The sequence below is a fragment of the Apium graveolens genome, chromosome 5 (assembly GCF_009905375.1).
Source record: "Apium graveolens cultivar Ventura chromosome 5, ASM990537v1, whole genome shotgun sequence".
Taxonomy (NCBI): domain Eukaryota; kingdom Viridiplantae; phylum Streptophyta; class Magnoliopsida; order Apiales; family Apiaceae; genus Apium; species Apium graveolens.
Window position 1 is genome coordinate 215,712,923 of NC_133651.1, and position 72,089 is coordinate 215,785,011.

General features: G+C 36.2%; 2 protein-coding genes and 1 non-coding gene across 6 annotated transcripts; 2 read left to right on the plus strand and 1 right to left on the minus strand.

The window, feature by feature from the left end:
• The first annotated feature begins 16,096 nt into the window (after positions 1-16,096).
• Positions 16,097-16,203, plus strand: LOC141662675 (small nucleolar RNA R71). The gene has a single exon (XR_012550777.1). It is a non-coding gene; the product is annotated as a small nucleolar RNA R71 (small nucleolar RNA).
• A 6,052-nt stretch (positions 16,204-22,255) lies between these two features.
• LOC141724821 (pyruvate kinase, cytosolic isozyme-like) lies at positions 22,256-25,056 on the plus strand. The gene is made up of 4 exons (XM_074527101.1): positions 22,256-22,441; positions 22,856-23,159; positions 23,563-24,024; positions 24,214-25,056. The coding sequence occupies exons 2-4, from the start codon at positions 22,902-22,904 to the stop codon at positions 25,024-25,026; spliced, it is 1,533 nt and encodes a 510-aa protein (XP_074383202.1). The 5' UTR covers positions 22,256-22,441; positions 22,856-22,901; the 3' UTR covers positions 25,027-25,056.
• Positions 25,057-25,512: 456 nt separating this feature from the next.
• Positions 25,513-39,520, minus strand: LOC141724822 (katanin p80 WD40 repeat-containing subunit B1 homolog KTN80.4-like). Of its 4 annotated transcripts, none has more exons than XM_074527103.1 (18): positions 39,038-39,520; positions 38,571-38,701; positions 38,214-38,331; positions 37,884-38,113; positions 37,127-37,229; positions 36,217-36,287; positions 36,050-36,124; positions 35,810-35,953; positions 35,484-35,712; positions 34,703-35,290; positions 34,264-34,323; positions 34,014-34,135; positions 33,112-33,210; positions 27,588-27,662; positions 27,346-27,458; positions 26,244-26,360; positions 26,041-26,109; positions 25,513-25,956 (listed from the first exon to the last, which is right to left on the minus strand). In XM_074527103.1, the coding sequence occupies exons 1-18, from the start codon at positions 39,066-39,068 to the stop codon at positions 25,893-25,895; spliced, it is 2,439 nt and encodes an 812-aa protein (XP_074383204.1). In that variant the 5' UTR covers positions 39,069-39,520; the 3' UTR covers positions 25,513-25,892. The 4 variants fall into 4 exon arrangements, with proteins under 4 accessions (XP_074383204.1, XP_074383206.1, XP_074383203.1 ...); XM_074527105.1 differs by having other exon boundaries at positions 25,513-25,953; positions 34,264-34,326; XM_074527102.1 differs by having other exon boundaries at positions 34,264-34,326.
• Positions 39,521-72,089: the final 32,569 nt, after the last annotated feature.

The window sequence follows — 72,089 nt, forward strand, 5'->3', positions numbered from 1 at the left end:
AACTACCACTTATCAACTGCTATTTAACAGAACATCCGTTGAAGCCTTCATCCGTTGATGGCTTTATCCGTTGATGTGTTAGCAGTTGAAGCTCTATCCGTTGAAGCTTTAGAGACATCCGTTGAAGCTTTGTTTCTCATCCGTTGAAGGTCTTTAAGACATCCGTTGATACCACTTCATTTATATAAAATTACAAGGCATGAAATATTTACAATTGGCCTTCCTATTTGCATATCTTCTGGTAGTCAACATGACTTATATTTTCTCTCAACTTCTAAGAATTATATCTTAAATACAGAGACTGAAATGTGCTACAACACTAGACTTATTTCTAAGTAAAGCTGCACCATCAACGGATAGCCAAAGTGATCTTATCCGTTGAGGCTGCAAACACTAAACTTCTACTTAAGTGTTTTGTTAAACATATCATCAAACTAATGCACATATATTCCTAACAATCTCCCCCTATTTATGTCTATAAGAATTGTAGACATAAATCCAGGGTTAACTTGATGATAAAAAAACACTTAACAAATATATGAATTGAAACTAAGTAGAAATTTAAAAGTGCTGCAAAAGTGTATGTACTAGGAGGTAATTGAAGATTTACAGAATTTCCAAGGGTGCTCCTCTAGTCTGAGCAAATCATCTTTTTCTTCTTTGTTCCCTTGTTTTCTTTCCTAGCCCTTTGTCATTTTCCTCAATTTGGAGTTGGAGTTGTCTGTAGAATTCAGCTTCATCTTCATCATTGATATCCAACTTAGATTGCATTTCCTTGAGAGTTTCATTGCTGGCAATCTTGAGTCGGTCTTTAAGTCTGAAAAATCTTCTGACTCCTTTATCATCTCTAAATTCCATCAACTAATGAGGTGATTTGTGGATTATAATTCCCCTTTCTTGAATGAGTAAAGTTCTGGGCAAAGCATTGGGCTCCCTCCAAGTTTTCCTTATGTTGGCAATCTTGTTGAGAATTTCAGTCTTGGCAGTCCTGGTAAAGCCAGAATCCTTTTGTATGGCTGAAAAGACTCTGATCAAGGTAGAGTAGCCTTCATTCAGAATCCTGTAGAGAGGCCATGTTCTTTCCCCAGCTCCTTTGTATCTGAACACCAATCTCTCTGGTAGCTGTCTGTAGGCAGCTATTCCCCTTACATCCTCCAGCTCATCCAGATAGAGTTCAATGTCTGAAATTTCTTTTATGTCACAGATGTGAACATAATCATCTTTAGAAATGGGTGGCATGGGCTTAGGTTTTTGTTTTTGAGTGAATTTCTTAGAGGTTAGGGGAGGTGTAGATTTGGATTTTCTTTTCTGTTTCTTTGGTAGTGGAAGAGTGGTTAAAAAGGTAGGCAATTTGATGGTGTCCCAATCAATAGGTTCCTCTTTTGGGATGATTAGTTCACCATGGATGTTTATAGTGGGATCAGCAACACAAGGTTCAGATATGGAAGGTAGTGGTTTAGATATTGATTTAGTTTCTTCAGTGTTATCTTCACTCCTTCTATGTGCCTTGGCCTTTCTTCTGTTTCCCTTCTGCCATTCCTCTCTTTCCTCCATACTCTCACCAAATATACTCCCAAAAACCTCATCTAGGTTTACAATCTTGTCTTCACCCCTGACTTCAATTCCTTTCTCTCCTTCAACTTGACTTGACTTTAGCTGTTGTTCAAGCTTTGCTTGTGCTCTTTTGTCAGTCTTGAGTTTTTCAGCTTCTTTCTTCAACCTTTTGGTTTCTTCCCTCTTGGCCTTTAGAAATTTGGGATGTCCTTGCATCACACAGATACTCTTTCCCTCTCTAAAGATAATGGCCATTTTCATTCTTTCAGCTATGTCCTTGGTCTCCTTGTACTTTATGATGTTAGCACCCAAAACTTTGTCTTCATCAGGCTTTGGAAGAGGAAAGTCCACTTCTTTCATCTGAGCAAAGTCTAGGGGGTTCTTTGTGGAGTCCTTGCTGGATCTAGTGTTGGGCTTGAGAACTATAGGTTTTAGATTCTTGAAAGAAGTTTTTCCAACCTTATTCCTCCTTTCTGGCTTGTGCTCCATAATGATTGGTTCAACCTTTGTGCTATGTTTCACAGATATAGATTTATCTTGTGTTGAGCCAAACACTTGTTGCACCCTTTCATCAATTCTCCTCCTTTGCTCTTTGACTTGAATTTCAGCTGCTGCTAGCTGGATTAGGTCAATTCCATCAGGCTTTCCTTTGATTTGCATAATTGGAGAAGTAGTGATGGCAGGAACTAGCACTTTAGATATCTGGATTTTTGTAGATGGCTCTCCTTCCCCTTCCCTTTTTCTCTCCCCCTTTTTGTTATCATCAAGGAGAGGGGTCAAGCCTTGTGCCTTTTCCAGCTGCATAAGTAGACTTGTTTGAGATTGTTGGTTGTGAAGAATGCTGGCCACAGAATTTTCAATAACTTGGACTCTGTCTTCTAACTTAGCCAGCCTCTTTTCAGTATTTGAATCCTTTTTCAATCTCAACAATAAGTCCTTCATTGTACCATAGGGCATGACTGAATCCAATTTTTCAGAATTATAGGATTTCAAGTCAGCAATATCCTTCTTGAGTTCATCCACACTCAGATTCTGTCTTACTTGCTGCAACTTCATGAGATGCAGTGAGTCCAGGTGAGCTGTAAGGATTGCCTTGGTACCAGCATGTGAAGTTTTCTGAATGGCCTGTTGGATAGTACTGATTTGTTTGACTAAGGAGACATTGAATTGCCCTGATGTAGACTCCTTTGTCAAGGCCCATTCAGGTAAATTTGGAATAGAACTAGGGCCTTCATCTCCCCCTAAGTTCATGCTTCCATCAAAAGAAACAGAGTCATCATCATCAGAATTTACTCCAAATTCCTCAGGTGACTCACCAGCTGTAGAAGGCATCTTGTTTATAGCAGCTTTATCCCTTTGAAGAGATTCTGTTGTATGTACTAGATGTAGTGTCTTTTCTGCCTTCTCATTGCCCTGAGCAGCCAACAGCTGATAGGCTGACACAGGATGAGTAAAAGTGTCAGCATCCAAGAAAATGTTATCAATTACAGCTTTGTAATGTTGCTGAAATTGTCTTTCCTTTTCAGCATCATCCACAATCATTGACTCATTAGCAATGGCTGGATCCACCCTTATATCTGATGTACCTGCCTTTCTCTCTTTTTCTCTATATTCTTGCATCAGGGGCTCCCCCTGGCTCACACTCCTCACACCCTCACCTTCACCTACTAAGGTGGTACTCCTCTCACTTACTTTTGCCATGCTGGAAGAAATAGCATGCTTATTTGAGCTCTCAATCTCTCCTTTTGCCTGGGAGCAACCCAGCCTCTCACTCAAATTGTCACTCCCTTCCCTCAGTCCTAAAAGTGATTGTACAGTAATCATGTCTTCTACACTTGGAATTGTTTCAGTTGAGTGTGTAGAGACTATCAACGGATATGGAATAGCCGTTGAAGGTGACACTGATGGTATCAACGGATAACTGCTGTTAAGCTTATCCGTTGAAGAACAACCACTTGTCAACGGATGAGTGATATCCGTTGAAGAAGGAAAAGAAGTAGAAATTGAAAGTGATATAACTGTTGAATCTGTGTGGATTGATTTGAGTTTTGGTGACACAGATCCTTCAATTACATCTGAAAGAATTTGCGGGTGATCCAACAAATCATCTAAAAGATGATGATCACCTGTTTTTGAGTGGGGCTCCTCCCTGAGTTGTAAAGAGGGAGAATCAGGAATTGATGGGAATAACATATCCACATCCAGAGATGGTGATGAAGTGTGTGTTGATTGATGTGTGTTAATTGTGAGAGAATGGGGCTGTGACTCCACATTTGTTGGAGCCACATCAAACTGAGTTTGAGAAGGCATAGATACAGATGGATGTATCTGTGCAGTGTGTGCACCCTGTGTAGAAGATTGGGTTCTAGCCCTCTTTCTTCTAATAAAAGCTTTTGTTGGTGAGTGTTTGGCTTCTGTGTCCCTCCCTCGTTTGTTCTGTGTTCCTGATTGGGAACTATTTTCAATAGTTACATCCTTTTGGGAGAATGCAGCTAGGGATGTGCTAGTAACCTTTTCAACCACCACAGCTTTTTGAGAAACTGTGGTTTGGCTAGCTTGGGAAACACTTATCTCTCCTTCCTTATCCTGGGGGTTTCTTTGATGTTCACCCCTCCCCTCACCACTCACACCCTGTTCACTCCCCTCAGGGTTAATGGTAGGTGTTACAACTATTGTCTTTTGAGAAACAACAGAGGTGGTTTTCTTTGTCTTTGATTTTGAAAGTTTAGTTTTTGTGACCTTGGTAGGAATCTGTTGGGGCAATGTCACAGATTCCATGGGCACACTAGAAGATAAAGAAATAGAGGGGTTGGAAGAAGTAGGAGTTGTAGAGACAATTACCTCACTCACCTGAGGTGCATCCATGATTGGTAAATATACCAATGGTACACTGCTGTTGAGATCCATTCTCAATAAATCTGCAAGAACTCTTTTCTCTTGTGCCCAGCACTTGAGTTTGTTATTCTCATTGGTTATGACCAAACCTTCAGCAACATGGTTAGCCAATAACATAAAAAATCTAGCATAATAGATGTTATTAGGTCTATTAGCTTTGTTACCTAATCTAGTACCCAATTCTAGCATAACATAATTGCTAAAGTTAAAATACCTATCAGAAACAAGCATATAGAGCATATTAACAAGAGATGAAGTTATGGCATCAAAATTACTAATTTTCCCAGAGAAAACCTTGATAAAGGCATCCCCAAGAAAACTCCATTCTTTCCTAAGGCCTTTTCTTTTAATACTCCCTAAACTAGCAGAGTTAAGAGAATAACCTATGGAATCTAACATGCTGGATACATCATTATCAGTGTGTGGTGTCATGGCATTGTTCTCAGGCAATTTAAAACATGCTAGTAAATCATCACAGTTAACACAGTGATTTTTACCTTTGAGAGTGAAAGAGATGGTCATATCTATGGAGTTGAACTCAGCAGTTGTCCAAATCTCCTCAACTACTTCACAGTAAATCGTTGGGGCTTCCAGCATTGCATAGCTAAGTTTACAGTTTTTGATGAAGTCCATCATTTTGTGATAATCTGAGTGGGCTTCATTCTTTGCTACCAAAGCTATGAAATTGTTCTTCTCATAGATGAACCCAGATTGAGACATAATTTTTACTACTGGTGCCATTGTTGTAAGTAGAAATTGCAGAGAATAACTTGAAGGTTTTGCAGAGAGTAAATGGTAAAAGCTTTGAAGTTTCAAGAAAGCGTAAAGTAAAAATGAAAAATCAGAAGGGCTTATATACTTTCTCAAATTAAAAAGCATAAATAAAAGATTAAACAATAAATATATGTTAGTGAATTTCAGCCGTTTAAGAATAAACTGTAAGTATTCTAAAAACTACCTTTAAAACAAATATATACAGCTGTATGTATGAGTATCAACGGTTAAGAAAATAGAATCAACGGCTGTGAAACACCTGAATCGACTGATGTGACATTTCAACGGATAAAGTAAACTGTCATCCGTTGAAAGGTACTTCAGTTTTATCCGTTGACGGATAAAAATTCCAGAAATGTATATGTCTTTCAACGGATAATGAACATCCGTTGACAGAACAATTTTAACTTTCAACGGATAGGAAATATCCGTTGATGGAATAATCTGTGTTAAAAAGTCAAATTTGTTCTAGCAACTAATACATTTCAGGCTTCAATTCAAATTGCAATTAGGACATAAATTTTATGAGTAATTAAGCATACCTAGCTCACTTACCAATCTTGTGAATGTTGATTCATCAAGTGGCTTGGTAAATATGTCTGCAATTTGTTGTTCACTTGGAACAAAATGTAGTTCCACTGTACCATTCATGACATGTTCTCTGATGAAGTGGTACTTGATATCAATGTGCTTGGTCCTTGAGTGCTGCACAGGATTCTCTGTTATGGCTATGGCACTTGTGTTGTCACAAAAGATAGGAATTATATCAACATGAAGTCCATAATCAAGGAGTTGATTCCTCATCCATAACACTTGAGAGCAACAACTTCCAGCAGCAATGTATTCAGCCTCAGCTGTAGAAGTAGAGACTGAATTTTGCTTTTTGCTAAACCATGATACAAGCTTGTTTCCCAGGAATTGGCAGGAGCCTGTTGTACTTTTCCTGTCTATTTTGCAACCTGCATAGTCTGTATCTGAATAACCAATTAGATCAAAGCCAGATTCTCTAGGATACCAAATACCTAAATTTGGTGTACCCTTGAGATATCTGAAAATCCTCTTGATAGCAATTAAGTGAGACTCCCTAGGATCAGCTTGAAATCTAGCACACAGACATGTAGCAAACATTATATCTGGTCTACTGGCAGTTAAATATAAAAGTGAACCAACCATGCCTCTATAACTTGTAATGTCCACAGACCTTTCAGTCTTATTCAACTCAAGTTTGGTGGCAGTGGCCATGGGAGTTTTTGCAGATGAACATTCCATTAAGTCAAACCTTTTTAGAAGATCATGAATATATTTAGTTTGACTAATAAAAATTCTATCACTAACTTGTTTAACTTGTAAACCAAGAAAATAGGTTAGTTCTCCCATCAGGCTCATTTCATACTTACTTTGCATTAGCTTAGCAAACTTTTTGCAAAGTTTATTATCTTTAGAACCAAATATTATGTCATCTACATAAATTTGAACAAGTATACTAGAGCCATTAACATTCCTAAAGAAGAGAGTTTTATCAACAGTACCTCTAGTGAAGTGATTCTCCAAAAGGAATTTTGATAGGGTTTCATACCAGGCTCTAGGTGCTTGCTTCAGTCCATAGAGTGCTTTCAACAGATAATACACATAGTCTGGAAAATTTGGATCTTCAAACCCTGGAGGTTGACTTACATAGACTTCTTCCTCCAATTTCCCATTTAGAAATGCACTCTTGACATCCATTTGATAGACTTTGAAATTGGCATGGGCTGCATAGGCTAGAAAAATTCTGATGGCTTCAAGTCTTGCAACAGGAGCATATGTTTCATCAAAATCTATTCCCTCTTGTTGAGAATAGCCTTTAGCAACCAATCTGGCTTTATTCCTTATGACGATGCCATTTTCATCCATCTTGTTTCTGAATACCCATTTTGTGTCAATAGGACTCTTGTTCTTTGGTTTGGGTACCAGCTTCCAAACTTTATTTCTCTCAAATTGGTTCAGCTCTTCCTGCATAGCTAATATCCAATCTGGATCCAATAAAGCTTCTTCCACTTTCTTAGGTTCCTCCTGAGATAGAAAACTACTATACAGACATTCATCTTGAGTAGCTTTTCTTGTTTGCACTTTAGATGATGCATCACCAATGATCAGTTCAAAGGGATGATTCTTGGTCCATTTCCTTTGAGGTGGAAGATTTGCTCTAGATGAGGTGGCCTCAGTATTGTCATGATGTGAGACAGAGTGTTGATTAGTTGAAACTCCCCCTGAGTTGTTGGTTCTTTGCAAGGAATTTGGAGTTCTATCAACTGATGATGTAAATCGATTATCCGTTGATGAACTATGATCAACGGATGCTTCATTTTGTACTTCAACGGATGATGCACTATGTCTTTCAATGGATACTGCATTGCCTCTATCAACGGATGCAGAATTTTGTGCATTATCCAAGGGCATATATTGAATCCCTTTTGAAGTGTCATCTCCATCAATCTCCTCTTCACTATCATCACAATATATCTCAATGTTGTCAAATTTGAGTCTCTCATGGTGTCCCTCATCTGTTAGTCCATCAATCTTTTTATCATCAAACACAACATGCACAGATTCCATAACTATGTTGGTTCTTAGATTGTAGACCCTATAAGATTTTCCAGCTGAGTAACCAACAAATATCCCTTCATCAGCCTTTGCATCAAACTTTCCTTTATGGTCAGATTGATTCCTCAGTATAAAGCATTTACATCCATAGACATGAAGAAAGTTTAGAGTTGGTTTTCTTCTCTTGAACAACTGATAAGGAGTCATGCCTTTAGCTTGATTGATCAAAGAAATATTCTGAGTGTAGCAGGCATAATTAACAGCTTCAGCCCAGAAATGTGTGGGTAACTTTGATTCTTCAAGCATTGTTCTGGCAGCCTCAATCAAAGATCTGTTCTTTCTTTCAACTACCCCATTTTGTTGAGGTGTTCTTGGAGCTGAGAACTCATGCATGATTCCATTTTCTTCACAGAACAGCCTTATTGACAAATTCTTGAACTCAGTTCTATTGTCACTCCTGATATTCCTAACCTTCAAGTCAGGATGATTATTGACTTGCCTGATGTGATTGATAATGATTTCACTTGCTTCATCCTTTGATCCAAGAAAATAGACCCATGAAAACTTTGAGAAATCATCTACAATCACTAAGCAATATCTTTTTCTTGCAATTGACAATACATTGACTGGTCCAAACAAATCCATATGCAGCAGCTGTAATGGTTCATCAATTGTTGTTTCAAGCTTCTTTTTGAATGATGTTTTCCTTTGTTTGCCTTTCTGACAAGCATCACACAAACCATCTCTTGAGAATTCAACAAGAGGAATTCCTCTGACTAAGTCCTTTTTGACTAGATCATTCATTGTCTTGAAATTCAAATGGGATAGCTTCTTGTGCCATAACCAACTTTCAACTGGACTCGCTTTGCTGAAGAGACAAGTAATAGATTCTGCATCTGTAGAGTTGAAGTCAGCTAAGTACACATTCCCTTTTCTAACTCCAGTTAGAACCACTTTGTTGTCTTTCTTGCTGGTGACAACACAGGCTTCTGAATTGAAGGAAATTGTATTCCCTCTATCACATAGTTGACTGATACTCAGTAAGTTGTGCTTGAGACCATCAACTAATGCAACTTCATCAATGATGACATTCCTTGTTGAAATCAAGCCATATCCCATAGTAAACCCTTTGTTGTCATCTACAAAGGTTATGCTAGGACCAGCTTTCTCCTTACACTCAGTGAGCAGGGAGAAATCTCCTGTCATGTGTCTTGAACAGCCACTGTCCAAGTACCATAGATTTTTTCTTTTTCCCTGCACACCATAAAATCAATCAAGTTGATTTTGGTACCCAAGTTTCCTTGGGTCCATTCCTGTTAGCCTTTCTCCTAGACTTCATTCCTCCTGCATCTTTAGACTTAGGTAACTTTGAGTCAACCTTGATCTTAGATGTAGTTGGTTGAGGTGTAGGGTTAGTCACAGAATCATTTAGCACATTTGGAATTTGATAAGGCATGGATTGTGCAAGCATGTTATTCCACATTGGCATATTGTATGGCATTTGAGGCATACTAAATGCAGCAAGATAAGGATTGTTAAAATATGGCATGTTTGCAAAATGTGCATAAGGATTCTGTTGAGACATAACAGGCATAGCATGCAGAGGTGATGCAGACATATTAGGCATGGAAGAGGGTACAGGTATGGGAGTTTTCTTAATAGATTTGCAATTAGCAGATAGATGATTAACACTACTACAATGCACACAGCTTTTTCTAGGAGCATACTTATCAGGTGTGTAATTGTTATGTTTGTTAACCCCTACCTTCCCATTTCTATTAGATTTCCTTTTAGTTTCCTTTTTATCCTCAACCACTTTGAGCCTATTCTTTAACTGTTCTAAGGTCATGTGTCCTATATTCACCTTACTGAAATCTTTGGATGTGCTTGCTTCTCCTTTGACAAAGTTCTTGGAAGGTGAACCAAACTTTTTGTTGAGTTTCTTTAAATTTTCACTTTTAGAAACATCTGCCTGTTTTAATTGAGAAACCTTCAACGGATGCTCCTTTTCTTCCTTCAACGGATAACTTTCATCATCCGTTGATTCCACATCCGTTGACAGCGCATCAATTAATTCCAGTTTCTTTTTGTTTTTATCCTAGGCAGTCTCACAGAATGATTCAATTCCTTGGACCTTGGAAATTTGAGCACTAACATCCCTAGATGTCTTCCAGACTTTAATCACCTCTTGCTCTCTCTCTAATTGATTGGAAAGTATTTCTACTTTCTTAACAGATTCAGCTAGTTCATTTTCAACAGATATACAATGTAGCTTAGTTTTCTCTAGGTCAATCAACTTATCTTCTAACACAGCATTTCTATTACTTAAAAACAGATTGATCTCTTTAATCCTACTATTTTCTTTAGCAAGAGATTTAAGAGACACACGCAAATGATACAATTCAGTAGACATGTCATTAAAAGCATCATTGCACTCTTCTTTAGTAAGCTGTGTTAAATCAATAGTGATTACCTGGTTGCTTGATGAACTAACTTCATTTTCCTCAGAATCAGCCATGAGAGCCAAGTTGACATATTCCACATCTTCATCCTCTTCTTCTCCATCAGCTGCCCAGTCTTTTTCTTGAGTAATGAAAGCCCTCTCCTTTTGCTTGAGCAGATCAAAATATTTCTTTTTGTAATCTACTTGGTCAAATTTCTTCTTTTCAGAAGTTGGCTTTCTGCACTCACTTGCAAAGTGTCCACTTATACCATAATTGAAATACTTGAACTTGGATTTGTCCACCATGTTCTTATGAGGTTTAGTGGCTCTAGTGTTTTTCCTAAATTTCATCTTTGCAAATCTCCTGGACAGAAATGCAAGATGCTCATCAATACCATCAGAGTCATCTTGGCTGGAGTTGTCTTCATTCTCAGCAACTTGCTCCTTACCCTTGCTTGATTCTGATTTGCTTGTGCCATCTTTGGAGTTTGATGTAGATCTCACAGTTTCTTGTCTGCATTCTTTTTCATTTTCAGCTACCAAGGCAACTGAACCTCCTTTCTTTCTTCCCTTCTCCAATACCTCATCCTGTTCCAGCTCTAGTTCATAAGTCTTCAAGATTCCATATAATTATTCAAGAGTGAAGTCCTTATAATCTTGAGAGTTTCTCAAGGAGACAGTCATGGGTTTCCATTCCTTTGGCAAGGATCTTAAAAATTTAAGATTTGAATCCTTCACCTGGTACACTCTACCATACAGCTTCAGTCCATTCAACAGCTTTTGGAATCTATTGAATGTGTCATTTAAAGATTCATTTTCTTCAAAATGAAAATACTCATACTGTTGAATGAGAAGCTGCATTTTGTTTTCTTTTACTTGTTCTGTACCTTCACACAGTAGCTGAGCTGTGTCCCAAACCTCTTTGGCAGTTGTGCAATTTATCACATTATCAAACATATCCTTGTCAAGACCATTAAACAAAATGTTCATAGCCTTCTTATCCTTGTGGACTTCTTCTGTGTCTTCCATTGTCCATTCTGCTCTAGGTTTTGGAATGGATTGACCAACATCAATTGTGGCCGTAGCAACTGTGGCTACTTTGTGGGAATGTGAGGACCATTCTCAATGCAGTTTACATAACCTTCATCTTGGGAGAGTAGATGAAGGTGCATTTTCACCTTCCAATGGTGATAACTGTCTTTGTCAAGAACTGGGATTTTTACTCCAATATCCTTCTTACTCATCTTTGTTAGTTTCCAAGATCTTTAAACTCTATGTGTGTCAAGAGCTTGCTCTGATACCAATTGTTATTCCTAGTGGACTAACAATGAGATTTACAGAAGGGGGGTTGAATGTAAATCTCAAAACTTTTTCAAGTTTTGAGCAGTTTTGAAGGCTTTGTGTTCAAGATAAACAAGTGTGTGAATTGCTTTAAGCTAATACAGATATATATATATTCAAGCACTAATGTAAAGAACACAACAGACCTTAAAAACTTTTCTGGTGGATTGTTGTTCCACCAGAGATGGTATTTCAGAAAATATGTGATTCAAGATGTTGATCACAGCTGCATCCTAGTACAAACTAGATAATTTTTCTCTCAAGATTTTTCTAAACAGCACTGGAAAAATTCTCATCTAATTACTAGCTGCTACTTGGTTTATATATCACCAAGTGTACAAGTGAAGACAAAGATAAAAATACAATAATAAAATAAGTTCTCCACTTGTTTCTTCTCCATATCACTCAAGTACTTTGTTGACTATTACCTCTTTGTACTAGAGTAGAACGGCTGCTTTTTCTGATGTTCCTGAAATTAGGCTTCCACATTTCAGTTATCTCTGACAACCCATGTGCCTCTGTCTGCTGTTACAACTACCACTTATCAACTGCTATTTAACAGAACATCCGTTGAAGCCTTCATCTGTTGATGGCTTTATCCGTTGATGTGTTAGCAGTTGAAGCTCTATCCGTTGAAGCTTTAGAGACATCCGTTGAAGCTTTGTTTCTCATCCGTTGAAGGTCTTTAAGACATCCGTTGATACCACTTCATTTATACAAAATTACAAGGCATGAAATATTTACAATTGGCCTTCCTATTTGCATATCTTCTGGTAGTCAACATGACTTATATTTTCTCTCAACTTCTAAGAATTACATCTTAAATACAGAGACTGAAATGTGCTACAACACTAGACTTATTTCTAAGTAAAGCTGCACCATCAACGGATAGCCAAAGTGATCTTATCCGTTGAGGCTGCAAACACTAAACTTCTACTTAAGTGTTTTGTTAAACATATCATCAAACTAATGCACATATATTCCTAACAATACCACTTCACCTCAAGCAAAAAATTCTTCTTTTTAGCTGTATTCATATTAGGAGGCATTATATTGCTGACAAGATAGTTCACAATATCTGCGAACCATGGCTCTTCCTCCTGAACTGCAAACAACTGCTCATCAGGAAAAGATTCGTTGATCAATGTCTTATCATGTGAAGTAGACTCGGGATTCTCCAATCTAGAGAGATGGTCAGCTACTTGATTCTCAGTACCTTTTCGATCCTTGATCTCTAACTCAAATTCATGTAGCAAGAGTACCCAACGAATGAGTCTAGGCTTCGAATCCTTCTTGGAAACCAAATAGCGAATGACCGCATGATCAGTGAACACTGTCACCTTTGTCCCAAGCAAATAAGATCGAATTTTTTCGAAACCAAAGACTATAGCCAAGAGCTCCTTCTCAGTAGTGGTGTAGTTTATTTGAGCTCCATTTAAAGTCTTACTAGCAGAGTAAACCACATGAAAGAGATTATTCTTGCGCTGCCCAAGAACTGCGCCCACCGCATAATCACTGGCGTCATACATCATCTCAAAAGGCTCTGTCCAATCAGGTGCTGTAATAACTGGTGTAGTTATCAAACTCTTCTTGAGCATCTCGAATGCCGTCAAACATTCATCATCAAATTTGAAAGGCACATCCTTCTCAAGCAAGTTGCACAACGGCTTAGATATCTTCGAAAAATCCTTGATGAAACGCCGATAAAACCCCGCATGACCAAGAAAACTACGGATTTCTTTCACAGAAATATGTGGTGGAAGATTTTCAATGACTCCCACCTTGTCTTTGTCCACCTCAAGACCCTTGCTAGAGACCTTATGCCCAAGAATAATGCCTTCACGCACCATAAAGTGACATTTTTCCCAATTGAGCACCAAATTAGTTTCCACACACCTTTTGAGCACTGCATGAAGATTATTCAAACATTCATCATACGAATGTCCAAAGACGGAGAAGTCGTCCATGAACACCTCGTCATTATTCCCAATCATATCAGAGAATATAGCCATCACACATCTCTGAAAAGTGGCTGGTGCGCCATATAAGCCAAACAAAACTCTGTGAAAAGCAAACGTGCCAAATGGACAAGTGAAGGTAGTCTTTTCTTGATCCTATGGTGCAATACATATCTGATTATACCCCGAATAGCCATCCAGAAGACAATAATACTCATGACCGGCCAACCTGTCAAGCATCTGATCAATAAATGGAAGAGGGAGGTGATCCTTCCTTGTGACCTTGTTCAACTTTTTGTAGTCCATGCATACCCTCCATCCTGTGACTATTCGAGTGGGGATGAGCTCGTTCTTCTCATTTGCTACCACAGTAATACCTCCTTTCTTAGGTACACATTGCACAGGGCTCACCAAGAACTGTAAGAAATAGGATATATGATTCCTGCATCCATCCACTTCAGAATTTCTTTCTTCACCACTTCTTTCATGATAGGATTAAGTCTGCGTTGTTGCTCAACATTCGGCTTACTACCCTCCTCTAGCAGAATTTTATGCATGCAGTACGAAGGGCTGATCCCCTTGATGTCTGCTATAGTCCATCCGATAGCCGATTTGAATTCTCTCAAGATCCTCAAGAGCTTGTCCTCCTCACTCCTGAAAGGTCAGATGCAATTATAACAGGTAAAGTAGATGCATCACCTAAAAAAGCATACCTCAAGTGTTCAGACAATGGTTTAAGCTCCAAGGTAGGTGCTTCCTCAATAGATGGTTTGAGCTTTCCATCAGCATTTTTTAGGTCAGAAGTACCAAGAGATTCAAATGGCATGTCTAGCTTTCGCCTCCAAGGAGAAGCATTTAGATATTATAGTTGCTCATTGACATCCTCATCATCACTGCCAAAGTCCCCCACTAAGGCTTTCTCTAATGCATCAGACATTAGCATATGATCAAGTTCTGAAATAACCGCAAAATCAATCAAATCCACTTTTAAGCACTCCTCATCTTCTGTAGGGAATTTTATTGCTTTGAATACATTGAATATCACATCCTGATCCTGCACCCTCATAGTAAGTTCACCCTTCTGCACATCAATCAAGGTACGACCTGTAGCCAAGAAAGGTCTCTCTTTCTCGAAATCCAGAATAACAAAGTCAGCAGGAAAGAAGAGCTTATCCATCTTTACTAGCACATCCTCCACTATGCCTCGTGGGTATGTAATAGAACGATCAGCCAATTGTAGAGACATGTAGGTGGGCTTTGGATCAGGAAAATTTAACTTTTTGAAGATAGAAAACGGCATCAGATTGATGCTTGCTCCCAAATCACACAGGTACTTTTCAAAAGATAACTTGCCGATGGTGCAAGGAATGGTGAAGCTACCTGGATCTTTAAGCTTTGGAGGTAATTTTTGTTGCAGCACAACACTGCACTCTTCCGTTAGAGCAACGGTCTCAAGGTCATCCAGTTTCACCTTCCTTAAAAGAGTACTCTTCATAAATTTCGCATAACTAGGCATTTGCTCCAGAGCCTCAGCGAAAGGTATATTGATGTGAAGTTTCTTGAACACCTCCAGAAACTTACCAAACTGTTTATCTAACTTTTGTTGTTGCAATCTCTTAGGGAAAGGTGGTGGAGAGCTATTTTTCCCCTGTATTACCCTCAGGCAGAGTGTGTTCAACAGTAGTCTTCCTTGGTTCCGCCGCTTTCTCCTTTTGCTTATCTTCTTCATCACCAACTTGACCTTCTCCGTCTTTTGCTTTTTCAGCATCAGCAACTTTTCCAGACCTTAAGGTAATAGCCTTGACTTGCTCTTTAGCTTTCTTTCTGCCTGGCACTTCAGTATCACTAGGAAGTGTGTCAGGTTGACGATTGAGCACTGCATAGGCTATTTGACCGATCTGATTTTCCAAGGTATTGATAGAAACAGCCTGACTTTTGCACAACAGCTTAAGTTCCTCAAAATCAGCACTAGAAGGTGGAGCTGCACCTCCTTGTTGAGGATACGATTGTCTTTGAGCATAATGTTGTGGTTGCTGGAATCCAGGTGGATTAAACTGTTTACTTACGCCTTGCTGATATGGTTGCTGAATAGCATTCTGATTATTACTCCAGCTGAAATTTGGATGATTTCTGTTGTTAGGATGATAAGTAGCTGGCACAGGCTGCTGCGGTCGCTGATAATTGTTCACATACTGCACAGATTCATTAATAAGAGAACATTGATCCGTAGCATGAGAACCTGCACAAAACTCACAGACCATAGCTATCTGATTGACTCCATAAGTGGCTAAAGAATCGACCTTCATAGACAGCTTGGAGCTGCGCTGCAATAGCTGTAGCTGCATCAACTTCCAGAATACCTGCTACCTTCCCAGACATCATCCTTTGAGTTGGGTTTTGATGCTCATTTGCATCCATAGTCTCAATAAGATTATAAGCCTCAGTATAGCTTTTGGCCCACAAGGCGCCTCCAGCTGCTGCATCGAGCATGGGCCGAGATTGGGCCCCCAAACCATTATAGAACCCAGTGATCACCATCCAATCAGGCATACCATGATGTGGACACTTTCTCAACATCTCCTTGTAGCGCTCCCAAGCTTCACATATAGATTCTATAGGTTGCTGCGCGAACTGAGTAAGAGCACTCCTCATAGCCGCAGTCTTCGCCATTGGATAGAACTTCACCAGAAACTTCTGCGCAAGATCTTGCCAAGTAGTGATGGACCCAGCTGGTTCAGAATGTAACCAGTCCTTAGCTTTATCCCTCAGTGAGAATGGGAAAAGCCTCAGCTTGATAGCCTCATCAGTCACACCATTATATTTGAAAGTACTACAGATCTCGACAAAATTCCTGATGTGCATGTTGGGGTCTTCAGTCGCAGCACCTCCGAAAGAAACGGAATTCTGCACCATCTGAATGGTACCCAGCTTGATTTCAAAGTTATTGGCCTCAATAGCCGGATGCATGATGCTTGACTGAATGTCATCAATTTTAGGTCGAGAAAAGTCCATAAGAGCTGGATCTGCCGGAACTATACGATCACCCATGATTACTGGTTCTTTCTGCTCACTTTCTGTATCTGAATCTTCAAAATCAATCTTCTCTGGAATACCAAGAACTTCGTCTGTCTCATCAGCTGTATCTAAAGTCCTTTTGCGAGTACGAGAACGTGTTTGCATAAACGCTCGCTAAAGTACCTGAAACATGATCGGAAATAATAAGTAACAAGTCTTAATCAATGAGTCCTAATGACCACTGATGGTAAGTACATAAACTAAACAAATACGCCGAGTCCCCGACAGCGGCGCCAAAAACTTGTTAGGGCGAAAATACGCGCTAATAATACCCGCAAGTATACACATTAGCAAGTAATATAGAATACTTTCTAGTTCGTTCCCACAAAGACTCAGACTAATTATGTTCAATTAACACTCACTCACCAATGTATAATTACTTCTCAATGTTAAGACAATAACACTTAGATTTGATTAACTAATTATTAATTACAATTAACTAGGAGAATTAAGCACTTAATTGACACTTGAATTAACAATATTAAAACACACATGAGATCACAACTTCATTACTACTTCCTTCAATTATTATTGTTGTTACCCTTAGCATGTAACAGTGATGATATTAATCGAACAACACGAAACTGATAAAAGCCAGCTTTCATTGTACTAATACCATTCTACCAAGCATCCACAATTAAGATAGAAGTTGAATAGGCATCAATTATGTTGAGACCCTATATGTCTACAGAATTTGACAATATAACGATTTAAGCACAAGTTATTCCTTATGATTACACAGGGTAAGTAAAACGGTTAGAGATACCCACTAATCATGCATACATATACATGAACCTATGCTAGCATGGCAAGTTCTAAACCTCAAGATCCACCGTCGCTTCACAAGAGATTAACACCCTATCTTATATGTTCGCGACGCACATAAGACGAATAAGCACAACCAATACTAGATATCATACAATCATCACACACTAAGGTATTAAACAACTAAGTAAAGAATTCCATAGTAAATCCGTTACGACCCCATGATCATGATTAGCCCATGATTGAACTCATCGTCACCATGGGTTCATATGAAAACATGATAATAACACACGAGAATAATAACTAAAACTACTTATATTAAACCAGAGTACGTCACAAGAGTAAATAGGTTCAAAGCAAAGAAAACTAGCATCCAACGTTACAACGAAATAAAGAATCACAAGAAAATATGCTTCCTCTTCATTGCGATGTGCTAAAACGGTCTTCTCCCTTATCTCCTTGCTCCTTGATTAATACTACGATTCAACACACGTGAAACATCTCTGAAAACTACTTATATAGGAGTCCTACAAAACCCAGCTATCTCAGAAGTTGGAAGCTCAACAGAATTAGGAGTCTAAAATAATTATTTTAATTTTCCGTCCCTGAGCGACCGCTCAACATTCCTGAGCGGGCGCTCAGTTTCCTGAGCGGGCGCTCAGACCCCTTCTGGAAAAAACTCTGTTTTTGCTCCCGTTCTTTGCTGCATTCTGCTCCCATCTTCCCACGCGCAATGCCAAACACATACCAAGGCTTATTCTTGATGAAATCTCTCCACAAATGCAAGTCATACCCTGAAATGCACAAACACTAGAAAAACGCATCAAATACACAAAATACTTGATTTCAAGATACCAATTTAAGCTATTATAAGACGTTTCAAGTGGTATAAAATGCCACTTATCACACATACACCAAAGAAAGAACAGGACGATTTCTTTGATGATGGTATATCCTTGGGGTGAAATTTGGTCATGGTTAAAAGACCATCTTCGTACGAAAAAATGACAATTTTACCGCATTTTAACACTTTTGTTACTAAAATCCCACAATCATAGATCTATGGCCAATAATACCCTTCTATTAAGCTAATACCAAATGCGTATTAGAATATTTACCTGACCCACTATAACCCCTACACTCCCACTTCTTTACCCATAATAAATAATATATAATTTGTGTTTGGGAGCTCGAAAACCAATAAAACAACCTTGCAAAAAGTTGTATTTGTGTGTTAAAACAGTGTGGGTGTACATACACATACATACACGCAGTCTTAATACGCATCTGAAACAAGGGTATTGCATATTACCCAAAACTCAAATGCGCAATATCAACACACTTACAAATAATACTCATTGGAGAAATGCGTATCATTATTACCCTTCTAAAGAATGCGTAACAGGATGGTATATATGGCCATGATTATGCGCGAATGGTATTATTGTCACAAGTGTTTAAAAAAATGTTATTTATGGCCATCACCCTCTTGGTACTAGGCAGTATATGTCAATGTAGTAATCCAAACCAAACTCTGATGCTTCGTTCAAGAACCCGGAAGTAGGGAATGCGAGGATGAGATACACGCAGACCTTGCCGAGAGGTTGGCCGAGAGTGAGATGTACACTAACCTTGACGAGAACGTAATATATATATATATAGGGGCTACTCTCATAAAAACCAATTTAAAATAGAAACTAGAAACCAAATAATTTTTTTAAAAAAACTAATTCGAAATATAACACATATGGTATGCAATTCGATCGTTGAGAGATGTAGAAAAATATAGTGAAATCGGATTTAAAAAAAACTTACGGTTTGACGGGAAAAATCAAATTAAAAACGGAGGGGAAAAGCTGAAATTGGATATATGAGGGTGCAGAGTAGTTGGGTGGGGTAATTTAGGGGACCATTATATTAGGTAGATCTAATGGCTTAGATTGGTTCCTAGTTTTTATTTTAATTTTAGTTTGGATTTGATAATTCCCATATATATATATGGCTAGTCCAATAAAAACCAATTTAGAATAGAAACTAGAAACCAAATAATTTTTTTTTTAAATATTTCGAAATATAACACATATGGTATGCAAATCGATCATTGAGAGATGTATAAAAATACAGTGAAATCGGATTTTAAAAAAAAACTTACGGTTTGACGGGAAAAATCAAATTAAAAAAGGAGGGGAAAAGCTGAAATTGGGTGTGGGAGGGTGCAAAGTAGTTTGGTGAGGTGATCTAAGGGGGCCATTATATTAAGTTGATCTAATGGCTTAAAATTAGTTTCTAGTTTCTATTTTAATTTTAGTTTCTATTTGATCATCTCCCTATGTATATATATATATATATATGGGGTTACTCCAATAGAAACCAATTTAGAATAGGAACTAGAAATCAAATAATTTTTTTTTAAATTAATTCGAAATATAACACATATGGTATGCAAATCGATCGTTGAGTGATGTAGAAAAATACCGTGAAATCAGATTTAAAAAAAAATTTACGGTTTGACGGGAAAAATCAAAATTAAAAACAGAGGGGAAAAGCTGAAATTGGGTGTGAGAGGGTGCAAAGTAGTTGAATGGGGTGATTTAGGGGAACCATTAGATTCAATAGATCTAATGGCTTAGATTGATTACTAGTTTCTATTTTATATTTAGTTTTTATTTGGAAACTAGGAACCAATCTAAGCCATTAGATCTACATAATCTAAGGGTCCCCCTAAATCACCCCACCCAACTACTCTGCACCCTCCCACACCCAATTTCAGCTTTCCCCTCCGTTTTTAATTTGATTTTTCCCGCCAAACCGTATTTTTTTAAAAAAATCTGATTTCACATATTTTTCTACATCTCTCCACGATCGATTTGCATACCATATGTGCTATATTTCGAATTAGTTTTTTTAAAAAAATTATTTGATTTCTAGTTTATATTCTAAATTGGTTTCTATTGGAGTAGCCCCTATATATATATAGTGTGCGTTTGAGAAATTTTAAAATAAGTAACTTATGACTTAAAATGATTAAGTGCAAAATAAGTGATAAGTTGATAAATACTTATAAGTTCTATAAGTGTTTTGATAAATTTACTTATAAGTCAGAAGTTTTTTTACTTAAATGAATTAAAACAAATAATTATTAAATACAATTATCTTAGTTCATGAATCTTAAATTAGAAAATATTTAAAAATTTATATTTTAAAATTAAAACTTTAGAAAAAAGTGAAAAAATGAAAATAAGTTGGAAAAAAGTATGTCACTGCCAACTTTCAACTTATCAGCTTATAAGTTATAAATTCAGCTTATAATTTGGGTCGAGAAACACTCGTCGTTAAGCTGTTACGGGCTTATAAGTCATAAGTGGCTTATAAATATAGTGCAAACCAAGCCCATAATCCAGAACTTTACGGCATATCTTTAAAATGCTTTCATTCAAACGGTAGGATATTACTTGTATCCAAGAGACCTAATTGACCTTTGGAGCAAATGGCAAGGCATTTGAAGAAATGAATTTGGAATATAGCTATAGGCCAATCATGCTTCAAGTCTATTAGTATTATTAACATCAACTTGGACAGCATTTATTTAAGTATGTTGCCCCTCCCCTCCTGTCTCTTGGAGTTGGATGTTGCTTAATCACTCCTCTTCTCACATAATCAAACCTACTCTAACCCTAACAACACATTCTTAAATTTTAATTAATTTGTTTTTCAGCAGATAGGCCACTGCTTACCCTTTTTTTTATTATTATTCTGTCAACTTGGCCTGTGTTCCTTGAGGCCATCTCCAACTGTTGTGATCCAAAAATCCAAATTTGGATCACCAACTGATCAAAATACTGATCTAAATTTCTGAGCAACTCCAACAGTGTGATCCAATATTTGATTTAAATTACTTTTTACATATAATAATATATAAATATCATATTAAGCATTTTTATCTTAAATTTATCATTTAATCATTATCAACAATTTATATAATATTTTATAAATTAATTAAATCAAAAAAAATTAATGCACATAAAAATATAAAAATTGTGCATTTAATTCACGAAAAACACGTTTATTGCAATAATTAACTTACAAAATATCATTAATACACACTAATTTTCCGAATTAGTACATTTCTCCCACAAATGCTCAATTAATATATCTCTAAGTGCAATATGCCTCTTTATTTTTTATTTTTAAATTTTAATGAAATTATATTTTCTTATTATTTTAAGTTTTATTTTAAAAATAATTTTTTTTAACTATTAATTATATTCTGTTATTAATTATATAATTAAATAATCAAAAATCAATTTAAAATCTCATAAACTATAAATAACAAAACCATTATTTTATATTAAACCAAGTGATCCAAATTTGGATCAGTAAACAGTAGTGATGGATCACAATTTGGATCACTGTTGGAATGAAATTTGGGATAATCTGCTCAAATTTGGATTTTTAGATCACCGTTGTATTTGTCCTGACACTGTGATACACTTTTGCTCTCGTCGAAAACAAAATAGGTATTTTGGGTGTGTTTATTTAACTAGCAAAAAAATAAAATATAATTGCTTAAATTATTATATCTTTATTTCATTTCATTGAAATCTAATATTAATTTTTATTCAATCTTTAGTTATTTTGGAAATTTTAAGTGAATTGATTGATTTTTTTTAATATTCAAAATTTATCATGGGAGTTATTTACGAGTATATAAATACAAAATTAGCCTGTCGACCTCATAAGGTACGTTACGTGACCCACCTAGATTGTTTATGCATGTGGGACCCTGCACACTTTTGCAACAGCCTACATTCCACGTGCATACATTATGTTAAATCAGAGTTAATGTAGTAGATGCAAAACTCAACTCAACTCAACTCAACTCAACTGGAGATATAAAAAGAGATAAAGATTTTACGTATGCATTTTTGGAATTTTGCAGTTATATAGGAAGGGAACCTCACTTGTTCAAAATTTCAACTAAGCATTTGTTTCAACTAAGCAGCAGCCAGCAGCTTCAACTTTTCAAGACTTTTTTTCTGGTTTCTCTGTGCTGGTTAGTCAACTTTTTTGATTCTCTTTATTGTCTCAACTCATCTCATGAATATTCATTCTTTTGATTTCTATGTATTCATCTCAAAGTCTTTTTATATGCAGCTTGTTGTTTTTTAAAGATCTGCTTTGCAAATATCAGACAGCCCTTTTAAGTTTCTGGTTTAATATGCTACTATTTCCTGAGCAATTATTAGCAAACCCCAGATTTACATTCTCTTTTTTTGTTGCTGTTTATTGTTTTGAATCTGGGCTTGAAATGGAAACTTGATTACTTCTGTGTAAATGAGTTTTATGTATTAATTTGGTAATATATAGCATAAGGATGGGATTTTTAGTTTAAGAAATTGATTGTGGTGTGTGAATTTATAGCTCCTCTTACAATTGGCTTTTTCGATTTGGGTTGATGGCATTTTAGGTGTTATTATCTAACTGCAAGAAGCCTCGGTTGAGGTCCTCAAGAAATGGCAAACATAGATATTGTAGGAATCTTGAAGGATCTTCCAAATGATGGTGGTGTTCCAAAGACAAAGATTGTGTGCACTCTTGGTCCCGCTTCTCGATCTGTACCTATGGTTGAGAAGCTTTTAAGGGCAGGGATGAATGTTGCGAGATTTAATTTCTCACATGGGACACATGAGTACCATCAGGAGACCTTGAATAATCTCAGGATTGGCATGCAGAACACTGAGATCATGTGCGCTGTGATGCTCGATACCAAGGTCAGTTCTGTTTGTTCATTCTTTTGTTTCTTCATTTAAAAGAGTTATTTAATGCATTTGATTACATATTCTGTATGGATGTCTATAGATCACTATACAAGTTACTTCTGTTTACTTCTATGGGAAAAATAAGGAATTACAATTTACTTCTGTTTCTTTTGTTATTTGAAGATTTAAGCTTATGTTTGTAACATGCTGATTATCTTTCTGATCTGATTGATTCTAATCTGTTACAATTTTTTTAACTTCCCAAATGTCATAAGTAACTTACTATGAGTTTAAATTTGTTACAAGTGCATCCCATCTCTTTGAGAAGTATTACCTGCAAGATCAAAACCCAAATTGACGGTATGATTACTGTTAAAAGGATGCTTGTTTGAATTTTGTCAACTTTCTTATGTAGGGACCTGAGATCCGTACTGGTTTTCTGCGTGACGAAAAACCTATCCAACTGAAGGAAGGACAAGAAATCGCAATTAGCACTGATTACAGCATCAAGGGCGATGAGAAAACTATTTCCATGAGCTACAAAAAATTGCCACTGGACCTCAAGCCTGGAAATACTATCTTGTGTGCTGATGGCACCATCACCTTTTCTGTGCTGTCATGTGATCCAGCTGCTGGAACAGTGAGATGCCGTTGTGAAAATACTGCTATGCTAGGAGAGCGGAAGAATGTGAATCTTCCTGGTGTTGTGGTAGATCTACCCACTCTCACAGAGAAAGACAAGGAAGATATTATGAATTGGGGTGTTCCCAACAATATTGATATGATTGCTCTCTCTTTTGTTCGGAAGGGTTCAGATCTTGTTAATGTCCGCAAGTTACTTGGACCTCATGCCAAGAATATACAGTTGATGTCAAAGGTATGCTTTCCCTGTCGGTGTGTAAGTTTGACATGGTGTGTGTTCTATCGCAAAATTGTGTTGTTTTCCTGCTAAATCTTTTCCGGAGCCTTTCTTTCCGCAGAGTTACTTTTACTAGCGCCCCAAATATTATGAGATTTTATGTTCCATTGTTGTTACTGTGTCTTATTATTGCTTAAATTGTTGAAGGTTGAGAACCAAGAGGGGGTTGTCAACTTTGATGAGATCTTGCGTGAGACAGACTCATTCATGGTTGCACGTGGTGACCTTGGGATGGAAATCCCTGTTGAAAAGATCTTCTTGGCACAGAAAATGATGATATACAAGTGTAATCTTGCTGGCAAGCCTGTGGTAACTGCCACTCAAATGCTTGAATCAATGATTAAGTCTCCACGTCCAACCCGTGCTGAGGCTACTGATGTCGCCAATGCAGTCCTAGATGGTACTGATTGTGTAATGCTTAGTGGGGAGAGTGCAGCGGGAGCCTATCCAGAGACTGCTGTAAAAATCATGGCCCGAATTTGTATTGAAGCGGAGTCGTCGCTAGACTACAGGACTATATTCAAAGAGATGATAAGAGCAACTCCACTGCCAATGAGCCCACTGGAGAGTCTTGCATCTTCAGCTGTCCGTACAGCTAATAAATCACATGCAAAACTCATCGTTGTGCTGACTTGTGGTGGGACTACAGCCAAATTAGTTGCCAAGTACAGGCCAGCAGTTCCAATACTATCAGTTGTAGTTCCAGAGTTGACAACAGATTCATTTGAATGGATCTGCAGTGCAGAAACTCCAGCAAGGCAAAGTCTGATATACAGGGGCTTGATCCCCCTTCTTGCAGAAGGATCTTCAAAAGCTACTGATACAGAATCAACTGATGTGATACTGCAAGCTGCTTTAAAGTCGGCAATTAAGAAAGGACTGTGCAAGCCTGGTGATGCTATTGTGGCACTTCATCGTATTGGATCTGCTTCTGTCATTAAGATATGTCTGGTGAAGTAATTGTCCTACCCCTAAATTGGGAACCGTGATTCCAAGAACTGCGGCTTTTATTTTGTTTTATGATCGCTATTTGCTATTTTTGATCTGAGAATTATAGATTTTGTCTTGGATTATGGGCTATACCCCAGATTCTTCAGTTTTGCACCATTTCTAATCTTTTTAGTAAATGTTGAACTTGGTGGTTTTAAATCTTTCATATGCAGCAGCAGCTGCTGTAATAAAACAGACTTATTAGTAGGAAAATGTTGTGACAGTTTTGCACATACTCTAATAAGAATGGATGGTATATTAGATCATTGTGATGTTCTTTAAATCTTGACAAATTGATAGTGGCCATTGCATCCAATTCACTATATGGTTAAAGTTTGCCTCTTGTTTGATGAGTCCAAATATGAAGCTCAAACTTTGAGTTTTGGATGAAAGACGGTTGATTTAATGATGGCACAGGTATGCTACTATGCTTGAAAAATACAATGAACAAAGGTCTTTAAACACCCAACACCACCACTTGTATTACTATAAATTAATTAAATCAAATACACTATCTAAAACAAACAAGCTACAATTACCACTATAGTGACATTCAGTTAGAAAGTAAAAAGTGTTGAATGGCTTCTCTTCCATTAGATGCCTGTTGGTGATTAATGCCAATACCAATCCAATCAACTACACATCCGATCGATTTATGGTCATCCCTCGGCTTCAAGGTTTGGCTTCAGCTTATGTTAACAATTTACGGTAGACAGGAACTGTGCACATCCACAGAAAGCAAAAGCATTGAATGATTCAAATGCTTCAACCAGTACATTAGAAGGTCCAAAAACAATAACACCTTATGCAGTCCAAAGATGAATCAGTATTTTTACTTATGAGACTTTTTGAAATGCAAGACTCAGTTCATGTGCAGACTTGGCCATGGTTCCCTCTCTTCTAATAAAAATGAAACAAGTAAACAAATTCAGTGGCATTCAATTCAACACAATGCAGAACCGGATCTAAAGTAGAAAAACACACCTGGTGAGGACAGGTAGACATCGCTTAACCTTTTCAAGTTCGACATAGCAGAGATTGCAACGTTCAAGCCTTTGCTCCAATTAAGAATTAAAAGCCCTCAATTAGAATATGCCAGATTCCACCAAGTATACAAATGGAACCTAACCATACATGTCCTCCGATATAAAAGCAGTTTATTTAGTTTGAAATGAGTTAATATGCACCTTTGTTCTGCCTCAATATCAACACCAACAGATGATGACGCAGATATAGAAGAATAGATCAATGAACCAAAAACCTTCACCAGCTTAAGCAGCATATCCAGCGAAACACCCCGATGCCTATACGTAAGGATTATGGTAACTATTTAAAGAAACAATCGAGACATATTGATTTAACTGAATTTCTAAAGCCAGGCCAGGAAGTTTATGTTATAATAGGCGAGTCTTCCTGAAAATCAATCAGAAAAGATCTTACAATTTCGAATATGATCTGTTAGATAATTAGTTATATACCAGAACAACGGCAACCAACAAAATGCTCATGAAATAAAAATTAATGGGTTTAAGTTTAGAAATATTCTTCGCACTACTCCGTGCCAACAAAAAACACTTTAGACCGGAAAATTATGGAAGTAGGATGCAGCTGGGAGTTTAAAGGCCAACGGGAGACATAATAGATCAAAGGAAAACTAGCAAGAAAGAAGCACTATAATTAGCCAGATGATTTCAACTTTATAGAGTTTTACAAATTGAGTGCATATAACATTTATGAAGTTAACATTTCCTTTTTCATCCTTTCTTAGATTCAACATTTCAGAGTTCTTCCACTAGTACACAAAAAAATTGAAATACATAATTTCTAAGAAATATCTGTACCTAGACCACATCCTATCTGTAGCAATGTGTTCTGTGAAACAATTTTAACAGTATAGGCTTTCTTCTTGCTCTTCTTTAGCAGAAACGGACTGCAGATTTTATAGGGAAGTACCCACTTCATTCCTTTGTGTCTCCTTTCTAATAAAAGCTAAAACTATACCTAACTTCTTAAAATCTCCTGCCTCATAATTATTCGCAGAGAAGATAGTAGAAAGTTCAAAAGTTAAAATATGTATAAATAATCATGGTTGTCTGTAGTACTGCAACTTTTATCATTATATCACTCCTTGGATTCCTTAGTTTCTGAATGCAATCAATAATTAATCACCTTTAATTCAGTTTGGAAAATATATGACAGACTAATATCACCATCGCTTAGGTTCAGATTATAGGAACGACGTAATTGGAAAAAGAACTATCATAGAACAGAAAAAAAGGTAATTCGTACCGATCCATTTCACTTTCAAGAAGGCTTGTCAGGACTGGCAAGACACAAGTGCAAATATCCAGTGTAACAATGTCAGATTTTTTTGTCAATATGCTAACAAAATCAGCAAGGACCTGCATTACACCACATTTGCGATTAAATTATACTGAAAGATAGCAATAGATACTGCAAAGATAAAGAAAAGCATTTAGGGGTGGTCCAAGAAATGAAAGATTCAGAAATTAGCACAAATGAATACTTACAGCATTATCAGACATCTTCTGTGACATACCAATGGCCCCTTTAATATCATTTCTATCCCAGTATTTTTGAACCATCTACAATAAACACACAGACATGCTTCATGAGATATAAACAACATTTACTTGCCAACCAATGCGCTCCATTGAACCTCTTGGTCTTACATTATATATTGAGAAACAAAAAAACTGCAATCTTCAACTCGCATCGAACTCAAGGAACTTGTTGCTAGTTATTAGAATGAATAAATAATTCTATTACGACCTACTTTTTGACAAATGATTTTATTTTTAGCCTCTATCGTGATTAAGTTTACATTCGATCTTATTCTAAATTCTTCTAATCTTTGAAGGCAGGTTGCTACCTTGACATTTGCAACGTGTACTATTACTATGCATATCTTAGCATAATTGTTTACAAGGATTGATGGAGTTTTATGTAGAAAATAAGAAACTAGTTAATGTAGGAGAGAAGAGAAACACATTTCTATGAATAGACTTCATAATTATAAATCTGCAGAACTGAACTTTTATACAATAACTATGCTAACTGCTAATCTAAAGATAAGGAACTGCCTATAACTTCCTCCTAAAATCAACCATAACTACTAGATAGTTACAATCCTACAACTGCTACTAAGTTATTTATTTAAACATTCATAATAACTAAGAAATTATAGATAATATATGAATTCCAGCATGGTTGTTGCAGCAACTTAAGTATAAATTTTCAACACTCCTCCTTACTTTGGTTGCTGCAAACTCCAAGTTTCTTTCTAAGAAACTCAAACTTACTTCTTGGCAGAGCCTTTGTAAATATGTCAGCTAGCTGAAGATCAGACTTGCAATATTTTAAATCAACTAACCCTTCTTTCTGCACTTCTCTAAGAAAGAATAACTTAATGTTGAAGTGCTTAGTTTTATCATGAAAAACAGGATTGTGAGAGATAGCAATTGCTGCTTGATTATCAACAAACACTTCTGTCCTTCCTTCTTGTTTCATATTTAAATCCAGTAACACTTTTCGTAACCACAAAGCCTCATTTACAGCAGCACCAGCAGCAATGAATTCGGCTTCTGCTGTTGACTGTGCTACAGTATTCTGCTTCTTGCAACACCATGAGAACACATTTGAACCCAACTTTGAACAATAACCAGTGGTACTTTTCATGTCATCAAGTGAACCTGCCCAATCACTATCCGAATAGACCTGCAAAATGCAGTCTTGATCTGCTCGAAATTTGATTCCATAATCCAGCGTCCCTCTCACATATCGAAGGACTCGTTTAGCAGTTTTAAGATGTGTTTCAGTTGCACAATTTGTAAATCTAGATAAGAGACTTACAGCATGCAATATATCAGGTCTCGTAGACGTTAGATACATCAAACAACCAATTAGACTTCTGTAAAAACTTTCATCAATTTTCTCGGCTTCATCTTCTTTCATCAACTTCTCTTTTTGGGACATTGGAGTATCCACACTCTTGCAATCATCCATTCTGAATTTGTTGAGAATTTCCTTAGCATACTTTCGCTGAGAAATAAACACTTCTCCTTTTTTCTGCTTTATTTCCATTCCCAAAAAATAAGCCATCTCTCCCAAATCTGTCATCTCAAAGGTGTGTTTTATATCCTCTTTGAACATCTTTACAAGTTCTTCGTTGCTTCCTGTAATCAATAAATCATCCACATACAATGAAACAACGACAAAATCAATTTCATCACCTTTAACGTAAAGAGTAGCTTCATTTAAACTTCTCTTAAAACCGAGTTTCATCAAGTATTCATCGATTCTGCTGTTCCAACTTCGAGGGGCCTGTTTAAGGCCATACAAGGCTTTCTTAAGCAAGTACACATAATCTTCTTTTCCTTTTACAACAAATCCCTCGGGCTGCTCGACATATATCTCCTCCTCTAGAACGCCATTCAAGAATGCTGATTTAACATCAAGATGATAGATTTTCCAGCCCTTTTGTGCAGCCATAGCAAGTAACAGCCTTATGGTATCTAATCTCGCAACAGGAGCGAAAGTGTCAGAAAAATCAACTCCAAATATTTGAGCATACCCTTTAACAACGAGTCTAGCTTTATGTTTATTGATCGAGCCATCTGGATTTAACTTTGTTCGGAATACCCATTTCACTCCAATCACTTTCCGGTTAGTTGGTCTTTTCACCAAGGTCCAAGTTTCATTTTTTTTGATCATCTTGATCTCTTCATGCATAGCATTAATCCATTCAAGATTCTTCTTAGCTTCCCAAAAACTTGCAGGTTCAAGTATTGCAACATTGCATTTTTGATAAATATCAGAAAGAGATCTCATACCTCGAACAGGAATGTCATCAACCAATTCATCTTCATTAAGCTGTAATTTTGAAACTTGGTTTGGAAACTGAACTGCTTGTTTATCCTTCCAGTCCCATTCATCATTTTCCATGAAATGAACATCTCTGCTTATCAAAATCTTCTTGGTATTTGGTTGGAAGATTCTATAAGCAGATTTAGAATGTGTGCTATAGCCAATAAATACTCCTGCCTCGGCCTTTTTATCAAGCTTGTCCCTTTTTATTTGAGGAATATACACAAAGCATAAACATCCAAATACTTTTAAATTTTCTAAAGAAGGTTTGTAACCATACCAGATTTCATATGGAGTTTTTCCGGAAACAGCTTTTGTAGGAAGCCTGTTGAGGAGGTAAACTGCAGTGTGTGTAGCTTCTGCCCAATATTCCCTTGGCAAGTTCTTTTCAAACAACAAACATCTTGACATTTCTGTTATGGTACGATTCTTTCTCTCGCTGACTCCATTTTGTTGCGGAGTATACGGAGCTGTGAGTTGATGATCGATTCCTGTCTCCTCACAGAAAAAATTAAACTGGTCCGATGTATATTCTTTTCCATTATCAGATCTTAATACTTGGATGTTTTTCCCACTTTGTTTTTCAATCCATTGCTTGAATTTCCAGAACACACCAGCCACTTCTGACTTGAATTTAAGAAAATATATCCAGCACATTCTGGTATAATCATCAATGAAAATCAGATAATACCTACTCCCATTTAGTGATAGAGTTCTGCGAGGTCCAGCAACATCAGTGTGTACCAACTGCAGCTTTTCAATGGCTCTCCAAGTTGATTGCTTGAAAGGAAGTCTAACTTGTTTTCCTTGCTGACAAGCTCTACAATTAGAAATTTCAGATGCAAGACAAGGCAAACCTTGAGCTAATTCGTTCCTTTGCAGATTTACCACAGCTTTATGATTAAAATGGCCAAGTCGTTTATGCCAAATTTCTGTATTGACTTGTGTTGCAGGAAATGCTGCCTGCTCCTCCTCTAAAGGATCAAGTGCAAAACTCTTCGCTTTCATTTTCACTTTGAAGACATCGTTATTCTTTGCATCTCTAATTACACATTGATTTGTTTCAAAAATAATTTTGAAACCTTTTTGAGTCAATTGAACAACACTTAACAAATTCTGACTGATGTTAGGCACAAATAGCACATCTTTAATATATTTTGTACCTGAAGTGCTTTCAAGTGCCACTGTGCCTTTTCCTTCGACTGCAATATATTCTCCATTTCCAATCTTCACTTTTGAAGTCACTGAAGTATCCAAATCCTTAAAAAGCTCACGATTAAACGTCATATGATTGGTACAACCACTGTCAATTAACCACTTGCCACTTGAATGACTAGTTGCAAAGCAAGATGCTACAAAAAGTTGTTCCTCTTCTTCCTCATCAGCCACATCAGCAACTTGAGCAACGTTCTTTTGCTTTATATCCACTTGTGACATTGTGTTACTCCTGCAAATTCTTTGATGGTGTCCCTTTCTCTTACAATTTTCACATTGTTGGTCAGGATTTCGCCAACATTTAAAAGGTGGATGACCCTTTCTGCCACAATGTTTACAAGGAGGGAAATCATATTTTGGTCCCTTACTTGTGTTGGAAAAATCAAAAAATGCAATTCCATTCCTGTTCTTATCATTTCTTGTCCATTGTCTTCCTTGGTTTGATTGAACACTGGCCGGTAACGCACCTTCAACAAACCCTTCAGATCTCATAAGCCTGCGTTGTTCTTGAGCCTGCAAAGCATACATCAATTCTGCCAGACTAATTTTTGACAGGTCCTTTGTATTTTCCAACGAAGAAATAGTAGCTTCAAATCTTTCTGGAAGAGTGACAAGAATTTTTTGGACTAATCTCGAATCTGAAAATTCGGTACCAAGTAATCTTACTTTGTTCGCGATACCAAGTAGTTTGTCACAATACTCTTTCACGGTCTCAGAATCTTTCATCTTCTGGAGTTCAAACTCTCTGATTAGATTTAGGATTTTCATTCCCTTCATTTTCTCATCTCCCTCGTACTCTTTTTTTAGAAAATTCCATATCTCAAAAGCCGATTTCATAGTCATAATTCTGACAAAGATCTCAGCGGAGACTGCAGAAAATAACGTTGCTCTTGCCTTCGATTTTCTGGATTTCCTATCTTTATGCAACCTGATCTGCGCCACGGTTGGATTATCTGTTAATTGAGGAACTTCGTAGTCCTCCTCCACTGCTTCCCATAAATCATTGGCTTCTAGATGAGCCTCCATTCTTGCTGCCCAAACATGGTAACCTTCACCATTGAAAACCGGTGGTGCTAATGAAGTAAATGGGGTTTCTGAATCCATGGAAGAAGAAAAAAAATAAAACTAAAATTTTCAATCACAGGTCCCTCAAGAAGAGGGCTCTGATACCATTTTGATGGAGTTTTATGTAGAAAATAAGAAACTAGTTAATGTAGGAGAGAAGAGAAACACATTTCTATGAATAGACTTCATAATTATAAATCTGCAGAACTGAACTTTTATACAATAACTATGCTAACTGCTAATCTAAAGATAAGGAACTGCCTATAACTTCCTCCTAAAATCAACCATAACTACTAGATAGTTACAATCCTACAACTGCTACTAAGTTATTTATTTAAACATTCATAATAACTAAGAAATTATAGATAATATATGAATTCCAGCATGGTTGTTGCAGCAACTTAAGTATAAATTTTCAACAAGGATATAACTTGCAAACCATAGTAAGGATTGATGGTCAGTGCACCTGGTTACCTTGCAAATGTATAGTGCTAGCCATGTTGCGGGGAAGTTTCCAAGTGGTAGTAAGCCAGTAACACAACTTATATTCACCATACAATATTGGCATAAGAAATTAGAATGGAGTTGCTTAAGTGAGAATTAAAAGGTGGATGTCAGGTCATACAAGGATGTATACTGGATGCAAAAGATAGATGGAATATATACGACGACACCGAGTAATAATGGGTGAACATTTGCTTAGGTCAATGAACATTGACTTGGATACATCAATAAGAAGACGGGTTTCCCATCTTGGTATGCAAATAAGAAGAGGAAGCATATTCAAAGACTTGGAGAAAAAAAATTGAAATGTACTCCAGAACATTTACAAATTAAATTTAACTTCCAAAAATTCATTCAATAACAGTAATGGTAACCAAACATTACCTCCAATTTTGCTAGACGAGACTGCAATGAGCCAACAAATTGATTATGTTGTTTCGTCAAAGCTGAAATAGTATCATCCTCATTTCCAGGCTCCATTTCCTTTTTTAGTAGATAAAGATGTTCTTTGTAAGTTAAATTGAAAACTTAGAGCAACAAAGATAAGAAAACTAATACCAATATTTACCAAGTTCCTCAGTATCCACGCGGAAACGTGATAAAGAAAAACATTGATCAATTTAAAAAATTCTCACATGTTCACATAATTATTTCATCTCTATCGTAAAGTCAAGATGATTTATTATTCACACGTATATTGACATAATACTTTTCCAAAGCGTTTTGAATTATGAAAAACTAGGTGGTTTAAGTTTTCACAAATAGTTGTGTTTCTTTAACTATGGGACTGAATGAGCCTTGGAATGTTACAAGTAATTATTACACTTCAATACGACAAAAGTCCTACACTGTCTCCAAGTCCAACAGTACATATATTGTAAACAGCATGCTCAACTAAATTTTAACCAGAATTTACTAATTAGACATGCAACTTCCACTTCATAGTGATAATAATATGCAATGCAAGTATTTCAGATAACGGGATTCTAAATTGAGATTTGACAGTTGAAAGCCCATTTGATTTAGAGGGCAGACTAACACCGGAGCTACTGCATGTCCTCCAATGTTATATATTTCTTCTAACAGGTACAAAATTTTTGGGTTAAGATAAATTGATAAGAGGACAATCAGCTTATTCTTGGAGCTTACCGGCCAGTACTACCAGCACATGAAGCCATCAAGGTATGTCGAGCCTTATTTTAGTTATATGATTAAACGGTATGCAAATGATATATACAGTATGAATGATGAAAAAAGAAATGAGTGCAAACATTTAATTAACATACCGCATTAATTGGTAGCGTGTTGACAGAAGAGACTGCACCAGAGAGATTGCTGGAAGCAAATCCCTCACGACCAGGAAATCCATCTTTCTTCTCCCACTTTGAAACAAGAGAACGTGTTCTTGCTGTAAAATAAGTTAAGTAAAAGTCTATACTAGATGATTTAGCAAAAAAAACAAGCCCATAATTTGTCCAGGACAGTATACTCGAAAAGGAATAAAACAAACTAAGAAAAAAAAGGAATAAAACATACCTGCTCGTTGACTTTCCATAGCGCAAGCATCTCGATCTACTCTATGTGCTCGAGTCTCATCTGCTACAACGATGAGGTAAAATTAATAGTGATGAAAATAACTTTATGTCAATAGAGTATATTACTATCTGCTAGAACTTCAGCTGATTAAGATCAATAGTTCACATTTTCCATGCAGAAGGCTCCCAGTTTCCGTGGGTTGCTAGCATTCTATTATTACGACTTCTTAAACAAAAGGCAGCTTTCTTCTATTTACGTCTCACAAACTATTATATTATTATTATATTAATGGTTGCGGGAGGGGGAGTTCTTTGACTAACATGTAATTTCGGATTACCAGCAATTTACGATACATAAGATAAATAACTAGCAAGGATCAACACCATATAATTGAAACATAAGAATTTGCATTCTGTAAATATAACAATTTACCACTTACAGCTTTCATATCGGTAGCTGCTAGGTGGCTCTGACACTGGATTTATTTGAAACTTAGCAGGTACGGTAGATCTGTTATCTTTAACATTTCCCTCAACTGCAGAAGTTCTTATAGATGAGGTCTGGACAGCAGCAGAAGTGCTACTACCTGAATCACTAAACCCGTTATTTCCGAACACCTCAGTTTCAGGCTGCCCTGAAATGTTGGCCCTTTCCAAATTATCTTTAGCGCTTAAATATTCCGGAAAATCTGATGGTCTTGACTGCAAGGATAATAAGGCTGTCGGTTTTCCAGAAACTCCTTCTCGTCTTGATTCAGCTGTTTGCTCCATTCTTGTATCGTTTCTAGGAACAATTACAGACACAACATCTGACTTGTTAAAATATGAAGTATTTGATGTTGCACGTATCTTCGGCAAATTCCTCTTTGGAGCCGTTACAGCAGGAATGTCCATTGAGCTATCTGAAGCTGTCTTTGACACAACATTTGGTGCTGTTACAACAGCAATCCCCGGTGAACTAATTGTACTTGGCTTTGTCCCAATATCCAGAATCACCCTTTGAGGGGTATTAGGTGTAGTGTTCCTCGCTATATTAAGTTACAGAAAATAAGAGGACAGAACAGTGATGATTACTCTGTAGCTTGAGAAAAGCAGAAAACATAGCTAAAATTATACAATATACCTAAAAAAATAAAGTGGTAAAACTAAAAAGGTGAAAAGAATAGGTGAAGTCTAAAAAAACTAATTGAATACAAATTAGTGAAACCAAGAAGCACATACATGGGAAGGATATCGACTCCTTGTTGATTGGATTTGAGTTTTGCAACAATGAGTGTCTCCAAAATGATTTTGTTTCCTTCGTTACAGAATCTGAGTGTGAAACAGATTGCCTGCCCGAACTAGTCTTCGCAGTGGTTTCTGTCCGAGATACACTCCCACTTATATTAGCATTTGGTCCTGGGATACTATTTGATCGAGGAGTATTAACACTTGCATATGATTCGGCACACTGCAATAGGTTAGAGGCCAACATCATTTACAACAGTCAAAATTAGCTATTTAGGCATGCAGGACACATGGAGTTTTTGATACTGGGAAAAAATTACCGATATGTCTACAACCCATACTCCAACACAACTCTGATTGTAAGAACAGCCAAGTAGCTTTCCCTCCTGAATATTAATATCAGCCAATCTGGACCATCCTACATCCACAGTATCATGACATCTAATTGGTTCCCATGAAAAAACCTACAAAATAGCATCACTACTTAAGTTATGGCGAAAAAATGATATGTAAATTAGTTGTATCATTCCTTGAAAGTAACTGTTTACAAAAGAGGCTACCTTCAAACTTTCATGCAAACCACAGAGAAGGTTTTTCCCATCAGGATTGAAGGCCATACAGCGTACTCTAGTGTTCTGGGCTTAAAATAGTTTTAATGAATGGTAAGTGGGAATATAATTGTAGCCACAAATCTGACATTATTATTTGCAGAACCACACAAGTTCACCTCGGGACCAGCTGATCCTATAAGCTCAAAGGTTTCAAGATCCCAAAATTTAACTGTTTTGTCTGCTGAACCTGTAAAACATAGTTTAGTATCAGCCATGAAGGATGATCGGTGTGGCAATGTCATTATGACGAAGATACACAATGGGGTCTTGGTGAACAAATATATAGGTTGTACATATGTCAATATGTGTGTGTGTGAGAGAGAGGGAGGGGGGGGGGGCAGAGTGCTTTACTATAGTTTAAGTTTAGTATAAAGTTCAATTTCATATTTCCTTGAAAAACAATCTAGACAAGTAAACTAGATATTCACATGCATAAAAATACCAGACTTCCATTCTATTTGGTAAATGGTAATTGATATAAATATACAAGTATAGGGGTCTGGGGTCTGGGGAGATGAAGGTAATTAATATCTTTAAATTTATTCTAATTTCATTGCCACCACTAGGAAACTACTCCATTGCATCATCAAAAGATATATAAACATCCTAATCACAATATAATATTACCAATTTTTATAGATACTCGATGTCATTTCTACAATACTTCCACTAACAGGCCTCACAAAAAATGGGAAAAGTTAGGAGATGTCCTCGTGTCTAATGTCTATGGCCTGTTTGTAAACTTGGATTTCATTTGAAATTCTGGATTTGGTCAAATGACATGTTTGGTCAACCAAAAAAAATTGGATTTGAAATTTATTTGAATCCAAGAGATATAAATATTAGTATGAATATGAGAATTTGAAATGACAACTCAATTCATTTCATTTGAAATTTATCTTTGTTCCCAAGCACAATCAAACATCAATTAGAAAGATAAACATAAGATTGGGATGCAAATAAATGATTGCACTGAAGACATAAGGCATACTACTTATTTGAGAATTGCAGTTCCACTTCTTAAACCTGTTGCAAGTAAGTACTCATTAGGATGAAAATCTATGCACTGGATCTGCCCTTCGTGACTCTTAAATTCATGTAAAAGCTTTCCTGCAGTTAGATCCCACAGCTGCCACAATAGCGATTAATTAGGATGGATAGTTCCAGCGTATGCAAAAGTTTGTACACATCATGATAATGCTTTTAGATAAGCAATTAATAACTAAACTACTGAACAGCTAGAAACCATATACTTCAATGTAAAGAGGCATTTGAAATATAACATTTGACATATTTCCATGCCCAAAGATGACGCGTATGGATAATGGAGTATATGACTTCATAGATAAACATTTATACAAATAGTTTTGATGCATACTATGCTTTTGTGTTGGCATAAATGAGGCAATATGAGCTCAGCTTAAGATGACGAGCTTTGCTAACTATATGAAGTCAAGAACTTAAGATGGACTTACATGGACTATACATGTTGCCTTACATAAAAAGAGTGAGCTAGATACTCCACTTTATTTAATTAATAGCTTGTCCCTTCTAAGAAAAACAAGTTTTCGCGAATTTCTATCTTTGTTTAATACTTCATACCCAAATCTGTGATCAGAACTATATGCACGCTTTCTGCATAGTCTAGGCATTTGAACTGTATTGAAGAGATGCATGTATGTTTAATCTGTGAATACAAGCATTATATAGTACATACTGCGGTATGGAAATATCTCCACCAGTACCCGAAATGCAATGGAGCATATAAAGTAATAAATCTAACCTTAGCAGTGTTGTCCTCTCCACCAGATACAACCCAACGACCATCTGGCGTAAATCTGATTGCATTTACTCCTCTGGTATGGCCCTTGTAGGTGTGAATACAACCCCCTTTTAGTCTAATATCCCATATCTTTAAATTTGTGTCCAGCGAACCAGAAGCAAAAATTTCACCAAAGGGATGAAAGTCCAAGGATATACAGTTTGATCGATGACCAGGTAGGGTGCGAACAGCTAGAATGAGCAATACTGTTAACTTACTGTGCTTATGGGATACAGGTAACAGCAGAAGTTACAAAATCAGCCACATATATATCAGAAATGAAAGACATACTCTTTGCCTCCTCTAAACTCCAGAGCTTAACTGTACCACTTGCTGCTCCCGCAGCTACAAACACTTCCGAAGAGTCAAAGCTAACGGAATCAATACCGCTAGAATGACCTAACAAGCTCTGCAGAAAGACTTGGTCGATATAACATCAGGAGTGAAACGTAAAGGCTTAAAGGAACATTAAGAGTATTATAAATTATGTTCTGGAGATCTTTAGAAGTGTCACTAATATTGCTCAAAACAATTACATATTGACAATTAGACAGAATTTGGAAATACTGTGTTATTTCTAAGTAAAATAAATTTCATCAAAGAATTATAAAGCTCTAAAACGAATACAATGTGGAAAGAGAAACTTACAGCAGTGGGATTTGGTTTGCCAATTGCCCAAAGATTGACCTTGTGATCTTCTCCTCCAGTTACTAGAACCCTTGATGTCTTCCTTCCAATCTTGAGGCAATTAACACTCGTCGAATGAGCTACAAATTCCTCTATCAAAAAATTCGAAGTCAAGGCTGAACATTACCATAAAAAACTAGTCCTACTCCTAAACATCCTACTTTATAAGTAAACAATCTTTCAACCGTTACATCTCACAATTTGCCCAATTTAATCCAACTAAATTTATTCATCTATGTTCTATATAATCAAGCAGGAGAGTTCTGACACATTACCACAACCACAGTTTCGTATAACAAAACTATAAATACATATATAACAATAAAAATACATAATCAGTAGCAGAAGGTATATTTTCAAATGTATAATGAGCAACAATGATAAGAAACCTAAAAACAGTAAAACACACACACACATACAAAGGATACGCAGCTTATAAGCACGTTTGGTAGTGGACATAATGACTTGGGACACCCAAGATTAGCCAAAAATAACACAAAAACAATAAAAACAGCTGCAAGTTTCTCTTCTTTTCTTGAAATTGAGCAAGACTCTTCTACAATATTGTACTACTCAAAATCACTTGACATCCCAATGTGAAAACATCTGGATCTCAATGACCCTTTTCTTCAATCACTCAATCTAATATCATTCTCACACTTTCAAATCAAACAACAAAAAGGGTCACTTTATTTGCTACAAAATTAAAGAACCAGCCTTTAAGAAGATAGAGTAGTAATAATATTGAGGTGGTGTATATTTGGTTAAAGAAAGTGTATAAAAATTTGAAAAGGGGTGGCAAGAATTGATTTTACCTCCTTTTTTGTAATTCTCTTTGTAACAATTGCTAAAAAATCTGAAAGATCAAATCTTTGCAACTCCCTCCCTCCCTCAACTTGAATTTAGGAATATTTTCACTTTGAGCACTATTATTTTATTATTTCTTTTTCTATTTATAATTAAATAAATAATATGCATACCCCACGTGTGAGTTGTGACGTTAACTTGTCAACAACTATATTCTTGCATGTCTTTTGACAAGGTATAATTGTATTCTAGGATGCTAATCAGTATAGTACGTAATCCGCTCAATCGCACTAATGCTTGCAATTATACCGTTTGTAGATAATTACAAAATATGGATCAAATGCGAATTAAAAGTACAAAAATCGTAAATCCGTAAATTAATTACGGATTTGATTTTTAAATAATCGCAAAAAGCGAATCATAACCGCAAACCTTTAAATATATATCAAAAATATAAATTTAAATAAATAAATATATATATATATTATAAAACACCCTATATAAAATTTATAGAATAAAAAGGTTGAGTCTTTGGAGTGTTGGGCTTTATGGTACTATCTTTTTATTTTGTTGTGTTTTACAAGTTACGGGAAATTCATGGAGAACATTTTAATTTTACAAAATTTTAAGATGTGGTAAATATTTTCTGATGAACTATTTTATTTATCATTTATCCTACAAGTCGGTGGTTGAACCGCAAATCGATTCGCACTAACCGTAAAGTCGCGGTTGAAAAAATCGTGATTAATCTCAACCGCAATTGCAACTGAGGTTGAAGATTTAAGAAAATCACTATAAGTGATTCAATGCGATTTTGACTTCTCAACCGCACCAAATCTAACCGTGTAAGTCCCTAAACAAATACCAAATTCTTGGTAGAACCTTAACATTAATTAATTAAATTTATAACATAACTATTGGAAGTAGTATTGTAATGTCAGAAGATTTGATAAGAAATTGGTACAAGCTAATTTTAGGGCATATTTTTCTACAGGTTTATAAGTTATTTATCTATACTATATTATTATAAACAAAACATAGTTCGTTTGGTTGATTAACGACTTCCTAAAAAAATCTTAAACTTCCCATTTTTAATAAAAAAAAAACTGCATAGCTGTGCAGTATTCTGGCTCAAACACTAGCTACCATAGGCTTTTGATCCAAACACCAACTCCTATAGTATATAACTCCTGTAATTTAAAAAGAAAAACTACCCAAAATAAAAAGAATACATAAAACAAAGGCATCCCGTTAAAACACACGGAAACTTATGTACTCTTAGTCTCTTACGTACATGATTTACCAGCTACTTCTAGGATGAGCACAAATAATAAAAGAAGAAGTAAATTTAAAAATAAGTTTTCTATATTAAAATCTTAATTACAAAATAAAAGGTTTAAATATAAATAATAAAAGAAGAAGTAAATTTAAAAATAAGTGTTCTACATTAAAATCTTTATTACAAAATAAAAAGGTTTAAATATAAATAATAAAATATGAGTAATGTTCAACAAATTTTTAATATTTCGGTTTCAATAATATTAGGTTAAAATTTATGCGATGCACGAATTTTATTTAATTTTATATTTCTTTTTTTAAATTTAATTTATATTTAATAATATAGCATTAATTTGAATTGTATTGATAGTGGGTTTTAGTTGAAAAAGGTAATATACATATACTATAGTATACTATTATAAACGAAACATAAGTTCATCTTCCTAAAAATATGTTAACATCTTACAAAACAAAGTTTGAAAAAAATACAATTTTATAATATAAATTGACCCATATATCTAATATAAATGCAAACTCTAGAATTATTATCCAACTTAATTTCTAATTCCACTCAATTTCTTTCTTACTTCTTTTTATAGAAAAGCAAACACTTCAAAATTTAATTTTAGTGATTCAAATAATAATATAACAAAATAAATAATAAATCAAGAATAAAATAATATCGAAAAAATAATACAAAATCATCCATATATATATATACCATACTATACTATTATAATCAAAAAATTATGATAACACCTTCCAAATTAAAATTTAAACAAATATAATTTTATTAAAAAAATTAAATCATGTATCTAATATAACTACAAACTTTATGAATTATGCATCAAAGCAACCTATAGGTTGTAGATTGTAATAAGATGACTTTTTAAAATTTTAACCTTCAATAATATAATACATAAAAAATAATACCTAAATATTATACTAAGCGAAACATGGTTTCGTTCCGTAGATTGGTTAGCATCTTCTTAAAAAGTATGTTAAAACCATGCAAAATAAAATTTTAACAAATATAATTTAATCAAAAAAATTAATTTCATGTATCTAATATAACAACAAACTCTATTAATAACTACAAACTCAATTAATTACTCCCTCCGTCCTCTTTTGACTTTCGGTACTGTTCACGGTAAGCGATTGACTACTAATTTACGTCTAATCTATAATATCAAACATAGTCATGAGTGATCTCGTTGGATTCGTATTTATCAGTAATTTAATACAGTGAAATTTTTATATTTAATACTAATACGAATTTAAAGATATTAACGATCAAAAGTGTGTATTGGCACACGTGTCCAACACAAAGAGGAAACGTTTTTAGGGACGGATGGAGTATTATACAACTTAATTTCTAATTGCACTCAACTTCAATCTTACTATTTTTGTAGGACTTGCCGAAAATAATTTTAGTAATTCAAATTATAATATAATAAAATAATTAATAAATAAAGAGAATATTAAAAAAACAAATTATTCACAAACACCACTACTATTCAATAATCTCACTTTACTATATTATTATAAGCGAACTATGGTTCGGTTGGTTAACACCTTCCTAAAAAATATGTTAACATATTCCAAACTAAAGTTTCAAAATATATAATTTAATTAAAAAAATTAAATCATGTATTTAATATTACTACAAACTCAATGAATTATTATCCAACTTAATTTCTAATGGCACTCAAACTTCTTTTTTTACCTTTTTTAGGGAAGCAAACACTTCCAAAATTAATTTTAGAAATTCAAATTATAATATAACAAAATAGTTAATAAATCAAGAAAAAATTAAAAAATTTAATATTAACAAAAATAATACAAAATCACCAGTATACACCACTACTATTCAAAACTCATACTTTCCTATAAGTTGTGCACCTAAAAAATAAGTTAAAACAATCCTAAACAAAGTTTAAAAAAATATAATTTAATTACAAAAATTAAATCATGAATTTTATATAACTATAAACTTAATGAACTATTATACAACTTTATTTTTAATCGCACTCAACTTATATTTTACCTCTTTTGTAAGGAAACAAATAATTCCAAAATTAATTTTGGAAATTCAAATTATAATATAACAAAATAGTTAATAAATCAAGAAAACATTAAAAAATTAATATTAAAAAATAATAATACCAAACCATCCACGTACGAGGACTTTTAAAATTTTTAGCTATTTATATTTTGAATCTTCAATAATATAATATATACAAAATAATACGTAAATATTATTCCAATATAAACGAAACATGATTTCGTTTGGTCGTTTGGTTAATATGTTAAAACCGGCACGACACGACTCGTTAAATCGGAACGGCACTGACTCGGATCGGCAAACCGCATCGGCCCGCCGACCCGTTCGAACTCCAACCCGTTCAACCCTTTCTGCTCAACCATTCTGCTCAGCACAGACACACATCACATAATTGTTTATATATTAATAAGTAAAGCATGCAACTGATTGATTGTTTTGTTATTATTATAATTAAATTATTAATAGTCGTCATTGCTTATAGGCTTACAACTGCACAACACGTGTTAACACTTAACTTCTATCTGCTTCACTACTTTGCCATAAATAATTGTATATAAAAAAAAAAAGCAAACCAGCCCGCCTAGCTCGCTAACCCGCTAACTAACCCGCTAATTCGCCCCACCAATTCTTTAACATCTAACTTGGCAAGTCTATTTCTGCACTTCTGTTGTTGACTCGTCTAATTCGTATAACCCGCGAGCTGGACACGAGTTTAAATTTGGTGACTCGGCACGAACCCGGCACAACCCCGTTTACTAAGACGTGTCGTTCACGAGTCCGAAGATAGGTAATTCGGCCCGTTGGAAAATCGGCCCGGCACGCACGGCCCGCTCGTTTGGCCACCTCTACCAACAACATGACGGGGTCAAGTAGTCCAGGTTATTATACGTGCTAACACATTTTTTTACGAAGTATTATTAATTTACTAGTATTTATGCCCGCTTCGCATGGGCTTCCTTCAACTTCTGATGATAATATTATTTAAACGATATTATTCGTACCTTTCAATCCACTATATATCTGTATTAGTTTAATTAATACTGGCTACATAGAAATATTTTATATAATTTTAATGTTTTATTTTAATTTTTTTATAGTCGCGAGAGCTCATGGATTTGAGACAACCATCCAATCATACCATATGATGAAATATTGTCATGGTGTGGTATATGCTAATTTCGTGTCTCCCGTAACACTATTTTTTTTTGGACATTGGCCTATATATAGAACAATTACTTTATAATTGAGTTTATGAAAAGTAATGAATATGAACTTTGTTTTGGTTAGGATATCTCAAATCAGTATAAGGATTTTGTTGACGGAGGAATTTGGTAACAACAAAGTTTGAGGTTTCTCACTGGAATTAAGATCTATGACGGTGGTTCTTCGCTGAAAAATCAAGCGGTGTGTGGTGGTTTGTGGTTGTTTTAGGCTGAGATTGATCAGAGTAAGTGGTGGCTCCCTTATCAGCTCTCAACTTCTTACCCCTCTCAATGTGCCTACGTACCGTTTATATAGGGATCAAGCCTGACATAGTTCTTGGGGAACAAGAAATCTAATGGGCTTAGACTTCCTATTCCTAGGCCCGGTAGAAACCCATCCAGAATTCATCTTCCGCTAGCTTTAGGAATGTCCAACTATGAGGCCCAACCGCGAAGGTCCAAGGCTCATCCGTAATCGCAGGATTTCACGGATAGTGCATCTCCCTGCGCAAGGATAACACTCCGCTACAGCTATCTCCCTTGATTTACGGACGCATGTATAGCCACGGTTCACCCCAAATGCCGGACGTGTCCCTGTCCCCCGAATGAGGATAACCCACCAGATAACAGGACAGGTGATCCCAAGCTCTTGAGTGCAAAGTGCAGGATGACTCTAAAGTTCTCCAACGAGGACACCCGTTGAATACAAGAACAGAGTTCCCAAAACACATACCAATAACAACCCCACATCACCAACGAGGACACCTGTTGAATATAGGAGGAGGCCTTCAATCATCAGGCATACCCTTGGAGGCCTTCAAGCTTCTCACAAACATCCCCCTCCTTGACCGTTTCAAGGAGGGAATTCTTCAAAGAGTACCTGCAACATATACGTTAGTGGAAATAACCCTCCATTGCTTCTTTCCATGTGTGCCTTGCCCTGAGCTCAACCTTGAGAATACTTTTACCACACATAGGACGCGTTCTAAGACATTGGGCGCGTCCTGACCTTCTTGAAGCTTGTATTGTTCTCCAGCAACTACCTCTCATGACATTCCACAGAGATAGGACGCGTCCTACCCCTAGGCGTGCACCCCTAAACTTCCTTGCCATAGGACCATCTTCCAGTAAAACTCCCATCATGGTGGACGCGTCCTACACACATGGACACATCCTGACCTCCTCCTTTGCAATGCAACGCCGAGTTTGACTCTAATTAACCCGCGTTTGACCCGCATTGATCCAATAACAAAATTTGGGTATAACAACTACCCCCCAAATTCCATTTGCAGTTGAAAACAAAATTGGAATTTTACTTAGAAACCACAAGCAAAATTTTGGATTGCCCCTTTGTTAAACATCAGGACGCGTCCTGAACACTGGACGCGTCCAAGATTTATATTCCCAAAATTGACCGTTGCGTGACAGCTAGTGTACACATCAACCATCCTCTTTTCTATAAATACCCCAAAACATGACCAACATTATCATCTTATTTTCTCTCAACAACCACCGCCGCCACCGTTAAACAGGAGTTTTAAGTTCAAAAATTCGGTGATTCAACCGGCCATTCTCTGAGTTTCTACAGTCGATTGAACCCCCAAGTTTCAAGGTACACGAATCCCCTTTCATTTCTTCATTTCATTGATTAAATCTCTCACAATATGCAAGAAACTGTTCGTGTTCTCTTTTTCCATATAACTGTTCTTCCTTTCCTCATGTGTGTATATATGTATATATTTGTAACATGTTTTGCTCTTTTGATCTTGAATTAAATGTTTTTAGGGTTTAAATGAACTTCCCCCAAATCAACCATAATCGATTCAACTTCTAATACGTTTCAGTTCTTGTGGACGCGTCTTTATAGGGCGCGTCCTACTATTCGCATAGTCTAACTGTCATAAGCTAAGTCATCTCAATAAGAAGAGAGTAAATGTGTCATCAGACTAGGACGCGTCTTATTCCATACCTATTAACAAATTTCCCTGCGTTAGACTTTCTAGGATGCGTCCTCACGCTAATCCTACTTTTATACTTCTTTTTCTTTACTTTTATTTCTCTTTTTTAAGTCATGGACGCGTCCTCAAAATTTTTCCCTTCTTGTTTCAGCTGGAGGACGCGTCTTCATCTTCTCCCTTCCATCCGTTCAAGGTCCTCAATAAACGCCTTGGGATTTATTCTCCACCTTCTATTTCTTTCACGCCTGAGCTCCCTGAACTTCATACGACGAATTCCTTTCTTGAAGCAGAAACACGCGCCTTTGAACTTCTCAAATCAAAATCCTCAATAATTTAGATTCTAGTTCTGACTATATGGATCATGTCCCTATAAGCTCCAGGATGGGAAAGAGAAGATTAAAACATAAAAGAACTCCAATCCTCAACACTAGGTCAGCCATTGAAGATTGGACCGATGATGAAATTAATCATTCACAACACAAAGTCATCTCGGACGAGAACGCGTCCCCATCTGCTCCAAATGCATCTCCTTCTGGGGACGCGTCTCCTGTTTAGGACGCACACTCTCCTCACAATGAGGGTGAGTTTGAGAAAAGAATTCCCCGGCCTGACAAATACCCCATCTCCCCTCAACAATCTATCTCTCCATTGGAGCATTGGGAACTAGACGATGTAGAGCTCGATTTCGACTGGAAGGAGCTTGAAGATCTCCCGGAGACAGAGAAGAATGTCTGGAGGAAGAGAGAAAACAAATTAGCTTGTGTTGGCATGAAATCCATTGCAACAGATTTGGAGATTGGGTGGACAATGAAGTATTATGACATGGAGGACATCTGGGAGCGTCCTCTTCAAATGATGAGGCGTCATATATTTAATATGGAAAATCTAAGGATCTCCAGGATGGTTCTCACTCCAAAACTCATTTCCTTGGGTGTGGGCGCACCCCTGCATCCTTACATTAAGAAGATCTTGAAATGGTACGACGTTTCCCCAATCCAGTTGTCCCCAAACTCCTACAAACTAGCATGGGCCTTATACATCATGTACCATAATTTGGGGTTGGGCGTGCCCTTCATGAAAGAATTCAGCGATTTCTTTAGCATCAGGAAGTCTATCCCAGGCTACCACTTCTTGGTTGTTAACAAATGGTTGATAAATAAAGGGTTTAATAAAGGTAAAATCAGCCATAAGCGAGACTGGAAGGAACCACTCTTCTATATTTATGACGTGAAAAAGGCTCGTGTACGCTTCAATCTAGAGCCAAGTAAGAAACACTAACAAGACACGTCCTCATTTTAGGACGCATTTTGCTTCTAAATTTTCTTTTCCTTTTTTCTAGATTTTGACATCCTCGTTTCTCCTTTAGACAAAAGAACCCAAAAAGAGCTAACTGGAAAAAGAGAAAAAAGAGAGCAAAGAAGGTGCTGGCATACGTTGAGAAGCACTTCAATCTTAAAGAGATGATTACAGAAGCCAATCTTAAAAAGATTGGGGCTTTGTCCGAAAGGGTGGGTTCCCTTTGTAAATATCGTGAGTTTTATAATGGGAAACCCATCCTTACAGCTTCGGAAAAGGCTAGAGGGCTCAATGCCACAGAACTTGTCCAGCTGGACATTAGTAGACAAGTAGACTTGAAACAAGGTAAGAATTGTCAATCATAGGACGCATCACGGACTCAGGACGCATCATACATGCATCTTCATACGCACGGCTTCCATTTTACCTGACATATATACATGCATTTACAATCTATACATTTTGATCTTGGTGCGTCTAGCTATTAGGACGCGTCTTAGTATCCTTTATATGATTTATATGTTTGTATAAGAATGCTACTTTGCATGGTTCTCACAGGATACGTCATATCACACAGGTGGCGTCCAGTCTCCATAATAATTTTTATTGTGTATAAAATCATTATGTGCACTTTTCATTTTAATACCACTATGTTATATCACATAGGGCGCATCCTTATAACTTGGTGCGTCCATTTCTAATATTTTTCCATGTTTATGTCACAGATATGACTTCTCTTCCCAAAGGGTTTGCCATTGGTGTAAAAACCCCAAATTTTGGAACTTTTTGAAACCTTGAGTAACTTTTGCTGATGATGCTGATTAAGGAAAATTATCAGACCACACTATATAGGAGTACTGTTATGGAAATTCTAAGATCGTATTAGTATTCCATAAAGTAAATAAGTGTATGTAAAGATCGTCAGAATCCAAATTCGAACACTTTGATTTTTCCCGAAAATCCACCAGATACCGAAATAATTGAGTATAAGATAACATGATTAAAAGGATTTAAATTCAAGGATTATAAGAGAGGATCATAAAAGGAATATAAAATATTGAGAAAGGTTTAGGGGAACCCAAGTAATAAGATCCCGGATATGATCCCTCGAACGATAAACGCGAACGAAAGTTAAGCGAACCGTATAACAGATAAGCGGTCATTAGCCAAGTAATTAAGGGTTAATCAAAGAGGTTAGTGGATGATGATGTCATCACACCAACCAGAAGAAGACAAGTGTAACAAGATGACCTAAGCTTGATGATATAAGCATGACAAGTGGGAAGGATTGGTTGGTTGATTGTGAGCCACACATTTTTCACCATGGTAAATTCCATGTAACCAAGCTAAACACCACACAAATCATCAAAACACAAATCAAGAAGCTATTTCTTCTTCTTCTCCTTCATTGCCTCGGCTTTTCTTCTTTAAACAAGAAGGAAAATTTCAAAACTCAAGCTTCACTCCATCATAAATCAAGAGGTTAGTCTCTATAGCTCCTATATTTCATAAATAAGAAGAGCAGGTAGTTTGAGTGCTTAAATCCAAGTTTTTCTAGCTCAAATAAATCATTTTAGTTTAGGGTGAATAGTAACTTTCAAGAACAAACTTTTGATTCTTGATTTTATTTGTAAGGTCAAGGTAGCTTAAGCATAGATCAAGGCTTCCATGGACATTCCAAGGATCTTTTATTGATTAAAAGCTTCAAGAAGGTATAAAAAACTTCAAACCCTAAGCTTTACTTTGAATGTTTAGGAGTGGTTTTGATTGTTATAGTATATGAGAAGCATGATGCTTGTGTGTTTCAAGTTTGGTTGGGTTTGTAGTGATTTGGATGATTGAATCTTGTTTATAGTTAAATAAACTAAGTATAGTTAGTAGTTCATGTTTAGGGTTGAATGAATTGGAAAATCTTGAGATGTTGGGACTGATTTGGTAAGGTTTGGATGAGGGTTGGTTGTATTGTTGATTGTGAGTTGGATTGTGGTTGTTTGGAATGTTTTAAAACTTTGGTAATCGCGTATATATAGTCGTCATAATGCCCGATTTACCTTAGACTGTTTTAGTTCTTAACTTCAGGACCTGTGACCTCACTGTAAGATTCTGACCATTGCCATGTTTAAATAGTTCATGTTCCGAGCTTCGTTTTGATATGTGGTTCGCTTGAATCCGATGTACGGTTTAGGAGAAACGACCGTTTTAAGCAACGGCGTTTCACGAACGAACCATTACCCCTCGCCTTACTTTGAAACCTTGGTTAAGGCCCTTAAATGACTAATTGGAGTATGAAACAATTATGTAAAGTGGATTAGTCAGTTGTTGGGGTACTCGCAAAAAAATCGCCTTAAAATTCTTAACGGTTAATTTATTAAAAATGGTGGAGCCGAGGGTACTCGAACGACTTATGTGATTCGTTAAGCGTAGAAGTGACCATAAGCGAACGTTAGGGTTCAATTGGTTAAAGTCTAGTTTCTTAAGCGACCGGGGTTTAATTCTGACTTATGTTGTTGTTCATAGGTTATCGGACCCACTCTAAGCTTAAGTCTATCCGGGAACACTCAGGCAAGTTTTCTACCCGTTATACTGTTATTGTGATGTAAATATATGTATATGCATATTATGTATATGCATTATCTTGTGATAAGTGCATGGTTATTATTAGCAAAATCTTGCCATATATTGGAGCATGTGATATCATATTTATATGCATGCCTGTTTCGAAATCTTGATATCTAATTGTTGATTCAAATGCTTATAAGTTGCATAATACTTATGCTAGAGATAAGCAGTAGATGCATATACCCTTAGTATAGGGGACCCAAAGGTGAACATTTTCTAAACCGGGAGTCGATTTTTCCGAGTATAATATATATATATATATATATATTTATATATATCGATATAGTTTTCAAAACTATTAATCGAATAAGGTTTATTCGATAACTTTATTTTAATTAATGAATACTATTTTGAATATTCATTCGAGGACTTATGATTCCGCTTATTTTATTAAATAATATTCTTTATTTTATTAAAGAATAATGTTTCGATAATTGCCAAGTATTCGGAAAATATTGATACTATCAAATCATTCTTACTTTAAATTTTTTCCAGAGATTATTTTCAAACTTTATCAAAACTATTTTTGGAAGGTTAGAGCGGATCCCAAAACTCATTTTCAAATTTAAGATCTTCCTTTCGAAGGGGATTTAAATACTCACTCAAAAATCTGAGGTATCCGGCTCCGTGATGTATTTTTATATTCGCAACAAGGTTGCTGTTTTGATAAAAGAGTTTTTGATTACTTACCCAACACTCGGGAAGTAAAATTCTTGGAATAAGTTAATCTATTAACAGGCATCGCTTGAGAAATATCTGTGAGTTTTCCTTTCCAACTAGATACCACTTCTTGGTGGAGTCGTATCAACAAGTTTCTACTTGGGGAAGGGGGGATGAGCTTTACGTTTCAGAGTCATGGATTTCATCTGAACTAGGAGTGGCGTAAGTGGTCGAGTGGCACCGGCCCAGCCTTATTATATTGGCCCAAATGGCCGGGAAGTTCCGCTAAGACGGTCCATTCCTTTGGAGTCCAGGGTTCGGTTGACAAGTAAATCCGACTGTTCTCCTCTACATGTAGAAAATGGCGGGGTTGCACTACTGCGACTGATCATCGTAAGTGGTCTTCCTGGCACGGCAAACTCCCGTAATGAGTTCATCATCCAATTGGATATTTCTGCAACACTACCCAGAGCACTTCGATAGAAAGGCTATGGCTGGGCGATTGTTGAGTGTTGGCAGGGTCGAGTTTTCAAAATGATGTTTTCATCAAATGAAGTATCTCGTAACTTCATTTCATTTTGATGATATTTCAAAGATTGATTCTATACAAGTTTTGTCGTGTAGCTTCATCTATGGGATGAACTATTTATACCTTGAACGGGGGTAGTTCAAGTAGTATTCGGAAAAAGATATAAGTATATTGGAGTATCTTGTAACTTCATCTTTTCAACTTATATCTAGCTAATGTTTATCTTATGAATGACAAAGGTTTTTAGAAAAACGTTGAGACGAGGTTAGATATATGAGATCACCTTGCAACGATATTTTTATACAGCTATAGACTGGAACATTGTTTATATTATACATGGCAGAGGATTTCAAAGATTTTGAAAAGTATATATACATATATACTAAATATTTTGTGACTTGGTCGCATTAAGAGATCAAACTTGGTTCATTTCTTTTTGACCAAGACTTTCATGAGCACTGTGAGAATGCTCATATTTTGTAAATTATTATGCATATTATTTTGGTGGGCTTGTTGCTCACCCTTGCTTTCTTCTTTCATCACACAACAACAGATATACAAGATGATCAGGACCAAGCTCCCAATTCGTGAATGGATAGGAAACGTTCCGCAGTTTCCTGTAGGCGTTGATGCCGTGTAGCTGAGGTAGGATCTACCAATAGGCTAGGCTTTCAACTTTTGATATACCAGACTTATGTATATTTATGAATTGTAATAATGGCAAAGAATATGTAAATTTATTCAGAAACCCTTTTAAGGTGTAATGGTTTATAATTATGGAACAAAATGACTTGTTTTATTTTGGATATTCATCTCTGAGACTATAACTTGTGGTGTGTGTGTATAGTGGGGTCACAGTACACAGTAGTTGGTTGATTATTAAGATTAAGTATTATTAAGGGAAATGGAAATCGTGACAACCTGGATCCCCGACCCCGGATTCGGGGGTGTTACAATGGGGGCATCCAAAAAATTGAGAGCAAGGAAGCAAGCTCCCACGAAATTTGATCCAAAAACCAAGGATCCTACTCCTGTTGTGGTTCCTTCACCTCCCCCCAAGATCATTGACACCACTCTGGTAAACATCTCATATAAGGAGGACGCGCCCTCAAAGCTCCAGAAGACAGTGCCTGATGACCAATCTTTTGTCGTGAGATATCTAGGTGCGTCCTCATATGGCACTTTCACAGAGGAAGAAGTTCGAGTCTGGACCTTCAGGACAAAGGAGCAGACTGAGCAAGCCATTGTGAGGGTTGCAGCCGAACTCCATTTGCATGCAAGGCAAAGTGCCAACATGGCTGCCAGACATAGCGCGCGTCTTGCTGTCATAGACACTACAAAAAGTGAAGCTGAAGACAAGATCAAATCTCTGCAAAAAAACATTACACTGCTCACAAAAGAAAAGGATGCTGAAATCCTTCAGTTGAAACAGGATAAGGCGCGTCTTGAGGGTGAGAAGGCACAACTTGAAGGAAATGTCACCTCTGTGGAGAAGGCTATGGAGAGCGTAGTCACTCTAAATTCCACCATGCAGATGGAGCTTGATACTCTGAATGATGACAGACTGCACGGCTGGAAAGAAGAGAAGAAATTGGTGTATCAAAATAGGTTTGCAGCTGGTTTTGAAGAGTGGTGTTTTGGGTTCATAGCAAATGACCCAAAATACACCTTCTCCAAGTTTGATGAAGATACCCAGAAATGGGTAAATGATTTCAGAATCAGGGCTGCAGACTCTATCAAGAACAAAAGGATTATCCTAGGCCTGAAAGAGGACGACGCGTCCCCTGCGCCTTCTCCACTTCAGGCCCAACCTCCACCTTCTTCTCCAAAAGACCAGGACAAACCTCATGACGCACCCACTTCTTAGGACGCGCCTTATGTTTATTATGAACTTTTTCTGAACTATTTTAAGGGTGCAGGTCCTTTTAAGCCTTGCAAGCTGTAAGCTTATGACTGTGTATTTGTTGGATGATGCACTTTGAATTGTTCTTAATTTGCTTGCCTTTTTATCTCTTAAATATTTTTATCATGCGGGCGCGTCCTCATAGATGGATGCGTCAACCATTCATTTTTTTAGAAGGCAATAACGTTGAAGTGTTGCAATTATTATATAAAATGTCAGATTGGGCGCGTCCTATTACGAGACGTGTCCTTCCTTTATATCAAAAATCATTTATGTTTCCCCTGTTGCTCTCTCTGGTGAATTATGTAGTGGACGCGTCTTCATAGTTGTACACGCCTTATATTTTGTAAAATCTTTTCCCAGGGATAAAATTACTTCAAATTATTAACTTCATTTCAAAAATGTTAAAAGTAGAGCATTACCCCGAGAGGGCGCGTCCTATTAAGAGGAGCATCAACCTCAGCCATGGGCGCATCCTACGTAACGAGGGACGCGTTGTGTCAAGGTAAAAATATTTCAAATGACATACAATTTTTAAATAATCATAGCTTTTATTGAATAATGCCCTCTAGTATCATAAGTGCACCAGTCCCACGTCTACTATGCTCTGTGGGGAATTTATTCGAAAAGTGACCCTTCAACTAGTTCTAAGGTAAGTAGTACAAGCACTACCCCCTAGGTTAGGAGGAATTTTATTGCTTCTAGCCTATAATTCGGGCACAACCCTAAGTATATAATATAAACATGATGTGTAAGGGGCCAAAGTCGCGCCTTAATGATAATACTTTTGAAGATGCTCTACATTCCATGCTCGCGGAACCAGCTTTCCTTCCAAATCTTCAAGGTGATAAGTCCCCTTCCACAAGATTGCCCTTATCTTGTATGGTCCTTCCCAATTAGCCCAAAATACTCCATGCTGGGGATTCTTTATGTTTGGCATCACCTTCCTGAGTACCAAATCCCTCACCTTCAGCAGCTGTCCCTTTACCTTCTTGTTGTAGTACCTTGCAGCATGCTGTTGGTATAGATAGTTCTAAAATAGGAAATTGTAAGCAAGTGTCCAAAATAATATTTGGCTCACTTACTACAAAGAATAAGGTTAATGTAAGTCTGAAAATCACTCCATTTATGTTGGAGAGGTTTAGGACTTACCCTTATCCTATGCCTGACATGAGATCTAACATACAATCTAGCTCAGCTATGATTCCTGAACCTATGGAAGTACAAGCACAGGAACACCAACAGGGATCTTCCCAAGCTGCAACAATTCTTTCAAAACCTTTAGAAGCTAGGCAACCACCCACTTCATCTTCTCAAAAGGATGAGGTGAGTAAAAAGAAGAGAAAGAGGATAAACCTAACTGCAATAACTGAGAGTGGTGAGGAGATAGATGAAAAAAATCACCTCTGGTCAAAAGATCCAAAAGAAGTAAACAACCTGAGCTGACCACTCTAGCCACCTCTACATCCTCCCAACATGATGCAGTTGTAAAAACAACCAGGAGTGAGTCTGCACAGCCTGCACTGGAAGCAATTCAAGTGTATGGTAGGAGAAACAAGGAAGGCACACACAGTGAGAACATATCTCTTGAAGCTCCCTCATTCACTCAGGGAGAGCTGCCAACACTCATAACTGAGCACCAAATTCTTATGACTCAAATTTCTTCTATTCCAATTCCACTTGAATCCACTTCTCAAGTGCAACAAAAATCAAGTGACTGAGCTCAAGAAGCTTTGCTCACCACCCAGACACTTCATTTAGGTGGTGAGAGGCTACATGCCGGGGTAGACCTTGATGACACTATCACAAACATGGGGGGTTCATCAGTTTTTACTGAAGACCCCATGGATACTTCTAATGCATCTTCATGTTCAAAACAGTTTTCACAGACTGAAAGGTTTGAGGGTAGTACTCCTGAGGGGGAGCTATCTAAATCCTCTCCAATTCAATTGGAGGTTCCTCATATAGGAACAACTCCCCTCACAACCCTAGCAGATATTGCCTTGACAGTTGAAGCTAGGAGTACAATTGCCCATAATCATGTCATAGGGGAGGCAAACATAGCACATTCAAGTGCCAGTGTGTTGCAAGACACACAAGGTTTGAGGCTGGTGTACATGACAGTAACCCAGTCAAATCCCCTCCAATTCAATTAGAGGTTCCCACTACAAGTGAAGGACAACACACTGTCAAAACCACAGAGCAATCTGTGAGTCAAACTGTGACCCCAGTCACAGGTGTTTTCGATGAACCCTCCACCTCACAACCTCACATACTCTCTCAGTGGCTGCAAGAATCTGCTTCCCAACCAACTTCTGTAGATGATCTACTAGTAGAGCAGATATCTGGACTTGCCAACATCTCACAGCATCTCCTGACTTCAAATATGAGCAACCAGGACTATCAAGCTATCATGCTTGCTTACAATGAAGAGGTTGAGGAGCAAAAGGAGAAAATTATCAATATTGCTGAGCAAGATGGGAATGTGGATGCATGGATGTCTGATGACTTTGTCTTGGAGATGAATCAAGTTCTGGCCAGATTCAGAGAAGAGTATGTTACCATTCTGGGCAGCAATGCAAAAGACTTGATTCAAGAAGCTGTCTATGATGCCATTACAGATGTATACAAAGCTCAGCTCAAAGCATTTCATCTGTTTGGTAAAGCTCTTTAAATCAAGCTTACTGGCCATGAAGACAGAATTAGAAAATTGGTGAATGAGAAGATGGACAAGATCATACCATCTCAAGAGCAGATCTCATCTAAATTCAAGCATTTTACAGAGCAAATGGCTAGGATGGATCTTTCCTCTATTGAGAAGTAAGTCAAAAACCTCAAACTATCTTTCACCAATCTCCATACAGTGATCCAATAACAAATTACTCACTCAAATGAGACCAAGGTCCAGCTAAATCAACTTCACTAGAGCAGATATAAGCCTTCAGCTTTGTTAATGGAAGGGATCAAACATGCTGTAGAAGAACACTTTGGCACATCTAGCAGCTCTTATCAGCCTGGATCCACTTCAACAAATCTGCAAATTTTGTCTTTACAAGATCAAATCACAACATTACAAGACTCCAACTCTTCTCTCACTGCACAAGTTCAGGCTTTGACATCTCTTGTCAAGAGTCAACAAACAGATATCCAAACCCTGGTGGACTCATATAAGCATCCTCAAATGCATAATTCTATAGCTTTGGGAGCCATAATGGGAAAACTCAACATACCACTACTTTCTCTACCTGAACAAGTCAGGCCTGAAATTCCTACTCCCCTTCTACTGCCTGTCAACAAGACTAAGGGGGAGATAGAGGCTCGGTTGACATGATCAAGGTCATCTCAACAGCAAGTCCAGGGTGCTGAAAAGAAATCTAAAGAAGTTGATCTTGACATGGAGAGACTTATTAGGTCTGCTGAAGGACCTAGTCTAAGCAGAGAATTTGAAGAACTACTCAAAGCCTTAAAAACTTCTCTCAACAACAATCACTTCACATATAAAAAGGCCCTGGACAAGACAATCAATTTCATAAGAGTGATCAAGGTCAATAAGGATAACTTTCTGGAAGAGAAGATAGTGGTTAATGCAAATGACTCCGGGACAGACAGATGTATGCAGGTGTCCCTCAATTGCATTATCTCAAGGAGGGCATCTAAGTTAGATATCTATATCAGTAAAGTTAGAGTTATAACTCGTGAAGATACCATGCTATTAACTGAACTGAGAGATGCTCAAGCGGCTGCCTTTCCTGAAGCATATTTATAGCTAAGCAAGGGTATAACATACATCTGTCCAACCACCAGACAATTCAGACATTTCAATATCCCCAAACACTGTGTCATGAGAAACAAGAAGCTTATCATGATCCTAGGAACTAGCTTAAGAGCTAAGAAAAACAAGAACAATGATGATATGGAAATGATAAAGCTACCGAGGAGATATCTGGATAATGCAGAAGCCAACTTGCCCAAAACACAGTTTAATAAGGATGACTTGGATGATGATGAGCAGAAGAAGAATGATCAAAATCCTTCTGGCTCAAATCCTAGTCAGTCCAGTAAGCCATCTGGGAGCAAGGGTGGAGAGAAGAAGAAGGAGGATGACAAGAAAGATGAAGAAAAGAAGAGAAGAGGTGAGAGGAAGAATAGAAAGCCTCATGATGATTCAGAAACTCAAACAACCCTAAAAATCCAAACACAACCAACTCAAACCTCAGCTCAACCTACAACATCAACTATCTCGAACATCAAACCTTCCCAAACATCTAAGCCAAAATTTCTATACAAACAAACAACCAACTCTTTCCTAAAAATTCCAATCACCTCAAGCCACACCAATCTCAAGAAAATGAAAATCCTACCTTTAGCCAAGCCTTCACTAAAATTCAAGCTCAAATTTGTTGGGAGAAAACCTAAGAAAGTCAAGCCTACAAAGAAAAGAGAAGTCACTGAAAGGGCCATCTGTAATTACTTTAAGGAATCTGACTTTGTGCCTCTAAATTGGTGCATCTCAGATGAAGACCATTTCCAATATCTAGCTGAGGAAATTGTTAAATTCTGGATTGTATCCTTGAGAGAAGTTAGAATTTATTTTGAGGATGATACATTCACTCTTCTAGACAAAAGTTTAATGGATTCTTTGGCTCCCACAGAAATTAAGAGAGTGATAAGTTTGATAAAAGGCAAGGATACTGCTACAAGGGCATGAAGATCATCTCTACCTGAATGGTTGATTGAAAGGAAGGAAACAAAGAAAAGAAATGAGGCTGAAGCTAAAGAAAGAAGAAGGAGGCATGATGAAGAAATAAACATGTACATAAAAAGATCATAAGAGTTGAAAGCAAAATGAATGAGCAGAATTTCTAAAGATGGGATATTTCTAAACATCAGAGCTGGTAGCGGAGTCGTCGAGCCTTGAACTTATTCTCAGGGAGCGCTCCTTTGTGAATATAAGCAAGGATGGGCATCATCCATGTTTCTTTGAGAGCCTCCTCTACTTGCATCACCTCTACCTCTGGGATACTAGGATTCTCCTGGATTTTTAAGGGTATAGATCTTAATAACACAGCCTCCTGCTGGGATCCCATTTTTGCCAGGGCATTCGCGTTGCTGTTCTTTTCCCGTGGTACACATTTGTTGTAAAAGACATGCCTGTACTTTAACAAGACTAAGACATTTTGTCAACCCTAAGTAAGTTGTATTGCTATCTTAATTTATATTTTGTACTTGTAACATTTAAAGTCTGTAAAAATGTCAAAGGAGCAGAATGGAGTCTTTTTCTATAAACAGTGTCAAGCCTAAGAATTCTATCTGGAAGAAGATCAAGAAGATCATGCCTTAGAAGAATTATGAAGAAATTTGGAGTTAAATAAATCTGATTTAGGAAAAATACTCTAAATCAAGACCTCTACAAGTCCCAGATTTAATGTTATAGAGAAGTCATTCGAGAACTCCAGAATGGCTTATAGAGAAGTCAGGAAAGCTACTAGAGAACTCATAAAGATATCTACAAGCCAAATTAAAGAACTAAAGATTGGAGATATCGACAAGTCACTTCTTCACTAGAGAACTCAGAGTTATCGACAAGTCTATATTCATTAGAGAACTCTGAGTTATCGATAAGTCAAGTTCCACTAGAGAACTCAGAGATATCGATAAGTCAAAATTCACTAGAGAACTCAGAGATATCGACAAGATCACTATAGAACTCTGAGATATCGACAAGTTAATTTTGCTAGAGAACTCTGAGATATCGACAAGTCAAGAAGCCACTGGAGAACTAAGAGTTATCGATAAGTCAAAGTGAAGATGTGAAGATTAGAGATCTCGACAAGCCTAAATTCTCTTATAGAGAACTGGAAGACCTCTACAAGCTAAACTAAAGATAGAGTACTAGAGATCTCGATAAGCCAATATACTTATCGAGATGTCAAGTGTTCTACAGACCTAAACTGGAGATCTCGAGGTACAATCTCAAAGTACAAGGTTGCAAATAAGTTCAATATCCAAGATAAACAATCAACAAACAATCCAATAGCTGGATTGACAAGTCTATAAAAAGCAGCTTGAAGAATGTGCAAGATCAATGGTAAAGATTAACTGACAGAGGAAGATTAAAGTGAACACGGGATGCTAAAGATATGCTAAGCCAGAAATGGAAGAACTACTTTTCTATAAATAGAAATGACAAGTGACAGTTTAGAAAAGCTAATAGCATATCTTATTACAAACTGTGTAAACCAGCAGTTAACTGAGTTATAAAGTTAACACTGGTCCTTAGTCAGTTGTAACCACCGAGATCAAATTTCTTGTAACACTCTCAAGAAGAAGCTAAGCTCTTTATCAACAAAGAGCCTAGAAATTTTGTAGCAAAACGATATTAATTTTAATATAAAATTAAGTGAGTTTTAAAGATCTGTGTTCTTTATTTTCTGCAAGCTCAAATTCTGCATGAACACATTTCACTACAAGAATTAATTTACTTTGTTCAACCATAATATTCAAGAAAAGCCTAAAAACAGTCAAACACATTCACCCCCCCCCCCGTGTGTTATTCATTTCCAAACAACATTCTAGCCTAACCTCTTGGAACTTTCCAATCAGACGTTGAGTGCACCTCAAGTACTATTCCGTCCGCGGTCCCCGAGCTTGAAACCCCCCATTTACCTGGTTTAATACCAACTCTAAGTCGCTCTTTGCAATTAAGTTCCGCACTCCCATTTTTAAAGCGATCTTTAGACCGTTGATTAATGCTTCCTATTCCGCATCATTATTTGTCGCATAGAATTTGAAGTGAATTGCACTCATCAGATGATGGCTTTCCGGAGACACGAGTACTATGCCCGGGCCTACTCCCCCATTGTTGACTGCTCCATCTACATGCAAAATCCACCAGGGGTGTGGAGACTCCTCTAAGACCTCCTTAGTATGAGAGGGATGTAACTCTACCAAAGCCTTATCATCAACCTCGGAATCAAATTCCAACAAGAAATCAGCTAAAGCCTGCCCTTTAATTGTTGTACGGGGCATATATTCCAAGTCAAATTGTCCCAACTCCACAACCCATTTTAACATCCTTCCCGATGATTCTGGTTTGTGAAGGATTTACCGCAAAGGATACGTTTGTAAGTCCCATAAGAGGGCTATTTTAAGCTAGAAGGGGGGTTGAATAGCTTAATTACCAATTTAAAAATTGTTGTGGCGTTTTAAAAATATTTTATCCCTTTTTAAAACTTTACCGAGTGGTTATGTAGTTTATATGTACGGAAAATAAAGTGCAAGGAAAGAAAATACCACACAGTGATTTTATCCTGGTTCGCGATGGCGCAACCTCTAATAGATTCGCTCACCCCTACTCCAGTCCTCGAGCTCCTCTCCCGGACTCAGGATTTTCCCTTATAATAAACTCGCTCCTTTAGTAGGAGGAGAAGCCTTTACACCCTTTACAAGTATTTGTCTTGGTGCGTAACACAAGGGTCACCACCTCAAAATAAATGTATTATCTACACAACTTATCTTAGACAATAACTCCCCGCTATTTCTTCAAAGTTGTTGTAGAGCCTTTGTGTCGATTTGGCTTCCTTAACTTTTGTCGGTCTTGGATCTTAGTGATCCGGTCTTGGGTCTTTTCTCTTCTTCACGGTGCGAAGACTACTAACTCCCCGTTCGTACATCTAGGACTTGGGTCTTAGAAAGAGAATCACCTCACGTCACTTCACCTCACTACAAAACTAATAAGACAATCCAAAAACAAAACAAGTATGAAAAAGATGGTTTGAACTAGTATGTTACTGTACTAGCCCACAAGTAGTATAATATTCAAATAATAATATTAAAACCAAATAACAATACTTGACTTAAGATAATAAATGGTAGTCCAAGTATATTTATAATTACTCCTTTATAGATTTAATAAAGTTATGGAGTAATATGAGAAGTCTTTTTATATTAAGCACTTATAACTTATGACTTCTTTAGTATTCTTCTTCTTTCGATTATGTATTTATAAATCGAAGAATACTTTAGTTACAATCTCGAAATTGTGACTTATCCTTTACGTTCGCAGGCTTAAGGATTTTAGTATACTTATGTTTTGACACTTATGTGGTCAAAGTATACTTTTAACTTCAAGCACTTGTATAAGTTTTATGATTCTTAGCCAAGATCCAAATAAGAGAAATGCAAGTAATTGGCGTAAGATCGTGCTTTTGAAGTTTAGACGAATAATTATGAGTAGTTTATATATATCGAATAAGAACCCCATGGAACACTGAAAGATGTTAGAAGGGGCTTATACGATATGTCTCGTAATTGTTTATATACACGATATGTGTTAGCCAAGATCCAATTAAAGAGCGTGAAAATAATTGGCTAACTCGTGGATTTGATTCGTCTTTAAATAACGGATGATTACGAAGTGTTTATAGATCGAGTTGAACACTAAAGATGTTAGAAGGGATTAAACTATGCTTCGTAATATTTTATGTGCACGATATTTGTTAGCCAAGATCCAATTAAAGAGCGTGAAAATAATTGGCTAAATCATGAACTTAATCCATTTTGATATTTGACAAATTACGAAGAATTTATAGATCGAGTTATAATCCCCCGGAACACTAAAGATGTTAGAAGGGATTAAAATTTTCTTCATAATTATTTATGTGCACGAATAATTGTTATCCAAGATCCAATTAAAGAGCGTGAAAGTAATTGGCTAACTCGTGAACTTATGTCAAATTTAAATCTCACTCTTGGAGATTAAGTACTTATCTTTATAGATCTTCTTGATGAAATGATTTTTTGAAGATCAAGTACTTATTCGAATTCCGAGTTCGAATCTTAGTTCTCTTTACCCTTGAGAACTTTCTTTATATTAGAACTTGTATTATAGCTTAAGATGAAGTAGAGAAGTTAAGTACAAAGCTCAAATAAAAAGAACTCAAATAAGAAGCTAAAAGTTATCACTTTTGAAGAACGGTCGGAAAAGTTCACCGGAAAAATTCGCCGGAGGTTCGGCCGGATTTTGGCACTTTGGTCGAACTTGGTCAGCCCTTCGGGAGGCCGGGAAGTGGTAGTGGATGAGCTCACTTGGTGGGATAAAGCTTGGTTGGGTGAACCTAAGCTTGGGTTTCAAAAACCTTGTATATATGTAAGTATATAGAAGAGAGAGAAGGTTTTTGAGAAGAAGTGTGTGTATAGAATTTGAAAGAGATGAAGAGAAGCACTTCTTGAAAAAATTTCAGCAACTTTGTGGCTCTTTATCTTAAAGAAAATGGGTTGGGGTGGGGGTTTATTTATTGGAGAAGTTGGGTGGATTGAATGGTGGAGATTTGAGGAAAATGGACGGTGGATGATGTATGTTACATGGATTGATGACTTGGCAAGTAGGTTGTGTTTCTTTGACATAGCCATATAAGACAAACAACTTTATGGGTTCAAAAACTCAGCTGATATATTTGAATAAATATATATTTTTCTTTTCTTTTAATCATTATTTAATCACTTTAATCAAAGATTAAACACCATTAATTATGACCACCTTAAAAACTCCTAAATAAATACCATAAAAATATGATAATTACTTAAATAATATAAAATGATGTCCTAAAAGTTTTGGTCAACTTTGGTCAATGGTAACTAGGTCAAACGTGGTCAACTGTGGGACCAACTGCCTCGATTTTTGTGCCCAGACAAAAATTCTCTGAATGTTATGAAATTTTTACCATACTTATAAAATACCATTTAAATGATCCATACCAAATTTCAAGTTATTATAGCATGTGGAAGTATTTTATCTAAAATAAAACTGTTCTGTCAGCCTTTTCTTCCGAGTAAAAATACCATTGGTCTTGAAATGAAGGAGATGGATCTTTTGACCAAAGTTTTGACTTGGATAAATACTTAAAATATATTTACTAATATATAAAATATATTTGGATGATAGGAAATGTGTTTGAGTATTTTTTAATAATTTTCTCCGAGAAATACTGATTTTACGAAACTGGAGAAAATTACTGTAAGTATTTATAAATGAGTTGCAGAACTGGATATTAATATTCCAACCATGAATATTAATAAACTTTGAATAAAACTCTTTTAGATTTATGTGAGAATATATTTTTGAGCGAAAAGTTAAATATTTTTGATATAGCACCAGACCTCTAAAGAATATTTCTGATATATTCCTTATTCGAACATTTTGCCATATTCATGTTGCAACACATATCTAAGAAATATCATATCTTGATAATTATTCTTTGATCATATTTCCTTAGAGATATATTCCATAAAGATATAATTTTGATATTTTGTAATACAGGAATATCTCTTTTTATATGTTTGAAAGAAATGATTTTGCTAGTTTAACTTTTTGACTTTGATTTGGATCAATTAAATTTATGTCCTAATGGAGATGATCTATGTGTTCTTAATTTTATGTTTAACCTTACAAATACTAAAATAAATAATATATCGAAGATATCCTTTAAACGTTGTACGAACTTCAATTCTATGTGCTTGGAAACATGGTCGCAGCTTTCTTGACGCAAGGATCAAGGCATAAACCAGCTTTTCCATACTGGTATAGCGAGTTTCAGCATCGTGCAACCGTTTGCTCACATAATACACCGGTGACTGTTGAGCATCCTCTTCTCTTACCAGTACCGCGCTGATTGAATACTCCGAAACTGCAAGATACAGGATCAGAGACTCGCCATCCAATGGTTTCGACAACATAGGAGGATTCCCAGTTGCTTCTTGATCCTCCGGAAAGCTTCTTCACACTCTGGTGTCCATACAAAGTCTTTCCCTACAACTTTAATCACCTTAAAGAATTCTTTGCATCTGTTAGATGATTTAGAAATAAATCGGTTCAGCGCGACGATCCTTCCGGTTAAAGCTTTGCACCTACTTTACACTGGTGGGAGACTTCATGTCTAGCAGCGCCTTGATCTTTGCAGGGTTAGCCTCAATTCCTCTATGGTTGATGATGAACCCGAGAAATTTGCCCGAATCAACACCAAATAAGCATTTATGCGGATTCAACTTCATGCGAAACATCCATAGAATGTTAAACATTTCCATCAGGTGCTTGATATGATCATTTGCTTCCTTCGATTTTACCAACATGTCATCTACATATACTTCCATGGTTTTTCCAATCTAATTCTTAAACATCATGTTCACTAATCGTTGGTAGGTTGCGCCAGCGTTGATCAATCCAAATAGCATCCCTATGTAACAATATAACCCTCTATCAGTGATGAATGATGTATGCTCCTGATCGGGGCCGTACATGAATATTTGATTGTAACCGGAGTATGCATCCATAAAGCTTAACAAGGCTTGCCCTACCGTTGCGTCAACCAACTGATCGATTCACGGGAGCAGAAAACTATCCTTTGGGCAAGCTTTGTTGAGATCTGTGAAATCTACACACGTCCTCCACTTCCCATTTGATTTTTTCACAAGCACTGGATTTGCAAGCCATTCGGGATAAAAAGATTCTTTAACCAAACCAACTTCTAATAGTCGTTCTACTTCTTCCTTTAATGATATTTCCCTTTCCCTGCTCACCGGGCGACACTTTTGTCGTATGCCCGTGCAATTAGGGAAAATGTTCAACCGATGACACATTACCCCTGGGTTGATCCCCACCATGTCTGAATGACTCCATGCAAAGATATTGAGATTTTTAGTTGGAAAATGGGTAAGCCTTTCCCTTATTTCATAACTTAGTTGAGATCCCACCTTTAAAACCTTGCTTGGGTCATCTTTATCGACCGAAACAGATATTGTGTCTTCGGTCGGCCCCGTTTTCTCGGCAGGCACAGAGATCCTAGGATCCGGGTCAAAATCAACGACCCGGGGGTCCTCGACTTCCATTCCTATATTAAGGGCGCATCCCTATACGTGGGAGAATCCATCTCAGGACAAGGCATGACTTTATGCATTGCAGGTGTGGAGGGCGCATTCTCATTTTGAGGAGCATCCACCTTGAGGTTACTTTCTAGGCTTTGTAAAATCTCACTTCTTCCTTCCAACTTTTCTCCATTAACCTCCTTCCGTATAACCCCTTATGTATGATTCACCACGATTTACACAACGGATCCTCGAAACATTCCCCAACGTCAAAGCAGGGGTCTCGGTGACATGAGTTTCTTCTTCCTATGGATCTTCCACAAAATAATGGGCATGAACCTCTCCACTTGATATATATTCACAATATATATCTCCCACTATTTTTATAAAATCAATAGCCCTAACTATTAATTCAGAAAAAATATCTTCTATATCCTTTCTAGTGAGCCAAGATCCATATTTCACCATGCGTTAGGTCAGATTTGGTTTTTCTCCTAAAACATGATTATTTAGGTAGACAACATTTATCAATTATATCAACTATATAACTCTTGGATAGCCTGGTGGAACAATATTTATTCATATTTATCTAATAAATCTCTCCAAACTCTATGCCTCTAAGTTCACAATCCTATTGTGATAACTTAGTTAAGTCAAACCCAATAGTCAAAAAGTATCAATATACTTCAACACATCTCCCACGATAGATAGGAGTACTTCGCTTTGGTGAACCCACTCCTGGTCGATCTAGGGGTTAACGCATTGGACTCATTGGAAGGCATCTGATCAACTTAATATTAACTTTAGGGTTTTGTTAATTTTAAAACGATCATGATCCCATCATAAAGAGATTCCTAATTTTTCCTTGAATAAAATACTTCAAATCAATATTCGTCAATGGTTTGATTTCCAGGTAGTGAGGGAGTCACAACGGTCTCGTTTAAAATCCACAACCTTACAAGTTCGAAGAACTCGCTTTTGACAAAATCGCCCATGTCAGAAATAAAGAAAATTTGTATTTTATTCCGTGTTTCATAAACACGAGAATCACATAATCGTTTGTTCATTTTAAAATCTTAAGTCATGACATATTTTATCTTATTTAGCAAGCATGGCATGGGTGTCGTATCTAATACATACATCCTTAATCTAATTAAGAATGCATCTTTATAAACTACTCTACACATACATTTATCATATGCGCATATATATATAAAGTGCAATAAATAAATGTGGTTGGTTATGGCTTCATCCTATGTGATCTTTATCAAGCTAATGACAAAGATCTAGGTCAATCTAAGGTGGAAAATAAATACAGGCTAACTATTACATGTCTTCTTTCTTGTATTGCTTCCTTGGATGGCCTCCATGTGGGATTACCCTTGATCTTCAAATCTTCATGACTTCATGTACATTACAAGAATGAAATATGAAAACTAATCTAATGAACTTACAAGAAGAACTCGATTTACATTCGAGATTTAATAATTACAAGATTAAACGACATGCAAACCGTATTTGAAAAATCAAAACCATTAACGTAAGGTCATAAGCCATAACCATCCACCAAGCTCAAGTAACACAAAATAACATGTTAAAACACATAATCTGATCTTAACATATCATATCCATCATGATTTAATCATAAAAACCAAATATTAAAAAAATCAGAAAATTCGAAATTAAATTTGATAACATTAAATCGCAGATTACATGGCCTAAATAACGTCAAACGCATTACAGATCAGTCGTTGATAGATTTGTCTATCAGTTACGTTCAGACGCTCGATTCCATATGAAATAGCGTATTCGTTCGCCAAAATCGGACACCAGACACAGATTTCAGCAAATCCACTACATCCGATTCAGAATCGTATCAAATACGATTCATATAATAAGAACAAATACAAAACATGTATATATCAGTATATATACAGAATATATAATCATCATATGATTATACAACTCTCATGAATATCATATATTCAAAACATATATACATACGCATATATAAACATAACATGTAAAACATACAAAATCGCATACATAACAGTCATGGAATATTGTATACATGTTATCATCATAAAACCAGTAAATACATAAATGAATTAAACACTTTTTGCAAGTAGCTCTGATGCCATTGTTGGGTTTCGAGGACATAAACGCAACGGAAATTAAAAAACGTAGAAAATCAGAATTTTTGAAACCCACCGCTAGATCCATGCGAAAAACATATGTTTAATTCGTAGATCAGATTGTTTACCTTTAGAAACTTTACCAATTGGTTGACTAATGGAGATCCAAAACTTATTCAATCACCACGCATCCCGCTCTCGCGATCTACGCTCTATCGGTATCCACACAAATGCTTGAACTCAAGGATTGGATGTGTACTAGCACAAACTCGTTTCTTCTTACTCTCTCCATCTTCTCCCTTGGTGGCTAGGGTTTTAGTAAAAGTCTTGCAAATAAAATCAGCCACACAAGAGATTTTATATAGAGAGTAGAAAAATAATTATAACTCTTAACTAATTAGGAGTTATTATTAATTCGAAATTCCTATTTGTATAATAATTAAGTCACACTTAATTATTTAACAAATGAATTTCATAATTAATATTAGTAAATTCGAATATCAATATTATCTAATTAATTAAGTCATACTTAATTAATATTATAAATAATTTGAATTACTTTAATATAATTTAAATCCAATTTAAATTAAATAATCCTTCAAGTATTCTTAGTGTGTGACCCTATAGGTTATTATTACGTTGGCAACGAATTTTAAATCTAATTTAAAATCCTAAATAATGAGCGGAATCTAGTAATATATCATTGCTACCCAAGTAATTATAATTGAATCCGTGATCGATTAAACATTTTGTGAATAATGTACAATGTAATATAATCCCTTTAACCACATATTATAGATTAAACTAGAGGCATGTAATGTGTCATCCTCATCAATGTTTAATCCAGGTTTCCTTGATCAATGAGTAGACTATCATATCAAATCAATATTTGAGCGTGGCCACGCATTTCATAGTATAGCTCACACAAGAGGCCAATGATATCACTCCTAAAATAGGAGGGTTAAATCCCATCTAGATCATTCATATTTCTCATACGATTCATAATATACCCAATATCCACTTTTATCATTACCCGGTCAAGGATAACTTTTAATGGAATCAATGTATATTAATTCTCGTATAGAAATATAATGACTTCAGGTGTAAGGACCATTACATCAATATCATTGTGAGAATTACTTATGACACAACAGACATGTAGAATCTCACATTGGGTCTGTCCAGCACCATGTACATATACATCTGCCTATGTTTTTGACTTTAGTATCATCATACCTATGATCAATGAGATGTGATCATCAGTCAACAAACACACCATTCTTAATGCATTATTATTGTCCCTTAATAATAATACTCGACTAGAGACCTTTAGGAATATTGATACTATTCTAATAATCTCATTTCTAAGTCACATACTTAGAGATATAGAATTGCATATCATATTCCAAGGACATTTATTAATCTAACATTTATATCGCAGTAAATAAAGAATTAATAAATTATAAAGGGAATAATTGATAGAACATAAACATTAATAATCCTAATTTCTTAAACTAAAACATCATAGTGTTGTCTCTAGGGCACAAACACTAACACGGAGTGTAATTGGTCACCCTCTTTTCATAATTCGACGGTGGACTCCACTCTCTCCGCACGTTCACGACATTCACCCTATTAGGGCTTCAGGCATTCCGCCAATAATCTGGACTCGCGAATATGTCTCTCCTCTTAGCTCGTCCCTTGGAGTTGTGGGTACTATCATTCTTCTTTGTCTCGACAAGCGATTGCTCAATCACTTTGAAGGATTCCGCCCGCGCAAGTACAACAGCTAACGACACAGGGTCCTTTCCTTGCAGGTGTTTCCAGAAATCTGTTCCCACGCGTAGACCATCTATAAGAAGTATTTTTAGTGTCTCATCAGTTGCGCCTCTCACCAAGGTAGACTCTGAAAGAGATATGTCCTAAGTCCAATCATGTATGAGGATTTAGGAATAACTTTTATGTAATCTGTTTTGATTTCATTGATATTAATAAAAGACTTATTTTGTTTTTATTGTGGGCTCTATCTATTTAAATGTTTAAATAAGATATACCACAGTTTAGAGTAAAGCTTTTTATGGATTGTGATGAGATCATAATAATGAGACCTAAAAGATGATAACTCTAAACTTAAATAGTTCCTGGTTGTAGGATTACTAACTGGTAATTAATAATCCGTAAAGATCGGTACATACCATGCTTGCTTCATTATGAAGGATTTCTGTTCTCATAGACATTTGTGTGGTGATACTATAGCTAGTATGTAGGTGCTTATTATAGAATAAGTTCACTGAACATGACTCACACAGCTGAACAACTGATGGAGTTCACTCACGTGTCAGCAGTTGTTCAGATAGTGATAGTTGTACAAGTATCCTTAGACTTGAGGTCATCATAGTCATCTTGTGTACACTGAACTATGCTTTGGTTTAGTTCTTAGTCTCAAGGGACAATTATAAGGGCTCTACTGGGTATAAGAATTTGTACACGAAGATAGTGTATGATCAATAAAGGATCTACCCTTCCAGTGAAGGAAGAGAATATTCAATGCTGATCCACTTATCTTAGTTCAGGAATCTCTGGCCAGAGTGAATGAAATTAGAAAGGAGTTTCTAATTTACATTAAATAGAACTAAGCATAGTGAATGGGAAAGCAAGTGATTAAATAAGATTAGCTTGACACAAGTTCCATACCTTGTATTTAATCGTGAAATTGCAGGGTAGAAGGAATTAATTTTATGGTAACTATTCACTGAATAGGTTCTTGGTATTCTAAGCAGTGAATTCGTATTATCCAGATAGTCGCGATATGCTGAGAAATATCCCTCAAGATGTAGAATAAATATGATTAATTAATTAATCATATTTAATGAATTAGAGAATTTATATAAATAATGATAAAATAGTTTTATTATTATTTATTTCTACTACCGGCTTAATATTGAACCTACAGGGTCACACCATAAAAGAGAATGATTTAATGGTGGAGGAATTAATTAATAATGGTTGATAATTATTTATTTATGAAATAAATAATTAATTGGCAAATTTAATAATTGATTAAATGAGATTTAATTGATTATAAATTAATTAAGAAAAATTCTTAATATTATTAATTAAGAATTTAATTTTTGGAAATTAAATCAAGTGAGAGAATTATTTCTAAAGAGTTTAGAAAAAGGATTAATAATTAAAAGGTGTTTTAATTATTAATGAGAATAATAAAGGGTTAATAATAATAATATTTTATGGAAAAAATTTCAGCTGCAAATTTTGCCTATAAATATACTATTATAAACCCTATTTTTGCCTCAACCAAAAAAATTTACAAAACCCTAATTCTCTCCACCTCCTCCTTCTTCATTACATCGTTTTCTTGGTGGATACCGGTGGAGTGCTTCACACTTGAGGAACAGCTGCTAAGGAACTCCGCTCGTTGTTCTTGGATCGCCATTAAAGACCTCCATCTTTCCATTAACGTAAAGCTTCTTAAGGTAAACATACTGAACTGCGAATTAAATATTATTTTTCGCATGGATCCTGCGGGGGGTTTCGGTTTTTTAAAGATTTAAATTTATGTTTTCGTTGCGTTTATGTGCTAAAAACCCTTCAATGGCATGAGAGCTACTTGCGAAAAGTTTTTAATTCGTTTATGTGTTTAACTGTTTTCGATATATGAGCATGTACGTGATTCGCCATGATTTGATGTTGATATAATATGCTTATATATGTATGGTTTTGAATATATGATATTCATGTGAGTTGTATAATCATAAGATGATTATGTAATCTGTATATATACTGATATATACATAATTTATGTTTGTTCTAATTATGAGAATCATATTAGATATGAATTCTGAATTGGCTCCTGCAGATTTGCTGAAATCTGGGTCTGATGTCCGATTTACGCAAACGAATACCCTATTCCATAGGTAAACGAGCGTCTGAACAAAACTGATAGCTAAAGCTATCAACGACTCATCTGTAAGGCGTTTGACGTCGTTTATTGCCCGTAAACAGTGATTCTTGTTTTTCTGATTTGATTCTGATTTTTGTCATTATTTTATGATTAGATCATGGATAATATATGTTAAGATCAGATTATGTGTTTTAACATGCTTTTATGTGTTGTATGAGCATGGTGGATGGTTATGGCCTTTCGACCTTAGTGTAATGGTTTTGGTTTTGCTTTTAAATACGACTTGCATGTCGTCAATCTTTGTAATCATAAATCTCGAATGTAACTCGAGTTATTCTTGTAAGTTCATTAGATTAGTTTTACTTTCAATCATGTAATGTAATTGAAGACTCAAGAAGGCTATCCAATGGAGGTGATACAAAGAAGAAGACGAAGCATACAAGAAGTCTAAACAAAGAAGAAGACTTATGTAATAAATAGTTGTATTTATTTCCATCACCATATTAGATTGACCTTGATCTTTATCATGAGCTTGATAAAGATCACATAGGATGGGGCCATAACCAAACACATTTACTTTATTGCACTTTACATTTACTTGTTTATTTAATTTTATATATGACATATATGCCTATATTTACCATACGATGATAAATTTAGGTGAACTTAAATCAATATAAGGCGTGCTCTAGAAAATCTAGAATATGAATCGTTTCTTGCCTTAACAATAATATTATGAATACAATTATGAGATTCTTGTGTTTATGAAACACGTAATTGAATATGAATTTTCAATATTGAGAGAAAGGATGATTCTGTCAATAACAAATTTCTATCTGTAAGAAAGGGTTATTAAGTGACGCCTCTTGACAATGCTCCACCCGATTTGGGAATCATCTGATTATCGAGTATTGATTTGAAATATTTAATTTAAAAGGAAGAATCTCTTTATAATATGATTATGATTGTAACGTAATATAATCCCTCTAAAATTAAATAATATCAAGTAGTAATTGGCCAATGACACAACGGGCTTGTGTTGGTCAAAGCCTTCCAACATGGTAGAAAGTAGTTCTTATTTTTGAATCATTGTCGTTTCATGCTACAGCCGAGGGCTTTGATTTCGAAATAGGAAATACTTGTCTATTACATAGAGATGTGTATATTGAATTAGAATCTAACGGTCGGTACGTGCCACAGCCATGGGCCGTTGGAGACTGATTCAATTGTACGAAATATTGGGTTAG

Bases quoted from the DNA above. Each gene is read 5' to 3' on its own strand.
- LOC141724822 (XM_074527102.1), bottom strand. From the start codon at position 39,068: ATGTCCACTACCAAACGTGCTTATAAGCTGC. The intron at 35,291-35,483 runs GTATGTGCTTCT...AACTTAATATAG, and splicing joins GGAGTCGATATCCTTCCCAT to CGAGGAACACTACACCTAAT. The intron at 26,361-27,345 runs GTACGAATTACC...CCTTACGTATAG, and splicing joins CTTGAAAGTGAAATGGATCG to GCATCGGGGTGTTTCGCTGG.
- LOC141724821 (XM_074527101.1), top strand. From the start codon at position 22,902: ATGGCAAACATAGATATTGTAGGAATCTTGAAGGATCTTCCAAATGAT. The intron at 23,160-23,562 runs GTCAGTTCTGTT...TTTCTTATGTAG, and splicing joins CTGTGATGCTCGATACCAAG to GGACCTGAGATCCGTACTGG. The intron at 24,025-24,213 runs GTATGCTTTCCC...AAATTGTTGAAG, and splicing joins ATATACAGTTGATGTCAAAG to GTTGAGAACCAAGAGGGGGT.